Source organism: Hermetia illucens, chromosome 4 (assembly GCF_905115235.1).
Source record: "Hermetia illucens chromosome 4, iHerIll2.2.curated.20191125, whole genome shotgun sequence".
NCBI lineage: Eukaryota > Metazoa > Arthropoda > Insecta > Diptera > Stratiomyidae > Hermetia > Hermetia illucens.
This window is the reverse complement of record NC_051852.1, coordinates 119,236,862-119,308,950: the sequence shown is the minus strand read 5'-3', so window position 1 is coordinate 119,308,950 and position 72,089 is coordinate 119,236,862. Positions and strand designations below refer to the sequence as shown.

Sequence of the window (72,089 nt, the reverse complement as noted above, 5' to 3'; positions counted from 1 at the left end):
TACAAATTCCATTTCAAAACCATCAGAAATTCTCCAAGAAAAGCCATACTTTGGTATTAAAGCGAATCCATCAGATCTCCATAGACGGATGAGTATAATAAATCGTTTAGTTTGTAAATTAAATTAATTTAATTTAAAGTTAAAATGAAATTCAAGTAGAGGAAATAGTGAATTAGTGATGGATATGGTCCCAGAGGATTAACTTTCATAATTGGAAGCACATTTGAAAAATTGGTTCATAATCCAGTTAAGTCTCCTTTTCAGCCCTATTCTATTCTGAAATATAGCGAAAGCATGCACATGTGTACGCATATGAAATCGATATCCCAGAGGAAATCTAGGATTAACTACTTTTCCCATTAGCCAATATAACTACCCTCAGCATTTAATCGTCGACACATGTCTCTCAGCTGGACTTACTGCTGGGTAAAGCTGAAACGTGATTAGAAAGACCTGCTTGAGAAGAAATTCGTTTCCTATGAACCTAAAAACTTACAAGGACCCAATGATTCAATTCTGGGAAACGTTCTATGCTCACATACGTAAATTATAAGCTCCTCGGTTACGTTGAAACTACATTCACCTTGAATAAGGCGACTCTAGTTAACTTTCGAACATGGACAGAAGAAGTCGAGTTCAGGAAGGATAAAATCTCGATAATCCAAAATTGCCACATTGAAGATAAAGACTAAAGGTGAAGCTGCATCAATCGCAATTATTGTCGAGAGAAAAAGCAAAGATGCTATAAATTCCTTCTTCCTTGACCTTAGGCGCCCTCAGAAATTTAATTTAGAATTTTCGGAAACTAATCAGTTATTATGTATTTAAGAACATTCCGGAAAAGTTGCATTAGAAGCGTAATAATATACGTAATCATTAAGTAGGGGATATGAAAGAGCCGCAAGTCACACTACATGAACATGCCCTGTAGGCTTCTTTGGGAATATGTCAAATATAATAATAATAACTACAACTAACTAGAAAAATCATTAGATGCCGCTCAAAATTAAAACCTTTGGTTCTTATGATGAAGTGAACAAGAATGGGATTCATGTACAACTAGGAGGAATTTTTGAATAAACAGGTGGAGCAAGAGGGCCTATTGACACATCAACTGCAGAAGAGCATAAGAAGCCTTAAAGGGTAGCGACATCCCTCAACAATGGCTTTGTTTTATCCTCTTAGAAAGAAAATTTGACGCCAACTTTCCATAATAATTTGAATAGTTTCTTAATGCATAACCATTTCGCTTGTTAACATTGGAATGCACTCTTCTTGGCCCCAAAGTGTTCGATATGATCTTTAAAAACTACTCTTAAACGCCAGGGCCGCTCCAATTAGCGCTGTAGTGCATCGTTTTGATGTCCCAAACTCCTAACAACGTTACTGCTATAGAAAAGCCAAAGGAAAGGGAATCCAACCGGCTCAGATCTTTATATACAGTCAGTAGTGTCCACGAAGAAGAGCAGCTCAACTATCTTACAACCAAAGATCTTTTTAAAGTTCCCAAAAAATTAATTACCTAGCGTTCGCAGTCTAACCCTAGCAAAGGAAGTGCCTGAGGATTTCTCTCTCCTCTCTGCAACTTCGGCAATGTGAATTGTAGGGTATCCCGTCGTAGCGTCGTGGTTCCCTATAGACTAGCCTCTCATGTAAACCGCCGTAATTCTGTACGCTCACCTCGTCGAGAAGGCTAATTGAAATTGCCAGATATTGAAATAAAATTAAGATATTCAACTGGCTACACATCTCTGATTCAGCGACCCCTACGCGACGAGTTATGGTCTATTGAATGTCGGATACTGTCTCGCTCCTCCGCGCCTTTAACGGAACCATGTCCGTAGCCTCACCAGCCGACCATCCATTGAAATCTTTCCGATCGCCAAAGAAGTTCCACTTCCCGCCGTTACTCTCTACCCTGTTACTCCATCCACCCGGGCCAGTGGCACGGAGTTAAAGGTGACCTCCCCACCAAAACAGTTGTTTATATACAGGCTGGCGTTCACTACTTCTACGGGTCAGGTATTGGAGTACATTAATAGTAAAGTTGGCTCACTTTCACAATTTCCCTCTTTCAAACTGACAAAAGACCCCGGTCAAGTGATATCGTCTTTAAAGTCACTTATCCCCACGTATTTATATTCACCAAGCCCTACAAGCACACCAATTCGCGGGTAAATTTTAGGACAGCCCGTCTGCTTCGCCGATCACTGTAACTAGCTCCCTGCTTAGTGTCCATCCGTTCTAATGTTAGCGTTCTAAGAATTAAACTAGAGGCCTTGGGTTTATCTGCCCCAGGTCAGCAACATTATGCCAACTGTATCTTGATACCTAATCGGACGATAATATATTGCCATCGCCCCTCGAAGGGAAGCTGCGACAGGGACTGGGATGCATTACCTAGTTCCACAACCGATGGGGTCCTAATTGCATTTTTATTCCTCCATGTTCAACTGTCCTATTTACCCTAGCCTTCGAATTCCTTGTAACAATGATTCCCACTCTTCCCTTATAATAGGTAGGTATCAATGACCGCTCCGAGAGCCCAGATCTTCAGAGCTAGCCCATAGCATTCACGAAGGAAAACAGCTCTCGCACTCTGCAGCTAGAGATGCCGAGTCTGACGACGTGGTCTCCTATGGGCTAGTGCCCCGTGCAGACCGCAGTAATCTTGTATGCGTTTGCGCGTCTGACACAAGAGCTCTCGCGATCGGGCTTTATTATAAGCGGGCCAAATCCGTCTTAATTTCACGCAGTTGGTGAAGCTTCGCCATCTATGTTCCGCGGCTGCTAAGTCACCAGCGAGACACAGACTGTACCCGCCGAAGGGCTGCCAAGAGCAAATCCCCGCCTGTTCACACTATATCCACCGAAGGACTGCCCATAGCAGATCCCGTCCTGGTCAAACCGTCAGCCAGTTCTTTCCCCTCTATGATCTCATAATCGAAAACCCAGAGGAGGGACCTTGAGGGTACCGCGCAGACTATTCAGCGCGTTTCTGAACTCCCTCACCAGCCTGGAAGATGCCGCCACTAGCTGTCGGTCCGGCTTGGGACCCGGACAATGCCGCAGGTATCGACAGGATTCCAGTTTCGCTTGGAATACACTGGCGAATCCTGAGAGACCATACCACACGACACTGTGTATCCGAGAAAACTCCCACGCCGACTCCACAGGCCATCTATGATACGTAGGGGAAGAAAACGCCGTCGGTCTTCCATTCTACCCTGGTTAGAAAGTGCACAGTGAAGTGCGGCTTGCGTGTAGGATAGTCCATGGGCAATATTTGGTACTTCGTCTAGGATGTTACGATGGCCATAGGGCTTCGTTGCCAGCATCGGTACTCACGTTATCTCACAGCACTGCACATTACAACGTTTTTAATGTGGAAGTCTAAGCGGACAAGATGCATTGAGAGCATCTGACGGGCAGGACTGCAGAGCCCCCGTAGCACACGTGATTTTTTAGATCATATTAAGCTTCGTTCAATTGTACTTTTTACCCAGAGCCTGAAACTATACAATAGAGCCGCACGTTGGGATGGGCCGTACCATAGCTGTGTGCATCCCCCATTTCTATGCAAAGGTCCTTTTACAGGCTTAGAAGGCTAATGCAAACCTTCTTAACCCGCAGTTCTATGTTCGATCTCCAATTTAGTTTTCAGATCCAGATTTACACCCAGATACTTTATATTGGAAGAAAAAAACAATCTTTGTTCATTCAGTCTGGTCAATAACATTAGTTCCGTTTTGGTTGGATTTATAGCAATTCCGCTTTTTGCCCCCACAGACACACCTTTCCCAAACACTCCTTCCATGATGTCGCTCATAAAGGATGGAAACATCCGATACGAATATTACTAAGATATCGGCATTCGCCTTCACCTTCACCTTCACCCTGTTCCTGACCAAAATCCGTAATATTTCATACGTCACTGTCAACCAGAGCTCCGAAGAGACGACGCCACCCAGGGGCATGCCTGTGCTCACAGCTGTGATCAAGTGGATACCTCCCAAATCAAACTAGATTATCCTGATTCTTATCATAGATATTCTTCAATGCGTAAGATACCCCTCCAATCCAATATTGATTAAGGCTTCCGTAATGGCGTCGGTACTAACGTCGTTGAATGTTCCCTCTGTATCCAAGTAGGCAGCTAGGGTGTACTGCTTTTACGGCAGTGACCGCATCAGCCTGCCAATTACCTCGTAGAGAGCGGTTTCTGTAGATTTTCCTTTGAAGTAAGCGTTCTCCCCATAATCGTCTTTAAGTGGATGTCCAGGACGCGCTTCAGGGTCCTCAATACGAAAAAGTTGAGGCTGATTGGTCGAAAGTCCTTCGCGACCGGCCACGGTACAATCCTTTCTTGCTCCTTCTGTAGCATGACTGGCGTTATGCCATCTAGGCCCGAAACTCCTAACTTTTAAGAAAGGATTGCCTCCAATGTTCTTTGGACGGAAACTCACTGAGTCTCGCAGATTTGCTAGTGCTTTCCATTTTTTGACAACAACCCAACCAGCACCGCTTGTAGGCAGTCTTGATGGCTGACTTGTACCTCTTCAGGCAGCCCTTGTATGGCTACCAATATTTGTGCATATAGCAGATATTGAAAATCTCTCTGGTCAGCTTACATTGTCGGCTAGAAGTGTAATATCAAGGACCCCTCCAAACCGTCACATTTCTCTGAGTTGGGAATATAGAAGAATGTTGCACTCCCCCTGTTACATGCTGGCAGATTTGCCTTAATAATAAATCAAAGAATGACTCACTTTTTCGTTGATTTCCGAGGTGCCTCAAAGCGCATGTCTTGCATTAGCGTCGCAACCTATCATTAGGTTGGTCTACTTTCCTGATCTGGTGGACGTCAAATGTTGTAATTCTCCTGGCGGAGCTGATCGGTCGTGAGCCATGTAAGCCGAGGAAATATATCCATTCTCCGCTCCCGCCTGTGCCAGTTTGACCATGACTAGGTTGCTGGAACTCAGGTTTCGACACAGAAAATCGTGCAGACTCTTCCTCGTGAGAATGCTCTAGATGTGTTCCCATTAGTGACTCTTACGCTGTGGAATAAATTATAATATTTAATTTGAAGCCCTTTGATGGTTTGGTTCATCCATGCAGACAGAAGCCAGCGGCCTTCTCCTGGGAATCTCATCGTAGGGGATGATTTTGAACTTTAGGCCTTCACACACGTCGCTGATCAGGAAAATCCCTGGAGAATCCACCGACATAAGTGGAATCGAAACTAACCATGAATCTCGTGTGTTCACCTTTGTGATCCAGGAGACACTGGAATGACCATATTGGACTGCATGGCAACAACATTGGTCCAGAATCCCGCATTGGTTTGCCAATAGCGGAATCGCAATCCGCCAACGCCACTCGTTAATGACTTCTAGCAACGACGCTGAAGGGTTTCACAGTTTGTAGCCCGTCGAGGTTGTTTAGCATCCAAGCCTGCACACTCTACTCCGCTGGTATTTTTGTTCGACCTCGTCTTGAGATCGACTGCGTTTGAGAGAGGTGGGCTTCGCCTTCTGCTCGTCTCCCAGACGTTTGCTGTAATATTTTTCAACAATCGCTCGATATTTATCGAAGTCTTTTTCATCCCGCTCGTCGTCAGTACTGGCCTCCTTATTCTTCGCAATCTTGCTCAGAATATGTATGGCCTTTTGGTACTTGCTCTTAAGCAGGGACTCCAGCGGACCTCCGCGTCTAAGCCGGTTTCCGGTGACCGACATTCTTGCTTTGGGGAACACCCGGCTGCACTCATCACTTTCACCTGAATTTGAAGCGGAGCTCTTCCATTCAGAATCCAAAACTAAGCGTAAATCTGCTAAGTTCAATTTCCGCAAAGCCAACTTTGACGGTCTCAACTCAGCCTTACCGTCAGTCAACTGGGTTTGATCACACATTGAGTTGGATAATAAGTGTATCTAACTCACTTATGATCAATCTCTTACTACCTTTTACAACAATCTTCTCTCCAGTTGGGTAAGAACGTAGATGAGTAGGAGAAGAGGGGACTCTCCCACTCATCTACGTTCTTACCTAGCTTGGTTCATCACATAGATCCATAATAACATCCGCCTGAAGTATGCATTTCGAATGAAATTTCGCGCTTCTAAGAATGAGGTCGATCTTGTGTTTCACTGTGAAGTCTATCATTTAAAAAGTGCATGAGAGATACTTGTTGAGCGACGAAGCACCCATTACCCGCGGTGACACCCTTTTCAAACTCTGTAATTGGATGAATTGCTTTGCCAACTCCGATATTATTTTCCGCATTGCCTCCCGTAGGACACGCAGTCCAGACATTTTCGAAGCCCCTTCCGCTGAGCTCGACGCTACTTTTACTCCTCCATCCGGAGGCTATGCCGGTCCTAAAACGACCCGCAGCTTGGTTTGTAGGGTTCTGTCCCCTTCCTTAGTTTTATTCGTAAATTAATTCAATTACTAGCTCTTCGGCGATCAAAGGGTAGTATAGGTCCCAGGGCGAAACGTGGATTGGTACCTCGCCTGATGAACTACCAGCAATAGCAACAGCTCTACTACCAAATCCTATCTCCACCTCCACGTAGTGGTCGCTCGGAGTTCCTTCTTAATAAAAAATTGCAGATGGAGAAGACTCCCGCGCCTAAAAACGGGACCAATTGTACCAACTACTCCACAAGGTTAGCGGTTGGGTAGGGCTGACAGTCCTACACGGACACGGAAAACAAACGTTACGAAGCCACGAAAGAAACCTCGGACAGAACGGAGTTTACAATAACGAACCAGGCAACGAAAACGGAATAATGGTTTGTGCATTTTCTATGACAACTCCCTGTACAGCCTGAATGCTGCTAAGTAGCTAGCTGATACCCTGTCCCAATATGAGACTGACATAACAACATTGCAAAAGATTCGTTGGACATAGACCGGTTTTCTGGAGGACTATATATTATAGTCACCATCCAGTAAACCATGTGCTCAGAGTATATTTCTTAGTCAGCCGAAACTAAGACAAGGAGATGCCCTCGAAGACAAGGATGCCCTACCATGTATCTTCTTTAACCTGGCCCTAGAAAAGGTTATCCGCGATGCAGATGTTAACGCAGGAGGCACTATCCTCTCCAAGTCCACCCAACTACTGGCCTATGCTGGCAATGTTGACTTTATGGGAGGAACAACTCGAGATGTACAGTCTACCTTCATCTAAATCAAGCAGGCGGTGCGGCGCTGTACATTAATGAAAGCAAGATGATGTACATGGTGGCGCCAAAAACCAAAGGACGAACATCGAACCGCACTGGTCAAACGAGAACAACAAAGATACTTTAGGGTCGTTGAAAATTTCTCCTATCTAGGGTTGAAAATCACAACCGATAACAGCTACGATAATGAAATCCGCACACCGTTGTTGGTTGCCAACAGAACCTATTTCAGCTTACAGAAACTGTTTCGTTCGAAACGTCCCACCATAGGGTCAAAGCTCTTACTTTACAAGACTATGATCTTGTCAGTCCTTACGTCCTTGTAGACTCGAAAAAGAAAAATTGCGAACTCTTGGCCGCAGATTCTGCAAAACCGCGATGTCTGGAGTTACTTATTAAGGCAGGCCTAGACAGGATACCGGTTGCTGCGCCATTGATGATGATAACTAGTTCCTTCCTCTGAGGACGACGTGTAACTAGAAATTTACTTTCTGTTACTTAAGCTAGAAATAAATTATCAGACGTATTGACGTATTGATCACTATTGAAAAATAAAAGCGAAAACCAGCCATTTTGGATATTTGTGTTTGTATGCGTGCTTTCCCGTTGCTGTAGGTATATCACTTGCCCAACATTAAGTGTGATGATAATGAAACTGAAGCATAGTCTCATTGAAACCTGGCACTGCGCGGATACCCTACAGTCCACAAAGAATTGAACAAAAGAAATACATCATTATGACCCTTTATACAAAAAAGGAAAAGGAAACGCTAATTAACCGCTAATAGAACTAATTGACAACTTTCTGACCACAACGTTGCAAACCAACTATACTTTAGTAGCTCCTAGACTCCTTTTATAATCATCAAATTAGTACAAATGGCTCAAAATTGATGCTTATAGTCAACGAAACTTGAAACAACAATCTCTCTTCATAAATTGACGCTGTCCAAAAAAGATATCCTGCCGCCTATTGTGAGCGTACCTGAAAGGCAATTCAGCACAACAAGATTGATTCGTTACATTAGGCTAATTGTGAACGTTTCTCCTCAATTTCTCAATTCAGTCAATATCAATAGCGTAAGACGTGGGAGGGTAATATTTATGCTGACTCACGTACAAGCAAAATCCTCTTATTTTTCCTTTTTCCTTTAGAAGGAGGTCGTGTTTTCAACTGTCAGTCATTTTCTACACAGGACCAACAAGCAGTAATGTCTCGTTAGCTTCTTACTTTACTCGTCTCCTCTTCAAATAGCCAATGTCAACTTCTGCCATTTTTTATTCAAGGATATATTTTCGGTACACCACGCCACTTCAGTAGCAGATTAAATGTTTGATCCTTACACCACGAGCGAGGAAATTTGTCACATTCAAAACAACTTCAAAGAATTCTATTCTAGCGGTTCTCAGAAGCTATCAATTTTAAAGGACACCATACCACTTAAAGTTCACTACGTGCGGTATATTAATATCCTGTTTTGTTTCCGACTATCTCAAAGGCGCCAAATGGCTGAATGAATTATTTACTGAATTTCATATTTGCTGCAAATATCCAAATGAATGTATGTATATATGTATCCTGTTCCATGCATACACCAGCTTTTAGGGTGTTGTTGCACTGTGGCAGGAGCAACAATTGCAATTATACCAACAAACGTTGCAACTTGTAGGAGGGCATGCTCCATGTTTATAAAGACAGTGATGATTATTGCTATGAATATCTATCCGCAATGGATATTCAATATTCCACTTCAGTCCTAGAAGTTAGTCTTATTCCTGCTACAAAATTTACCAGCTATCCATCTTCAGTCATCTTTCTCCTTGTTAGCTCTGGAAGAAGTCTGATTCAGCATCTGGTAAATTTTCTTTGGTCTTCACTTCATTGATATTTAATCAAGGATTGTACTCAAAGAAAATGTATATATCATACATTTCAAGGCATTAGAGATAAATTCAAGCATTAAAGATAATTTGAAAACTGGAAGCTGAACACTTCGCGAATAAAAGTTTGTTTATTCCGTTTAATAATTTTTTCAGAAGTAGCTTTTCACAATTGAATATCACCCGCTGTTTTACACTGTGATATCATTCAGTACTCACGAAGTATTATGTTTCCACTTTAAAAATACTTATTTAAACTGTTGCTACTTTCTTACTAATAGTTGGATTCGCACCAAATTTACTGATTTTAATCTACAAAAGGGAGTCAAATATAAACTGGAGTTACCACTTTCGTCAGGTAGTTACTGGAACATCCCACTCGCCATTCCTTCACCAGTATAACATATGTGACTGAGTAAGACTCAGTTGAAGGACCAAATTGGACCCGCAAATAACAGTGGCCGAGCAATCACTGCGGTTCCATTAAATCTGCATAGAGTCTCTCCAGACCCACATCCCTTACCTGCTAAATCAACATGCAACAATTCAGTATCGATGATGACATCGGAATTTTTCTAATGCGCGAAGCATCCATTGTTCCATCGACATTAGCGACCGTGGTCTTCCTATCTCATCAATCTGAGGTCTTCTTTTCAGTGTAATGACACACTGTTTGGAGAAGCTTCTTCATCTTTGGAGAAGCTTCTTCACCTCCTTCACCTCTGTTTGGAGAAGCTTCTTCACTTTCTTCGCTACGGTGTTTCCGGATTAGCATATTCTACTTCCTCGGACGAAGCTTAGTTTCCTTCAAAATGACTTATCCATATAAATCTAACACTGGCACCTATCCTTCTTTTTGGGAGAAAGGAGTATTCATTTTGCCATGCCAAAGAAAGGGTAGATGGTGCTGCATTGTAGTATACACTATAGGACCGCAAACAAATACAACGTTAAATGGTGTGAAAATTACTCCCCTTAGACAACACCTTGTCGCAGTGGAGTAAGCTGTAGTAATTCACTAAAAGTATCGAAAACACAAAATAAGCAGTCACAGACTTGAGCACAAGCAGTCACAAGTTTGAGCAATCAAGTCGAGGCCAAAGAACAGATTTCGGAGGCCTCGCCAGATTCATGTTTCCCTAAGAACAAATCTGTGGAAGACATGCTCTCCAGTTTAGTGTCAACTGCGCAGTCAACCAGAAAAGAGGGTACACCAACTCCCATAATGGGAGGAATTGGAAACCCGACTACGGTCTGTCCGTCAGTGCCACTGTTACCTATTTTTCCGGAAATCGAAAGAGGAAGGCCCAGTAGAATGAAACTCCAATCGCAAAGGAGAGGGGACTACAGACTAAATTTTGCATATCAGATCCTTCTCTTCCACAAGCTGGTAACCCCCGATTAGACCCATACTGGACATAGCAGACTGTGTTAGAAAACCGGATGGAAATTTCACGAGCTCCAGAATTATGTCTGCACAGACTCTCCCCGAAATACACGATCCGAAATAACAGGTGACAGAAGGGAAAGGGAGAGAGTTGGCAGTTTCTGCAAGCATGTTGGTTACTTGTTAGTTACCAATAAAAAAGCGATAGTGTCTATAACGTCCTTTGAATACTTCAAAACACCTGGCATGAAGCGATTTCTAAGAAATCTAGACAACCTTGCTTTGAGCTACGATGTTAAGAAGAATGATTCTTCAAATTCAAAGGCTTCATTCCTCCCAAAGCGTCCGTCTACCTTGACAGGAATGGTGTAGCTCTTGATTCTGCCGGTGATCCAGTTATATATCATAGGCGGGTCACCGACAAGAGGATCGAATCTTCCCCGAACTTGACTGTGGGGGCTCCGACTTTAGACTGAAGATATTAAAGACCAAGGGTAATTGATGTTAAGCGGGGTGAAATTGACAAATCCTGAAGCTGGTTGCTGAAGGATGCCGGTTAGCGGCAGCCGTGCTCAGCTCTGTCATTTACGTCTGGTGGGACTTTGCAGATATGGAAATACTAAGCGGGTGCTGCTTGCACCACCAGTTACAACATGTACTATAGACATTATAATTCTGATATATTTTATTGTGCAGGCGCATGGTCGAGGAGACGGCTTCGTTTGGGTTCGTTGTGCGGAACAGGCTCGACACTTTGGAGGACAAGATTAGAAAAGTGGAAGGGAAAATTCTAGTCGGAAGACAATTCAACGACAGAGTCCTCAAATGTGGTACCTCAACCAGATTCTCCAGGCGCACAGATTTTGGAGATGGCCGACAGGACTTATTGTCCTAAATACGGCTAGCACTCTAACATTCCAACCACCTATTTGTGGAGACAGTATCCCTGATGGAACTTTTGCAGAAGAGTGCTTAATGTCAGCATTCCAGCGATGATCAGTGATTTCCTTCAAAGTGACAAAAGGCCCTTCCCACTGTTCTGCTGTGCGGTATACACCCACCGGGTGGAGTACCGGGAAAATCGACTTTGCAAAATTGGTCGAAGCTCTCTCAAGCGGGATAAATCAACGACAAGACTCAGGCACAGGCAGAAGAACTGTAACTGAATCGCTATCTCATTCAACGATGATCCTTATCACCGCAGCTTTTAATAAATCGGCTCCCAAAAGGAAACTGCGTACCGGGAAATTACCTGTGTACTGGTGGACAGCTCAAATTGTGGGCCTACGGAGCCACTGCCTCAGACTTCGGCGGATTGCTTAGCGTGCAAGAGGGCAAGATGAGGGAACCCTTAAATCCGCAGAGTATAAGAATGGGAAAAAGAACTCCGCCACGAAACTAACTGGCAGAAGGCACGCTACTGGCAGGAGCCAATTAACGCTGTCAACAGAGAGCCGTGCGAGATCGAGTATTGACCGAAAAACTCGGTGCCCATCATCCTGTTCTATGGAAGCAGCCAAGATGGAAAAAATTGTACAGGCGGTGTTTCCTGTCCACCCCATTAGAATTGACGAGTGAGTTCTGAGGAATGTCCACTCTCCACTGTATGAAACTAGAGGAGGCGGGCCTGTCCATGAAAGACAAAAAATCAGCAAGACCTGATGGTATCCCAAGCGAAAAGTTGAAACTCGTATATAGATACAAGTCAAACTTGCTACTCGGAGGCGCCGTCAGTGTTTCGTCGGCTCAGTATGTTGGGCACAGCAGGGAAGCTGCTTGAATAGCTCATCAAACCACGGCTGACTGACGCAATACGCGCTGCGGGACACTACTCACGAGCATAATATGGCGAGTGGTGCTCCTTGTGACCCTAGACGTAAGAGAAACCCTAGACTCGCAGAATTGGAGATGGTGCCGCATGCTTAAGACACTGGAAAATCGTTTCCATACTCCAGGCTGCCTATTGTATATGTTGAGAAACTATTCAAGGGACAATGCCCTACTCTACGCGACCCAGGTAGCGCGCAGAATGAAGGCAACATCGGGGGAATATATCCTTGTTCAGGACCTTTGGAACGCCTTATACACTAGTCTTCTACGAAGCAAGATACCTGATGAATCACATCTGGTTACCGGACGCACGGTTTAGCGAGCTCAGTGCACACTTGAAATGGTGATGTGTCGAATAAGCAGATGAGTGGCTAAACTCTCTAGAGAAAACCGAAATCGTTGTGCTGGCCAAAGAGAGGGTTCCCACAGTCTTCCCTATTCAGGTTGGTGAAACCACGGTCCTGTCGAAGCCGGCGGTGAAATGCCTCGCCATCATGATAGACACGAAAATGAGCTTCTTCAAGCAGATTCGAAACACCGTAGACAATATTGCTGCTAGAAAGTTTGCAATTTGGCAGCTGATGTCCAATATTGGAGGCTTAGCGCGGTTCAGCCCGTCCTCCCTTATGGTTCCGAAATATGGACTGACTCCCTCAGAAAGGAAATATACCGCAAGCACCTAGCGCAAATGCAAAGATTGGGGATTCTGCTAGTTGCGTACACCTATCGTACCACCTCGGAGGCAACAGTAATGGTAATAGGAGGAGTTATCCCGACTGCTCTCCATGCTACCCAGCAGAGGCTTGCATACCTCAGAAAAAGCGAGGGAAATAAGAAGGCTGTCGCTTGTGTAAAGGGAGCTCGTACTCTCTGCAGCAATCTTGGGAGGGAGAAAGATCGACCACGCACGCAACGTGCGACTGAAGTTTAATCGAAGACACGGTGAGATCGACTATTACCCAACCTAACTGCTCAGCTGGGTATTTTCAACCTTACCTGCACACAATCGAAAAATCACTGTCACCCGACTACATTTATTGCAAAGATGTGGTGGATGATGCCTGCCACACCTTTTTCTTCTGCAGAAGATGAGAGCGCCATCGCCATCATATTTCGATGGGAGAATGCTGACGTTACACTCAAGGCATTCTTAAAGTGAAAAAAGGGGGATGTGGATAGGCGAAATGAAAGGATAGCTAAGGCTCCCTTGTCTGGCCTGAGGTAATGTGTCAAACAGTTCCGGGTCAGAATCAAATTTCTTTTTAATGCATAGATAGGAAATTTAGCTATCCCCGAATATCAATATATTATTTTTAGCTATTTGTTGAAAATAAAATGGTTTTAAAAACTGAAACCAAACGATTGTAATGTAGAAAATGTAGACAGATCCATTTGCAGCATAACAAAACTGACGAGAAATTTAGCGAGCCGGGTGAGAAGAGAAAATCATTTTCGTTCGAAAATAAAGCGTGTTTTTTTCCTTCCAAATCATTTTGAAAACCAATTGTAAAGACAGGATTACACATAAGTTTTAAGATCTGTGTTACGTTTTGGATCCGAGGTAAATTCTGAATGCATTCGAAAGGAAAGTTCTTAAGAGAGTTATCGGGGCGAAGCATGGTGGAGACCAATGATAATTCAGGGACTCCCACGAGCTGTACGAGATTTTTGACGAACCGAGTGTTTCGACGTTACGCAGAACTGGCCACTTCCAACACATGGACTAGGCTCGAATATCTAAAAAGGTTTTCCTGAGAAAATCCAAAGGACAAGACCAGTGGGCAAACCAAGGATACGCTGGACGAATTCAATAGACAAAGATACCGCATCTCTACTGGGATTCAGAATTACAAAATGCGATCGAAGAATCAAGACCTCTGAAAGCAGCGTATTCCTCCAAATTCCCGAAATGGACTGCAGAGCCTAAGTTATGACGACGACGGCACCGAATTAGAGATTTTGGCGATAGTAAAAGATTTTTACCCGATGATTTTAGGACGAAAAAAGCACCTGGATATGCATGCAATATGGGTTTTATCAAGATTTTATTGAAAACGAAACCTTATTAAAGTCGGTTTACTGTCTGTCCATCCGTCTGTCAGTCTGTCTCCATTTCCTCAAAAAAGGGTTTTCTGTTGGTACGCCATTTGGTGGAAAGTTGCGAACTGTGAATGCAATTGCATTTAGTGAGTAACATTGCTGTATGTTTTGTCTAAGGGGGCAGGGTCCTCATGCATACAGAAGGGGGTGGAACATTTTTTTCAACGGAGTATAGTCATGTGGAGTATCAAATAGGAGGTCCCGATTAGTACTTCTCAAAGCATGGATTAATTTTGACATTGGCTACAAAGAGTCGGAGTGCGGGGGTTCGAAAAGGGTCAATTATCTCAATAATCCGCTCTCAAAAACCGATCAGGTTAAAAATCGGGAAAAGAATCATGGTGGTCCATGCACACGGTATCTAGGCCTCAAAATCCTTCCCGTTACAATATCTGCTCAAATAAAGTTAATAATGGTATATTATTATATTCAGAAAATTTATTGTGACGCCCTCTTAAGTTCATGCTAGATTCATAAAATTTTACAGGAGGATAGACTCTAATACGAAGCAGCATACAGAAAAGTTTGATGGAAATTCTACCATTATAAGCAAAGTTATAGTATGTCAAATTTTACCCTTTCGCGTCAAATTATTACTCACCACGTGTAGCTAAATATTTTTACAAATAAAATCAACAAAACCAAAATCATGCCTGAAACATTCACCTTCTGCTTTCCCGACTTGTTTTGAGAAGAATTACATATCAGTAGAACTAGACCAGATAAAAAATATGAAACACTCAACAGGAGTCTACTACGAGAAGCAAAGTTAATTAGCGTAATCAATTGCGTCTGATCGCGGAATTTTTTAAAACGCAGCAGGACGGAGAGTTTCGCAGAAGTAAAGCTAAAAACTTCGTTATGTGAAATAATTTGTTGTACTGGAACGTGGATCATGGACTATTGCTCGTTGTGTCTAAAACGATATAAAGGTAGATTATACGTAGAGTGCAAGGACTTTGATAATTCGAGCAAACATAGATCAAGCAATCAGTATCCGTGTCAATTGCATTTAGGCTGAGCGAAAATATGACAAATCTGAATAGGTTACTATAACCAATTTTAAAGAGCGAAGTACCGAAAGAGAATTTATTGTGCTGATCACCTCGGTCTAATGGCATCATCGGAGAAAACCTGTCGACAAACCTTAGTTGCAGTTAACGAGCTTTCAAAATTTACATGGTTAAATCCGATGAAAATGACTGATTTAGCCTAGGTCGCATAGAGAACGGACCATACACAAACAATCTGCAATATTTCGTAATCCATGACGGTTAGTATCAGATCGCGGAACCGCGTTTGACACACTCATGTTCATACGAGCGACCATAAGGGCCAGTAGGAAACGTGAACTTCGGCTGATCATCTGCAGCCTTTATGGACAAGACTGGAGACGAATAGTAGGATGGACAAGTGTATGGATCATACACTGACTTCCCCAAATCCTTTGATTCTATTTCTCTACTTCTCAATAAACTCCGATCGAACGGCTTTCCATCTACTATTCCTGCCTCGTTGTTATGTACCTTCAATAATTCCGTTTGGACTCCTTTCTTTCCTTTATCCGGGGTTTCCCCAAAGGCATCGTAAATGATCTTTCTCTAAAGTGCTGATGATCTATAACTATTTTTTTCGTTGATTCCCCTACTAAATAAAGCTACCTTCAATCAAACCTCAGCACTTGTCTCTGTGGTACGCTCAGAATATGTTAGACAATATGAGCAAATGTTGTACGTTGTTATAACTTGTCCTCCTTACCTATTGATTACCTTAATGGTCAACCTTTAACAACGTAGTAGTATTTTGTCCGCAATATTCTCAAGTATGCTTCGATGACTGGAGACCATATCCAAGTTTACCCGTTTTCTCTTCTTTAGAAAGACCCAGGTTATTTTGATCACCTGGTTTTCCTTAATATACCATATCTACAACACCGAAGAACTTTGATGAATACTTACATATTCTTCAAGCTTTTCAACTTCCTGATCGCCTATTCAAGAGCTTTAGAAAGACATGGCCGTGAATCACATTATAACGTTCATAGACTTAGTGTCTTCGAGGTGCCTTTCACAGATCTCTTGTGTGACTTTTACTCTCCGGTACTTAGAATGATTCGCGATTAAAATCGCTTCCAGCTCGATCCTTTGGTTTCATCCTTCGCCTCATTTAAAAATAATCATTAGAAATTTTGTTTATACTTTTGTTATGGTGCTCCAAGGTGGCGAAGAGATGGATGGGGCAGCAACGCTGTCAACCGAATCAACAACAAGTGGCCAAGGAGAGCCTCCACATGGTGGCACCGGGAAACGCTGTATTCACATTAATGGTCGTGATGTAGTAGCCGAATGTCCCAAGGCCTTGGCCGATCAGACTCGTGCCTGCATGGAGATTTATCTGATGTAGCTTTAGCCACGAAGCCTCACCAGAGTTTATCAACTACGATGGGAACCGAGGTAACCCTCCGAATTCATATATCTCAGGAGAATTCCTAGAGCATGTGCTCGCGGCGCGGATATTTGCGGCTTACCTCCTAGCGAGTGTTTCTTGGGGGTTGTGGTTATATCCGCATCGCGGCAAGAGTCCTAGGAGTCTCAAGCGTGGAGTTCCCTCTGTTTATTAACCATTTATTTAAAATAACATAAAATAAGGTGGATCAAAAGAAAATACACGTCGGGACCATATGTGGGAATGGCTTTCATGATTTTCAGGTCCATAGCACGTCCATGCACCCCCAAAATATTACCCTGGACGTATACTGATCCGATAAATTGAGCAGATAAAACCAAACTTACTACAGCAGTCAGGAAGTTACACAAGCTTCATAGCTAGCTTGTTTAGGTATCACTGGGGTAGAATATGTCCAACCCCATCCTTTGGGAACCTTCTGCTGCTGATTGATTCCAGTTCATCTTCAAATACAAGCAAGCATGGCCAATCTTCAGAGTGTCCTTGAGTATCACCGAGACAGAAATCTGCCTAAATCGTAAGAAGATTGACATCCTTTCTAACGACTATCCCTAATTTCTGATACCAAAGGATGAAATCACAATTAGGTTCCATTTCAATAAAGAATTTGAAACACAATGGAGCAATAGGACAGGCTGAGGTAGAATGGCCATGGCCTACGCCTTAAACCAGGTGCAAGTCCCTTACATCAGAGGGAGTGGGCGGAAGGGTCATTGATCCAAGATAGATGTACCTTCTTTAATCTCTAGAGGAATTGTAGAGGCCGGATTATTACGATTTTGATCGACAGCACTTAAGTATAACCAAACGAACTCTAGACTAATATGGGAATGGGAAAAGAACAATTAGAGGAACCTATTGACCCGCCGCGCATTAATTGCTGGCAATTTTGTGAGAAAAAAGGGAATCATCATCATCGCAGTTACCAATCATTACGGATGTCGAATTAAATTAAAAACACGGTCCACAACGCAGCCCAGATAACCCTTAGCAAGTCTGTTAAGCGGTTCATCAACCGAGATATTTGGCTTCGGAATTACGGTGTCCAAATGAAGGTGCGTGAGAAGAAATGCCTCTATAATAAGTTTCTCAACGATAAAACTTTCGCCAATTGGCATTTACAAAAATACCAACCGGGAAACAAAAAAGCCACCGCTGTGAACGGAGCGGTCCATTATAAAGATCTTTACGATAAACTGAACATTCGGGATGTCGAGAGAGATGTATATCGACTTGTCAAAAAAGACACCAGCGTACACAGGATATCGAAGACTCTTGTTCCGTTAATGACGATATCGCATCTGCGCTCTGGAAAGCACGGAACTAGGGCTCAACACTGTGGTTCAGTGAGTTCTTAAATTGGGTTATCGAGGAGAATAGAAATGGTGTTCTAAATTAAGCGTGACTATCTTCTTTAGCAAGTTGTATTACTAGAAAACGCAACAGCTTCCAGGCAACGCAGAGGACTCTTTGGAAAATTACTCACATATGTTTTCGGCGATAATAACGCAGTAACATTCGTAAGTAGTTTTCCCAATTGATAACACCTATGCGTCCCAGGCACGGTAAATGATGTGAAGACATCACTTCAAGAAAGGTTCCCCAAAATTCTTGCTGCCCGGGGCGCAATCTGTTCAAAAGCTGAACAAGGTGAAAAAAATATGTGATTTCGTCATTGTTTCCTCTGGTCAATCCACCGCCTGCGGTTGCATTTAAGCACATATTTACTCCAGGAGTAAACAGTTGATAATTAAAAATCGATTATTCATAACATATGTAAACTAATTTGTATCTTTTATAGTCAATACAAACTTTTTGCTATCAATTGCCTTATAATTAATTACCTCACGAATATGATGCGTTGATAATTAAATTTCAATCAACCAGAATAGCAATTAATTAATTGTATTATTTAAGTGATGTTGTTCAAATAAACAGTGCAGTGAATCCAATCGTGTGGTTCAATAATTTACTATCCAACTCCTACCTTTTCTCCAAAATCTGATATTCCTCTACCTTGAAGATGTCAGCATCCTTTTCCATTATATGGAATTTCCAAATTTGAAATTTCCAGAGAAACAAGTTTCATCCGCTTGCATTAAGTTTAGTCGCTGCAATATAATATTGCTGTCAAACATTGGTCCGTCGAGGTGAATCGTTTGGATCCATCCAGCATTGAAAATTGGAACATTTATCCCAATTGGAGTGTCTGACTGCGACTCCAGACTTCGATTACACCCATCCTCGTTTTGTTTGGCGACTGTACAAATTCCGGACGTCTATTACCCTACGAAATGGAATGGAATGGAATGACAGTGGAAATCGCAGAGCTCCGGAAGGAGTGTCACAGGCTCCGCCGGTTAACACAACGTCTAGGCGACCGGCAGGAGGCATGTACCATAATGATGGAGTACAAATCAGCCAACAGGAGACTCCGCAGCGCAATAAACAAGAGCAAAGCTCGCTGCTGGCAAGATCTGATCGACGAGGTGAATGGGGATCCGTGGGGACTCGGTTACAAACTTGTAACCCGAAAAATCGGGGCTCTGCGGAAACCCTGTTCACTTAAGGCCGAGCAGATGGACCGCATTGTGAGGGCACTCTTCCCTGCACACCCCGTATGGGATGGTGACGTCGGCGCGGAGAGCGCAGAGGACTGTCCACTTTTCTCTGTAAAAGAGTTGGAACAGGCAGTCCTCTCTATGAAAAACAAGAAGGCGCCAGGACCCGATGGTATTCCAGCAGAAGGGTACAAACTGGTATTCCAACACTGGCCAGACCTACTGCTCGGCGCATTCAAAGCTTGCCTGAAAGAGGGCATTTTCCCTGCTCGTTGGAAAGTTGCGAGGCTTGCGCTGATCCCTAAAGGGAAAGGCGATCCCGAACTGCCGTCTTCATACCGCCCACTATGTATGCTTGATACTGTTGGGAAAGTGCTCGAAAAGCTCATCAGAAGTAGACTCGCTGAAGCGATACGCGCTGCCGGAGATTTATCTCCCCGGCAGTTTGGTTTTAGGGCAGGGAGATCGACAATTAATGCTGTCATGCAGGTCGTGGACGCCGTTCGACGAGCAGAGGCACATAGCCGCCGAACTCGACGGGTGGTGCTTCTCGTAACGCTTGACGTCAGAAACGCCTTCAATTCCGTAAGATGGAAAGACATTCTAGGCACACTAGACAATACCTTCAACGTGCCGAACTATCTCTTACGGATGTTGAGGGACTATCTGAGGAACCGCTCCCTGCTCTATGAAACACTAGAGGGTCAAAGGTGGATGGAGATCACGTCGGGGGTAGCACAGGGATCCATCCTAGGGCCGGACCTCTGGAACGCTACCTATGACAGTCTGCTTAAACTCGACATGTCAGAAGAGTCGCGCCTGGTCGGCTACGCAGATGATGTCGCAGCGCTTGTTGCTGGACGCACTGTCGAACAGGCGCAAAGCAGACTCGGTATATTGATGCGACGGGTAAGCGGATGGATGACTACTCATGGTTTCAACCTTGCACTGGAAAAAACCGAAGTAGTCATCCTGACTAAAAAGAGAATTCCGACCCTGCCTCCCATATCGTTCGGCGAGTCGATAATCGAGTCAAAATCAGCGGTAAAGTACCTCGGGTTGACTCTTGACTCAAAGATGAGCTTTTCTGAGCAAATCAAAGCAGCAGCGAACAAGGCTGGCGTCTGCGTACCGCACAGTCTCTGAACAGGCCGTGATGGTGATCGCGGGAGTTATCCCCGTTGCCCTTCTTGCTAGGGAGCGCCAGGCCATATACAAGCGCAAGGGAGATGAGCCAAGGGAGGTGGTTGCTCGCGGAGAACGGCAACACACTCTAGACGAGTGGCAGCTCTCTTGGCAAAATGAAACTAGAGGCAGATGGACTGCCCATTACGTTCGGGCGCTTCTCGTTGCTAAGAAGATAGAACTCGACCGGTGGAGGAGCCGGATGGCAGGGGGCTCCTTGAACTGACAGTTCCCTTCCTCCTCTCCCCTCCCGTTGGTGAAAGGAATTCCCTGCGGCCCGGACTGATCAAGAAGAGCTGACCAACCCCCTGAACGTAACAAAGTCTGCAATAGACGAAGAAGAATATAATGATCAAAGGGGTTTGACAGTTCGTCCAGACACAACTTAATTTACCTTGCTACTATTATTTTTACAATTATTATATGGCATAATATATATGACTGCAAGTTATTGCTCTTCATAAGTCTTAATATTATTCAATACAAACTGCTAGTATCCCAAATAAAGGTATGGTAAATGGAACAGGAGCAAAATCACTTAAATAATCAAAACTTAACCCTTATCAACTGCCACGATAATTCCATAAGCAGATTTGATAATAATACACCTGGAAATTGTGAAGTTAACATCCCTTATATGCCACATAGGTACTTACATGTCATACGTTGCCACTTAATTCGCGTTTATATCTCCCGATGATCCGTTTCAAATATATCCTTTGAAGGAGTAGTTGGCAACTCACTAATATTGGACGGAACACTGATAGGAATCACCACGTATGTATATGAATGAAACAATACACAATTTACACTGATTTCAAAAAGCACTAATAGTAACAATTAGCAGCACTAATTCAATTTCAAATTTCAAAGGATGGGTGTAAAACGACCTATAAGGCGCGTAATTAGATAAAATTCTTTAAAGGTATCTTTTGACACAATACACAATTATGCTTACATCTACTACTTAAATAAGGTGTCCTTCATGAATGCATCTATCTTCGCCTGATCTTAAAGGCTAAATGCCTCAATTATTCAACGATTAAGTACTCTTCTCCCTGTAGATATTTAAATCTCGTTTTCCAGATGAACACTTCAGGATGAGTAACAATCATAGCATCCTTCAGTTTAAGATTCAAACATATTCGATGTAAGAAAATCTTTCTGTTTCCTCTAGAAATACGTTGCTAATACCAATTTTCCCACGTGCCCGGCACTGATATTCCTCCGAACTTCTAGGCGGTCTGAAACCCGCCGAAATACTGAATGAAACATTCCCGGTAGCACCAAACCCGCACGAGGATTTGATTCAAGAAAGCGTCCTTCCATTGGGCATGCCCCAACTTTTTAAGAGAATCTTCCCATTGGGTAAGAGTAAATTCCACAAATTGTAACTCTAGTCATTCATGCGTTGGTGCCACAGAAAACAATCTAAATTCAATAGAAAAGGCACTACCAAGTTTGTGGGATACGGAGATTCTGATTTCATTCACAAAATAGTATCAGTGTGTCAGGGAAACAGTTCGTAGGGTTTATTTGCATTGTAATCAGCGCAGTCGAAACATTTCAACATAAAAACGCATCAAATAAGCAAATTAAATCTAGAAAATTAAAAGAAAATTTCATCTATAACATCGGAAGAGTAATGCTAGACGCTGAAAGTATAAGGGGATTCGTAATTTCCTTTGAAGCAAATTTCGAATAAAAGGTTTACAAGCACCGAAATCAGAAAATATGCATATTATTTGTCGGCATCTTACCGCATTTAACCACCACACTGAAGTGAATAAATTGTTTTTTGATTAGGAACAACCCTATTGTTTTTATTTGCAGATATCAATATCTCGGGAGCCAGTTGCTGCCTTACAATCACTGTAAGCACTGTAATCAAAATCTGTTCGTTTCATTGAAACACAGGGCAACCAAAAAGTTCAACGCTACAATCCATCAAACTTTTATTTTGAGATGCTTCGGAGCACAATAATGTTTCAATGGAAATATAATTCAAGCTTTTAACAACTTTGTTCATAATGGTATCATTAGCATCTTGCTTCCGAGTTCCGACAACTTGTTTAAAGGCTTACACTTGCTTGAACGGAGTTCCAGTAAGGAATTTGCACTGCTAACTTCACAAAACGTGAACAAATATCCTTAATTTGAAATAGCATGTAACTACGCTCGGAAGCAAAAGGACACTTATGCATCATCATTGCCAATTTCTGGCAATGTACTTCAGTTCTCTCCAGGACTTCTCGAGAAGCATACACTCCTTGTAGACTATTCTGCGCCAAGCGTTTCTTGCGCAACCAACTCATCAACTAACCTGATATAATGCATCCCACTGCATGCCATATCCTACCATGTATTCTAGCTGCAGCCGACGCATATTTAATGGCAGAATCCATCGATAACTCCCCCGCAACATCGAACACGTATGGAGGGGGGGTCGTGCATTGCACCGGCGCTGGGTACAGCCGAAGATGAGATGGTCCCACTTCTCTAACGACACATATTCTGCACTGGTCATTTTCTCTATCAGTATGAGCTTTTTATAAGATCGGATGGTGACCACGCCGTCCTGAATGTCACACATTAATCACTCCGTCTCAACAACGAACTCCTCTGCACAAAACCATCTCTTCGACAAATGAAAGTCGACAAATGACTTCCAAAGGTAATTCAAGTGTTTATTGAGCATTACCTTGAAAATCCATTTATCAATCCGATCCTGCTATGACTTCACACTACTCAGAAGATTGAAAGATGAATCCTTCAAGTTAAGTAGTGTCAGCCCACAGTCGACTTACAAATAGCCACATGCAAGCCACTGGCCCGCTCTTTGCTGTAAAAATAAGCGCATAGCGAGTCGACCTGGCGGTGATATTGCGCCACGTCAACCACGCCCCTGCCTCTGATGTCACGAGGCAGGTTCATCCTCTCCACGGCAGAGTTTGATTAATTCATTCGGAATTTGGGGGGGTTGGTAAGCGAGTAATCGGTCTAGTATCTGCGAGACCCTGCATAGTGTCCATTTTAGGGACAAGGTAGGTAATTCCTGCAGTGAGTAAGGGCGGCAATTCACCCGCCGAATAATGACCTGATTTATGCTATGTGCTAACGAACTGAATATACTGACAATTCTGCAGACATTCTGCAACCGATCCAGACCAGGACCCAGTTCTATGAACTGTTTATGGCTCGTCGAACATCCTTCTTGTTGATGCCGCCACCTCTGCCTCCATCGACTCGAAGTAGGACACGCTCCCTAATGAAGGCCGGGAATATGTCGCTGCAAGTAATAAAGCGATACTAGCCTGCATGCACGCTGTATAGTCACATGCGCGTATTGAGGAAAGCGCTGGACGAATCTCTGGTGCAACGAGGCGGTAAGATGTTACACCTGCACCCGCCGTCATTTCGTAGTAGGAACGGAAGATAAGAAGGTTCATATCCTCAGTGTATCTCATCCGCCGCCTACGCGAACCTGCTGAAATAGCCCCCACAAGTTATGACGAAGCAGCTGCAGTAGGCGGAGCGATGCTACTGAACATCGTGGCGCCTAGACGTCGAACCGACCCACAATTAACGGCTTCCGCGCTGTACTGTCAATTATGGGAGCCTCCACTAAGTCAGAAGATTCCGCCTGAGACGCTGCGCTAGCGTACAGCTATTCAGACTGAAGCTATCTATCCCTCCTCCTTTCTTAACAGGGCTTGGAAGCAAATACAGTAATATAATTATTGCCATTTCTGAGAATTTCCGTGACGCCATTAAAGAAGTCGAATGATTTGATGACCAGTCGATGCATCACTAGTATCTCAGTTGTCCGCATAATTCATTTCTTTGCAGACCACGCAAAATAAACAGGCCGTCAACTAAATCTTCGTTGTGAGCGATCTCAATGATCATGTCGGCGAAAAAGCGGACTGTAATCAAGGTTCATCATTAATTAACTCATCTTCTCACAGCCGACCCAAACTGACGATATTCTCATAAGATGCCCATAAGATGTAAAGCAATTTCCTACTAGACCACCGCACCTCATCATCGATCGTTGATTTCTGTTCTGCGAATCAAATGAAACGCTCGCCAACAGGATAAGTTAGGACGAGAAAAGAGATGAGTATTAACTTGTCAACAGCCGACACCAGTATGCACAGAATATCGAACCCATCTTATAAAAGCAGCGCGTTGCTTTTCGAACGAATACTTAGAGCAGAATTCCGAAACATTTTCAGGTTTCTCTTATTCGGTGCGCAGTAAACCTTGACGACTTAACTTCCATGTTGACTCGAGAATTTTGTCACCTCGTAATTTACTTCGCAGTGGCTTCACCCAATCCATCCACAAATGTCCGCAATGATACCGTAAGCCTAATAACTAGTTTGACTAATCGCTTTTGTCAGGCTACTCTAGATTTCCACCGTGCCAGATGACAACAAAATGCGGTTGAACACATTTTATGGTAGGAGCAGCACCCTTCATTCGCCAAGGTGTCCTTGATAATATGTATACTATCATACTTGTTCTAATATTGTGAGGTAAGCACTGTCAGACCAGAATGCGGTTAGTCGATACGCCATTCTTTCTTTCTTGCAGTTTGCATTGCTTTAAAATTCAGAAATAAAATAGAAACGGATATTACTTAACAGCAGACAAGGGAAACTTACCAGCAAATAAGGGAAACGCAATGGTAGGAAGGTAAGTTTCATGTCATTGAGAAAGACCCTCTTCCAGACTCAATGAAAACAGGAGAAAAGGTTCTAGCAGAAAACAAATCTATTATTACAAAAGCCTTGGAGCTCTGAACTGAGGACCCCCGTTACCGCTGTCGCGGAGCGTTTACACATTTCATTTTACTTTTCGGTTGACTTGTTCCTCCTACAACACTAGCGGCACCAACTTCGCCCACATTTGGTGAAGTTTTCTATCACGACTATCAGGTGCTCTGAGGTAGCGGCGGGGAAGACGGAGCAGCAACCCTGTCAACCAGAGATGGTGGCACCGGGATATGCTGTACTCGCTATGGTTTTCTGGCCTAATTAGGGCGATCAGACCCGAGTCTGCTCGGGGTATACTGGTACCATGTGAACCGGGATAGCCCCTGAATTCACATGTCTCAGAAGAATTCCTGTCATGTGCATTTTGCTGGGTTATCGCAGCTGGTTCCCTAGTGGGAGTTATGGGGGTTGTGGTTACATTCAAGCGAACAAAGACCTTCAGTCCTCGGCGTGATGTGGCGTTTCAACACAGGTACCGTACCCTTAGTTCGGTACAGATTTAGGTAGGTCTTGCATCCATCGGTATGAATAAACTACGCTATTTACTCAGTATAGGCTGGTACCGTTGTGCTTGTCTCAGCGGAATTCTGATTGTGGTCGCAAAATCAATCAATGTCTTAGGAAGACCATGGCATTAAGTCAACTCGACAAGTAATCACCTAAAACCACAGGAACCTATTCCTTTCAGTTCACCTCTTACGCAGCAAGAAAGACTTTGAGTTTATTCTTGACTCCCAACTTACAGGGCTCATGTTATTCAAATTGTTCAAAACTTTTATTTTTCGTACTTTGTTACCTTTATACAGACATATCTCATTTCATTACTTTTTTTATTCTAGATCTATAAAAAATTTGTAATATTAAACCATGCAAGCTTCAAGTTAAGTTGAACATACAAGAGACTCACAACTTTATTTGAGTAAATAGGAGCAAGATATTCCAATCGTGTCCTTAAAATGTTCGAAGTGTCTTTGAATTTTTATTTCAGGAATGGAAAAAATGGACGAAAATTTTTAATTCTTAAGGGGGAAACCACATTTGAAGATTTTCAAAATTTAATTTTTTTATTGCATAAATCATTTACTAAGCTATCCAAAAATACGCTGAAAAAATTTTAGATTGTATGAGCGTAGAACCGGGCGATGTCTTGGGTAATCTTGTAACGCCATGTAAATAGCGTATTTATAACGAGTTGGCGTCAGTCCCTTCCACGAGTGCAATTCTATTTGTTGTAACTGTATTTGTTTGTAACTAAGAGTGAGAAATGTCTTCATATATCCGAGAGCGGATTTTTCAACCGTGTTTTTCTCAAAATGATTTTTTTCCACATTTGCAGGAACTCTTAATTCAAAAATTAATGAATGAAATTTGGAGGTATGATTTTTATAAAATTAGCAATAAATCGAACCATGGGATTGAAATGATATTGTGTTTTTAAAGGGACCATTTTTCACGAAATTAGTGAAAAAAAAAACTTAGAAAATGAATTGGCAAAATTCAAACTGTTTTGTTTTCAGTTAAAAATTGGAGTTACTAGCTACGATCTTCAGCGGAGGATTAATGCAGCGAAATTTTGCTATCTTCGGCTCAAATTATTTGAAAAATTCTCAAAAATTGTCCGAAATATGACTAATACAATGTCCAAATTTGATTGAATTTCAAGTCATTTTTCCCCTTAAGTAATTTAAACAAAGAGTTAGTCGTGCCTTGTGTCTCGCGAAAACACCATTTGTGAAAATCGTCAGTGTCAGTAGCGCAATAGCACCTTCGAAGAATTAAACTTTGATGGAAGACTGAGCAATTAAGAATTGAAAATGCGTTAACAGAGTGTAAGGCAGCGACCAAGAAACCTACCAATAAGTAAGAATTGAATAAAAGACAAAGCAAAAGAAATACTAATTTATGTTATATTTATTAAAATTTATCGTTTCAACAAGATTTCTAATCAATTTAACACTAATAATGGCTAGCTGAATAAATTTAAAAAGAGATAACAAGTACGTCCTTCACTGGTCAAAGTCTACCTGCAAACAAAGTAATAGTATACCCATTTGTGACCCTATTTCCAAAATGGAAAAAAAAGTAGTTATATACTTTGATTAACCTTATTTGAACAGATGTCGACAGCCTCTTGATTTTCTTCAGATTTTTCGGTTTGGTAGTTTTTGTGAATGAGTCCATTAAAGAAATGATCACTTTTGACGCCCCGCCTTTTCAACAAATGTCAAAACTAAGCCCGGTTTCATATAGTACTAACCAAAACTTTTCATTTGATACCCCACATGACTATATTCAGTGAAAAAGATTACACCCCCTTTTGCATGTATAGGGAACCCCCCTTAAATTCGAGGTAGAATGATATAACTCACTGCATAGGTGAGCATTCGCATTCCCCACATGCCCCCCCCCCACCTTTCCACCAAATTCGGTGTCAATCGCTATAACCGTCTCCGAGCAAAATGCGTGTGACAGACAGACAGACAGTAAACTGATTTTAATAAGATTTTGTTTTACACAAAACCCTAAAAAGGCTAGGGAGAAGTAGTTTCGTTATATATGGGACTTTAATATTTCACTTAGTAAATTCGCGCGAAATTGATAAGTTTGAACTGCTATAACTTTGATACTAATAGCCGTGAAACTTGACAGTATTATGGGCGATACTGTCCTCTATGCCGTTGTGGTTACTGTATTCCTCTACTTTTGGTACGTTGGCAAGTTAAGGAGGTCAATTAGGAAAAGTTTATTATATTACTATTAGTCGGTTTTGAGGCGTAGATTCCGTATAAGCACATCGCCCTTATTTTTTTTTTAGATTTTTGAGTTGGATAGTTTCCGAAAATGAGTCCAGTCTCATTTTAAGAATGCACATTTTAACTAAAACTACTTGAAAAAGACCAAAGTACGTTTGGCAAGTAGAAAGACGGACAATAAATCAATTTTAATGGGCTTTTTTTTTTTGATAAAACCTTTAAAATTATTAGAATTTGTCAGGTGGTCATGTAATTGTACTACTGTACTATAACTACCGAGCTTTGCAGGAAAATCCGCTAATTTATAAAAGGTGCCGTTAAAACCCACTGCAGAGCGTAACAAAACATCCCTTAAAACTAGCAAAATGCTCTTGGTATTTTATTTGTAGTCACCTCGTCTTCAAAAAATGCTAAAAACAAAAACGCATGTTCGAAATAGCGGAAAGGCTGTTTTTAAGGTTTTGTGTAAAACAAAACCTTATTAAAATCGATTCAATGTCTGTCTGTCTGTCTGTCACACGCATTTTTCTCCAAAACGGCTAAACCGATCCAAACGAAATTTGGTGGACAGATGGGAACTATGAAATCCCACGCATACAGCAAGTGGCATAAATTTAGGCGGAGTTTAAAGGGGGGCCCCCATACATGCAAAAAGGGGATTCAAAAAATTTTTTCACCGGATATAGTTGTGTAGGGTATCAAATGAAAGGTCTCGATTTGTACTTTTCGAAACTGACATTAGTTTTGGCATAAATTGCAAAATGCGTGAGTAAGGAGTCAAAATGTACGCATTTGAAGTGAGACAGGACTCATTCTCGGAAACTACCCAACCTAAAAATCCGAAAAAAATCGGGGTGGTGCGTCTAGATGAAATCTAGGCCTCAAAATATGTCTCATTCCGATATCTGCCCAAGTAAACTTACTAATAGTATATTACTACATTTTAGAAATTTACTGAAAAACCCCCCTTAAATTCATCCTAGGACTTCCGAATTTTGTACCAGCATAGGGGATAATATTTCGTATATATGTGCTAAATTTCATGGAAATCAGGCAACTAACACCAAAGTTATAGCAGTTCAAACTTAGCAATTTCGCGCGAGTTTACTGCTTCCAAAGCCATGCAAATCAGATGATGACGTCATAGTTACCCGGAATAATTGACATTCGCGTGGAATATTAAAGTCACATTTATGAAGAATCTATTTATCTGCAGCCCTTTTTAAGGCTTTGTGTAAAATACTTATGTGAAGTCTAATCTTCGAGAGATGCCCCATTCCGGTATCTGCTCAAAAAATTTACTAATAGTATATTATCAACTTTTGGAAATAGACTAAAAAACTCCCCTTAAGTTCATCCTAAGTGTACTAAATTTTGCACCATCCTAAGCCATACAAATAAGATGCTGACGTCATAATTAACGAGAATAATTGAAATTCCAGTGAAATATTAAAATTCCATTCAAGAAGAATCTAATTCTCCCTAGTCCTTTTTTATATTGGATGTTTGTTAAATTGTTTTCATTCGCTAATAATATTAAACTCAGAGCGTGAAGCGTATAAGGTTGACCATTATCAACACAGGGCTTTCCATCAAATGATTTATTTAAATCGCTTTCTAGAAAATAGAGGGCAATGGAATTTTTAGCTATATTACACGGAGCTGTCGTGCACTCATCGCTCCTCACATCCTTTTCTTTTTCTTCAGCCTTCAGTTCACAAGCGGGGTCGGCTCGTGATGATCGGTTTCGTCATTTTATTTTATCAAATGCCTCATCAGGATGTAATCGCGAGATCTTTAAATCCCCATCCAGCGTATCAAGCCACCGTTGTTTTGGCCGGTTTTTTGGTTGCTTACCATTGCTTTCGATGTTCTGATCAATGCTGGTTGTTGAATTCTCGTTAGCGTGAATTACGTGACCACACCATCGAAAACGCCTCTCTCGCAGCTTTCCCACGATCGATGCAAACCCATATCGATCGCGGATATTCTCATTTCAGACGTAATGAAAACGTGTCACGCCACCAGTGCAATGCAACATCTTCGTCCCCATTACCGCAAGACGCCGTTCATTGTCCTTTATAGTCGGCCAACACTCAGAACTATAGAGAGTGGCAGACGGACGACATTGCAGTAAATTTTAGATTTGGGACGTGCGCTGATACGTCGATCACAAAGAACACCAGTTGGGGAATGCCACTTCATCCAGGTTGCATTAATGCGTGAAACAATTTCATTACGCAGTTCTCCATTGGCTGATAGCGTTGACTCGAGATATTTAAATCGCTGAGTTCTGGCAATGGAAGTAACCTGCCCTTCGAGATACTTAAATCGCTCAGTTCTGGCAATGGCAGTAACCTGCCCAGAACTGAAAGATTTCAATATCTCGGGTCAATGCTATAAGCCAATGGAGAACTACGTTATGCTCCTCACATAGGGAAACACAAAACCTTTTATACCTGAAGCGTCAAGCTTCCGGTTTCCCGACTTGTTTTTTTGTTCTTTATTTTGAGAGGATACGGTATTCCCTTTTTTTTTTTTGAAAAAAAACTGATGCTTGAAGTTACTTTCAAGTCAATACTTTTACCTACTATCTAAGGCTACTTTATTATGTCTTGTCCAGTCGGTGTTAATTTTTTCAGTTTGCCTCGGAGTAGCATTCACTTCTTCCAGTAATAAATACCTTGTTCCTTCTGCAGTTCGAAATTTCTCTCTCAATCTCATCCTAAATGCATAAAATCTATGCGCTAAGCTACTTTCGTAATATGTATAGCCATTGTATTTTCCACTCCATGAAAGTGAGAGTTCGTAGCGCTGGAACCTCAATTCGTTGTGCAGCACAGCACGAACCCCATTCGCTGACTAGAACTCATTAGCAACCACATGCTAATCACAATTTCAAGCGAAAACAAAACCACCAGACGCAAAAGTTCGTGTGTTTCAATAATTTATTTTATAAATTAAACTGTTTGCATTGCACAACTTAAATCTAGCCTAAAATACAATCGAAATGAAATAATATTTTGGTAAATCATTGAGTCTCAACATTCACGCTGGAGCTGCAAATGTTCAGTTCGTCTTCTTCTCAGCCTTATTTGCCTTGATCGCTTTGCTGGCACTTTCCTTGCTTTCCTTGTAAATGTTGTTCAAATTCAAAGCAGCCTTCACGTTGTCCTCGGAGAAGAAAAACTTTTGCAATTTGCCCTTGGAGTCAACGGTCGGTCTGCGGTCAACTTCCTTGCCGTTCTGGAATAATATCACTGTAGGCAGTTGCTTCGAGAAGGAACTGTCTGAAATATGGAACTTTTGTGCGGCGCTTGGGTCCCTTCCAACATCGATTTTGCCAAATTTAAAGTTGTCCAAGTGATACTCAGCAGACAAGGAGGAGAAAATAGGCGCAAAGTTGACGCAAGCCGGATTCCACACGGTGAAAAAGCATACGATCCAACAGATCCTCTTGTCACGATTCATTTCTTCCTCGAAAGACGTCGCATTGCGGAAATATGTGATATGCTCAGGTCCACTGTAGGTCGGCTCCGGCAAAACTAGGCCAATCAGGATAAAAATACACAGGAACAGGGCTCCATAGCGGACATCCCCGTACGACCATAAAATCAAGTTCGCTATTTTCGTATAGATGAACGAAGACGTCAGATAATTGATCATAGTCACGCTTCCGGTTTTTCGGGTTCGAATCATAATAACAATAACGAGAAAGAATAAAATTTCGGTTTCACGTCCATCCAGTTCGCATCGTTCCTCCGCTTTCAAATTAAACAAGTAATTACACAAGAGTGGTGTGCGTTTCGCGATTATGTATGAAAAACTCAGGAGAATATTAACCCAATAATAAGGTTTTATTAATAACTTTAAGTCTTTTTTAAACGACATTTTCCTAGCGCCGGAAAACCTCCTAATTAATGTCGCCCACGAGCAATAAAAGCTGAGCGAATCTGGTGGAGCTGTCAGTTTGACTAGTGTCTGATAACCTTGTCAAATAACATCGCAATTCTGTGGATTTTATGGGGAGAAAAATCATTCTATGTTTTTATTTGTAACGATTTTAAACTGAAGTTAACTGTTATAAGATTCGAATGTTTGTAGCGAGTGTCGGAAATTCAAGATTAGGGTTCGCGCTTTAATTTTTATATGCAACCGCGCATTCTTACACTAGCCCGCAACAAAGCTTCAACCGCGGCGGTTGAATGAAGAGCCACGGTTGAAGTACGCGCTCTACCTCGGCATTGTAACAGTATTTGATGCTGAAAAGCGGACAACAGTTTGGAGTTGTAAGAAGATAGTATATAAGCAAAGGAATTTAAAACAACAGCAATGAGAAGAGTTATATATTGGGAGAGGAAGGGATGAAAAAGAAGGGAATTAAACTATTGGTAAATATTTATGATATACAATACATGCATGTTGAAAATACTGATTCAATTTCTATTATAAAATTCATTCCACCGATATTTGATACTTGTTAGTGCACATTTATCCAATACCACTTAATTTTCAATTGTACTCTTCATCATATTCAATTCTTAAAACTCAGCACAATCCAGGATTGCGGGGTTCAAATGATGTGTATACCACTAATCCAAATAGTACAGGTAAAACGACGTCTTCTTTAACAGTAAACATTTTTAATATGACGATAATATATGATGATGGCCTCCATTTCATTTCTGAATCGAATATGCATTGTTCCGAAATCTCACCATCCTATTTACGCGGTTAGTCAACCGCCAGTCATTTTAACATTTCACCTGCGTCAGGCGATTCACCGCAGCGGTCAAAGTCGATCACAAAGAACGCTAGTTTTCGAACGCCACATCCAAGTTGTGCTAATGCCTGAAGCGATTTCATATCGCAGTTCAACCTTGGCGGATAGCATTGATCCGAGTTATTTAAGTTATTCGGGTCTGGGCAAGTCATTGCCACTAAGAGTGATAGTGCCTGTTTCATTAGGACCGATCGTCAAACATTCTGTTTTATTCAGATTCAATCTAAGACTGTGTTACATGAGGCGATCATATCATTTTTAAACAAGTTGCTCTAGATGTGCTTTACCATAAGACGCGGGGAAATCAACATCTGCATAAAGCAGTGTATAGTACGCTGTGCGTGTGACAGCGCCCATAACAAGAATACAGAGGAGAGATAAGAAAGCACTCCCTTAATGAACCGCCACATTTTGCACTTTACTTTTCAGATCGTAGTAGAGCAATTTAGCCCAACGCACGAGTTCTTCTGGTACTAGTTGTTGCCGTAGAGCATACAAGATGAGTTCGTGTGACATACGGTCAAACAGTTATGCTTCTCACAATGTTTCTTCATGAGTTACCGCGCAGCTTTGTTCCATTAGTAGTTTCCCAGTTCTTGGCAAACCCGGCTTGATTCCCGGTTATTTGAACAATGTCGCGAAGTTGCCAGAAGGCATCTTTCCCTGCATCGGATCGACCTGATTGTAATCCCTATGTGGTGGAGAAGTGAATCTTGTGATCGACTAATATAATGGTAAGCTTCATTAATCGATCATTAAAACGTTCGACTTCTTCAATGACGGAAACCCTCTGAGCTGGCAATACCGAAACTATATTGAGTCCTTGGGCTACCAAAATCGGGAAGTTTATTGCCATTTTTATCACGTTTTATGCCGTTGCTTTTGGCACCACATCATCAGGTTTCTTTTGAAGCGTAAATCCCGAAGTTGCAAGTTTCTATGCCTTTCTAGTGAGGGTACCAATATTTAGTGTGCATACATGTATTTGTTTTGTTCTTACTAATTTACTTGCGTACTGACGCTGTCTATGTATCAAAAACCTTTACTCATTTCTCGACAAGATCGGCACCTGTCCTGCCTCGTCGACTAAGGTGGAGACCCTAGTATTTCTTCATTCTCTGTCAATCTGTTGAGGTTTCATTTAGCATAATTGTGGAAGTCAGAAAAAGTTGCTAGTGAAGTTATGCAAAACAAACCAATAGTGAATTTTTGCATAAGAATGAGGAAGGAAAATTAGTGGAAAAACTAGCTAGCAAGTGACCCTAAGCAATAGCGAAATGATATATACAGCAAGACAAATAGCAGAAAAATACTTAGAGGAAAATCAACCTTTTTACTTCCAAAATAAGACCATAAAATTATATGTGCCTAGCAAAGAAGTCAATGAATTAATTATATTGGAAGACAATAATACGCTAACCACTCTCAATATATGATTGCCAGTCACCGCTTGATGGGGCATATCGCACCCAGTCCTTTGAAATACGCTTCAGTCCACTAGGACCTCCCGAGATGCCCGCATTCCTTCTTTACTGTTCTGCGCCAAGTGCTCTTGGGGCGGCCAATACATCGACCATCATGAGGAAGTGAGTTCCACACCATAGTATAGCCAGCAATGGAATTGTGGCCCCTCTTTAATGTGCGACCTATCCACTTCCAATTGCATCTTCTCTTCTAGGGACTTTTTAATCTTTCTATTGCTTTTAAAATATTGAAAATAATATTTTTTGTTGCGATGAATTTTTAAAACGCAAAAAAATGCAAACATTAGAAGTTCTGCGGGTCTTTAACTCCCTCTCTCGATTAATATAATCCGAATACCTTTTCAGTGTGAGGTATGAAAGCTAATATAGCAGGTAGTCATGGTATTCGCAGAGCCATGTTAAGAAAACACCTGATAAGCTATTGTTTTAGTACCGAATCTTCGATTTCTTAAAAACTCGTTTACATTTACAAAAGAATATTTGCAGAATGTTCACCGATATGGCAAAGTGTTAGTCGATTATTTTGTACAATCGAAGGCTCTTCTGAGTTTTTGCTATGAACACTTCCTTTAATGGTATGCAGGCTTCAGGGGCACAATAGCTCTTTAAGGACGCGGTGCGACGTTCCTTTAACAGAATAATAATAATACATGCATCAACAATAATTTGACGGTGCAAACAATTACGACCAGATTGAGCTAATTTTAGAAGTGAAGTGTTGTATTTCCGTTACATTATACTACCCGAGTGAAATTATGCGGTGTTTCCAGCACTGATGAAGTGGTTCCCGAAATATCGATATTTGCAAGAATAAAAATTCACACCAACGAAAAAGAAACAAGTTTTAATTATTTCAATTATACTACCATTAACCAAAACCGGATGTAGCGAATCATTATTCAGTAAATTTTTCAGATTATAATACTGTCGCCATCTGTCATCCAATTACATATTGCCATAAGTAGCACAGGTCTCCCTTTCACCTGGTGAATTAAATTTTGAAATTTTCACGAACGCCGTTGAAATTGCGAAGATCGAGATTATTACAACGGAATTCAAATATTTCACATCGAAATCGATAAATTTCGCATTTCTGCATAGTTACCTTCACTTCAATTTCTTTACCTTTTACGTATGAATTTTTATTACTTAATCGTTATTTAAATAATATACGAACGCAAAATGATAATGTGGAGGTTTAATCTATTGCTATTTTCCCTGTTCTACATTCAAGGCATCAACTGTAACAAATCGTTCTAGTCGCCGATTTGACTTTGAACGTACTCTTCATAGCGATGAGAGGTTCAGTGGCGAGCTTCCGCCCTGTCAGAGTTCTTTCTGTAAATCAGTATGGCCGATCAGGTATGTGTCGCGATTCGTTCTTCACAATTTTGTAGTTTTCTGCTTATAATGTAGTGCTGAGTAAGCTCTTGTTTAATTGCCTGTGAAATAAGATGTCGGTTTTTAAATTATTTGCGTTTCTTTATTGAAAAGTTTCTGTAGAACAGCAATATCGGAAAATATCTCCCGGCATTGACATTTCTGTGCCATGTGTTGTCTATGTTGATGTCGGATTTATTCTTTACTTTTCGTTATTCAATTCAAAGGTTCCTTGGTTGTAACCACTTTAAGTAACACGGTTTATTAATTGGATTTGAGTTAAACTACACGGAGAAAATGTATTCTGTTTCAAAAAAGTTACAATTGAACATAACCTTGATTCTGTTCCGAAGAAACGAGTCAAAAACCGCTCAATTTCACTGGCAATATTCTATGAAATATTCCATACTTAGTTTGCGCTAACTAACCATCGCTCTATCTTCAATTTTGCACTCATAAATAGAACGAGAGGGCTTTCCAAAAGCAATTTGGAATTAACTTGAACCGCAAGCAAAAGCCAGGGTACTCCAAGAAGAAGACCCTCCGGCGGCATCGCGATGTTGGTCTAGGATTCAAAACTCCACGTGATGTAAGTACATTAAACCCAACCGCTTGCTTTTCCATAAAATAATTGCATATTTTCTCTACACAGGCCATTGAGGGAACCTACATTGACAAAAAATGTCCCTTCACCGGCAACGTACGAGTACGCGGTCGTATCCTCACCGGAACTGTTCGTAAGATGAAGATGCAAAACACCATCGTCATCCGACGAGACTACTTGCATTATGTCCGCAAATACAGCAGATTCGAGAAGAGGCACAAGAACATGAGCGTGCACTTGTCGCCATGCTTCAGGTTAGTATTTTTCATTGAATTGCTTTCCTCGGAAGTTTTCTTATCAAAATGATGAAAAAATCATGACGGTCTTCATAAACATAGTTGATGAGAACCACATTTTTCTAAACCAAATATACTGATTTCTCTCTCTAATAATATGAAAAAAGTAATTCGTTTCCGTGCCGGCATTAACGCTAGATTTTTGTTTCTTGCAGGGATGTGGAGCTTGGAGACATTGTCACAATTGGAGAATGCCGACCACTCTCAAAGACAGTCCACTTCAACGTTCTTAAGGTGACAAAGGGTGCGGGCGCAAAGAAGAGTTTCAAGAAATTCTAATTCTTGCATTAAAACTTTTTAAGAAAATATAAAAAATGGTAAAATAAGAATCTGGGTCTTTTTATCAAGTGTTAATCCTCTTCTCCGCCCGATCACATAATCTCTGCACCTCAAATACACACGAAACGCGAAAGCCCTTCAATTCCATTTCGTGTGGCATGTTCACGTACGTGGTCGCCACTTTAGCCAGGAAAGTGGCTTGGCACATTATTTAGGATACTCAGAGTGACCACCAGGCAATCTATAGAAATCAAGTTCCAGTGGAAGAAAGGCCGGTGGACTGCTCGGATGGCACTTTAGTCCGATATATCCCGGACCCCTCCCAAGTGAGCGACCATTGGTGGAACAACGGAGCCGCAACATTGCGAACTGCATGTTTTCATACGGGAGGCTTACAGGGAAATCCAGAAGAGAGTGTCGACATAAACCCTTGAGCGCGTCGTTATATGATGGCAAAGATTAATAAAACAACGAGACGCACTCAATGGTCGAATTCACAATACTTCCGGTTACCAACGAGGAACTGTTGGCAGGATCGGTGACAATAAGACCCAAGTTTGGACAGTGTTTCCAACAAAGCTTTAAAGTAGGTAGAACATTTTAGGCCTGACATATTCGCTGACGCCTTCGACGTTTGCCTAAAAGAAGGGATATTCCCGGCGCAGTGGAAAAAGAAGACTTAGTAGTGCTTCTCGAACCACCTAGAGACTCAGCATCTTATCGCCCTGGATGGAATAGAGAAAGCTAAAAGACTTCTCGGGTCACTACCCATAATCAAAAGTGGCAACAACCTGTCCCCGCGCTTACTGCACGATGGCAAAACCAAGTGCTATACCATGTTGGCGTTGAAAGTGAATCATATTCAATTAAACCCGATTTGAAAGCATGTTGGTTGAAATAGGTGTCCCTGCATGAGTGTGGTTAGGAATTAACGTTCCGAGGAAATTCACTGGTACAAGACGGGAAGTTCACCATCACCACGGAGCACCGCAAAGCTCGGTACTGGGCCCGCTAATACGAAATCCGGGCTATAATGGAATGCTTGTTTTTCCCGTTCCAGAGGCTACGATTTTCGATTTTGTGCATGACTTGGCTGAGAATATACGTATCGAAGACAATGCAAGGGGCGACATCCTGGCTGCAAATTGTTAGGCTTCGACATTCGACCATATCTGTTATCAAATATGGTTGACTGCCAATTTTACCTTTAGGGTGCACTTTGATTACACGAGCCAATAGGCATTCGATACCTTCACGGCACTTCGAAGAGATTCCCCGTGGGCCGAAACACAGTCAGAGATCCATTTCACTGAAGCCATCGCCTGTCGGGGCGGAGGTGCTTGCAGCCTCTGAGAGTCAGAAGTAGGTGATTCTTATGCTGGCAACCCAGATGAGACGGGTCAGTGGAAGTATTCCGAATATTAGATAATGGTTTGAGAGGAGACCGACTACAATAATACCCAGTTCACCTCAGAACACTTTAGTTGTTGCAGGCAATATATGTATCCATTCGAACTAGATACACAGCACTGAACTTCGCTGCGCGAAATTCATAGATAAAGGGAACCTGAACCGACCGAAATTGATTCAGAAGAGTATAGTTGCGTAGGCACTTATTTCGAAGAATTCGTGGATGTTAAAATAGAGAACTAGCGGGTGAAGAGAGCAATGCGAAGGAAAGCCGAAAGAGGCAGACGCGTAAGGATCTAGAGGTAAACCACTGCGAGAAATACCGAAGTGGTGATCAGGCAGGTTTGGGACTGAAGAGGCCGGGTGTGCTGTTTAATGGGTGCGAGTCCCTCCGTGTACGAACAAAAAACAGCATATTCAATACCATCCAAATAAATTTTTATCTTGTACCCTATTTTGAGTGTGATAAGGACCCTTAATTTTCCGAAAGAAAGCTGGGAAAAATTGACAACTTTTTTCCTATTTTTCAACAATAACTCAAATTTTGACTGTGCAAAGGCTTTTTGATGCAAACCTGGTTAGAGAAAAAGAGGCTATATGATAAAAATGAAAACAAGAAAGAAACCCGAAACTTACTCAACAGCCTTGAGATTCCAGTGACAGTGGATATGTCATACATGCTTCCCCAGAGAAATTTGTGGAAGACATGCTCTCCACTTCAATTTAAAGCCTGCATCCAATGTCTACGGCACGGTTAGTTAGAAAGGAGGGTACAACAACTCCCTTAGGGGGAGAACACATTAAAACGCTTATTTTCGCGTAATTTTAGTAGGAAAAAGTAATTGGAATTCAATTAAATTTAGACATTATATTAATCATATTTCGAACAACTTTTGAGAATTTTTCGAGCCAAAAATAACAAAATTTCAGGGCATCAGTCCGTCTAATAATTTAATTTTTATGTGACTTACTTTCTAAGAATATTAACCCCAATTCAAGTAAAAATAATCAAATTTTTTTTCAATAATTATGCAAAAACGGGCTTCCTTAAAATATAATCCCAATTATTAGTTCATATTCTTGGTAATTTGATAAAGAATCATACCTCTGATTTTCATAGTGGTCGGTTCATTAATTTTTGAGTTAAAAAAGGAATTTGGCATTTTTTTTAAGTCGCTTTTTGGATATGAAGACATTTCCGACTCTTAATTACAAATACTTCCTGAAATGGGCTGACGCCAAGTAATTATAAATATGTACGCTATTTACATTGCGTTACAAGATTACGTAAGAGCATAAAGCGACTACCTCGTGGGTGTTGAGGCCGAGTCTGTACCCGATAACCGCTCGGTTCTTTGCTCATAAAATCTAAAGGAACGATCTATAAAAAAACGACTCTAAAAACCTAATATGGTTTTCCCCTAATAAGAAGAACTTGACTACAGCCGATTTATCGGTAACACTGTTGCTTAATTCTTCCAAAAGGAAATAGGAAGGCTCGACAGAAGGAAACTTCAGCCGTAGAGGATTACAGGCTTAATCTTGCCAACCAATCCTTCTCTCCCGTTTCTCCTGGTAGAAGCGGAAGAGAAGGAAAAGAAAGCTGATAATGTAATGCGGTATGTGGAAGCGGATCCATGCAGCTCGAACACCGTGAACCTTGGAAGGGTTCCAGCCGACGACAACGGAAGATACTGCAAAGGAACGCAAAGCTTATTGGGAGTGAGGACATGAGCGTTGCTACACCACCAAGTGTGGCAACAACCAGAGAAATCGGACGCAAGAAAGCGAAACATTCGGCGGAAGTTGGGGATAAGCTGGTAACCCTGGTGAACAGACTCTTCAGTTAGCATCAGTTTTCACATTAGACTGCACTTATGTCTACAAACACAAATATAAGTCAAATTAATTTGCAGCATGTTAAAACCTTTCCTTAGTTGCCTCCGCTTACTTATCACATATTTGTATTTATTGTTTTTGAAAAGAATGGAACTTTCAGGAACTCCAGAGTCGAGTTTGTAAACACTCTGTAAATACTCGGGAGAACAGGTGACAGAAGTGGAAGAGGCTAGTTGGCGCTTCCTGCAAATCGTTCAACTCGAAAGGGCAGCAAGAGAAATTAGGACATTGCACAAGCGGCGGCTACTATACTATCCTTGGAACACTTCAAGGCAGCTGGCATGGAAGGCATTTATCCATCCATACTGATGGGGTGTATAGAGCACTTAGAACAACTTTTAAGAAATATTTTTCGAGGATATCATGCTCTAAACTACGTGCTTACCTCTAGGCAAAAATTTAAAATAGTCTTCATACCTAAACCTTGGGAAAAACGACTATTCACAGCCAAACAGCGTCAGACAAATCAGCTTAACATCATTTTCCCCAAAATGTCTGGAGAGACTGTTCGGGCGTCACATTCGTGAGAAGGCGCTGAGCCGAACGCCCCACTAAATGAAAACCACAATTGTGGAAAATGTTGTGAGTCTGTTCTTCATTCCTTAGTATCGAAGATAGAGGTACCAACTCTAAAACCTGAGTACGCGATGGGGGTGCTCGTGAATATTTACGGGGCGTTTGACTGTACGCCTTTCCAATATCTATGTGGCCCCGCCAGAAAGCATGATGTCCATGAAACCTTAATTTATTTAATGGACAATAAACGGAGTAAACTCCAAATACTTATTGTCCTCAAAAGGAGGAGAAAGCAATAATCTTATCCTATACTTAAAACTACTTAAAGAAGCGAAGTTAAAAGGACAAGCTGTTGTGCGTTGAATTTCGCAATGCTTAGGAATCGGGGAATGGAAGTAGACTTCGAGCTCTACTAAAGGGCACGTTAAAAATGTCTGCACTACGTGCGTTATAAGACGCAGGACGGCAGGTGATGTCGTTAGCGGCGGAGTAGACCATCAGACCCGAAGAACGTTTTAAAAATGTGCATTACGGGGAAACCGGAGGGCTTGTCCACGCAAGGAAAGTTTTTCTTAAAGAGGAGGGAACGGGTGAATCACAGTTACAGGAAGGTGATAAAATTACAGAACAGTGCTCGAGGGTATTCCTCACGTGAGAATTGAAGGTATCTAAGAAGGGTTGGATAGAGTCAAGAGCAGAGGAGGAGTGAAGTATAAAGCCTGACAATTTCACTACTCGATTGGTGACTTCGAGCCAATGACTTCGAGATCTTGAGTGGAATTTAGGAATGATAAGGGATGTCCGTTAAGATTTGTGGGTTGGGAGTTTCCAAAAATAAGTTCAGTCTCACTTTAACTTCTTACTCGCGCAATTTTCACGTCAAAACTAATATCAGATTCGGAAAGTACTAATTGTGATCTTTCATTCGATACCCCACATGACTATATTCAATGAAAAAAATTTGTACATCCCCCCTTTACATGTATGGGGAGCTCCCCTTTAAACTGCACGCAAATTTATGTCACTCAATGTATGCGTGGGATTTCATAGTTCCCATATGTCCACCATCGATCGTTCGAACCGGTTTAGCTATTTTGGAGAAAATTGCATGTGACAGACAGGCAGTGAATCGATTTTAATAAGGTTTTGTTTTACACAAAAATAACCCATTTTACTCTTTCACAAGGACACTCTACGTGGATGATAACATAATATATATAGCCGATTTATTATATAGAAGATCTACCAGTTTTCATATAACTTGTGGAACTAACACCAACTCCTTTACTAATTCACTTAGTCCGCTGTAACTGTTTACGCTGCCAAACGGTTACGAAATATATCTCTTGTTAGCATTTAGTGATCAGCCATAATATGAGTTAACAAATCGGGAAACCGGAAGCTCGGCGCTTCGCGTATGAAAGGTTTTGTTTGTTTCTTCTGTTAGTATATTTGAGTGAAGAACTATCCGATTTGTACGCAGCCCATTATGTATATGCATTTAACATGTCAGACTACTCACTTTAGTGTGATATTGATATTTAGTTCCAGTAAATTTACACGGTAATGTCAACTTTGAGCTATGTACCTTTGTTAGTAATAGTATGATTTTGATCAAACTTGGAGATAATATACTTTATATTATATGCTATACTAATATGGATATGGAGAGTATTGAGGCCTGGACACCATATATCATAGATGCAGCTTCATGATTTTTTTCAGATTTTCGGTTGGGTAGTTTCTGAAAATGGGTCCGTTAAATATATCATTACTTTCCACCCCTCCCACTCCCCGCCTTTGTAACAAATGTCAAAACTAAGACCGGCATTAAAAAGTACTATTCGAGACCTTTCCTTTGATATCCAACATGACTATATACGTTGAAAAAAAAAAAAATTATACCATCCTTTTGCATGCCCCCTTAATCTCAACGCAGAAGGATATCACTCACCACAAGTCTGGGTGTCCATAGTTTCCACCTTCTCATCAAATTTCTTGTCAATTGATGTAGCCGTTTCTGAGAAAAGTGCATGTGACAGACAGACATTAAACCGATTTTAATAAGGTTTTGTTTTGCAAACAAAACCTTAAACACTAAATTGAATTAAAAGCAGTAGTAACTACTAGCGCAATGGGATGAAAGAAAAACAATTCATCACAAGCAGCCCAAGAAAGGTGGAACGAAGTGTAGAGCAAATTGAAAATGTTAAAAAAAATTGGGGATATTACTTTATATGCTAATCAGGCTCTAAATGTGATGTAACAAAAAGAAAAATATTTTGTTTTAAGACTACGTCTCTAAAATGTTAATGCCCATAAGATAGAAGTCTAAGCAAATGATCTAACATTTAATGCTAACCGAAAGAAGGCTGGAGTAAAAAACTATGATAAACATCAACATGGCAGCATACATAAATAAAAAGCTCATCAATATTTTACGTTACATTTTCACTATTATTTATTTTATTCCATAATACTCTTTTATTTATAAAATAAGTACTTTTTTTCTCTTCATCTTGGCCTTAAATAAATACTTTCTGATACAATTTGGAAGCGAATTTTTTTGGAAAATATATATACAACAAAAAGCAACAAACAACTGGATCGAAATTTATACGTCCGCCTCTAACTCCTTTCATAACTTCTTATAAATATCCTAAACTCACCTTTTGAAAAAATAAAGCAAAACAAAGAATATTTGTAATTTCACATGATTATTATTCAATTTTTTTGTGTCTTTTGTAAAAAGCATGTTTTCCTTAAATAAACACACATTTTTTTCTAAAAGAAGTTTAACAAAATTGTAAATATGAATATAAATGACCCGAATTTTCCGACCATTATGCAAGCACTTTTCTTCAATCTTTTTATCAGTTACCGAAAAACGACACGGTCACTTGTGGGGGAAGATGTCTCAAATTGAAACATATTATCCGGGAATTTGTAGCTTTGTCTGATTTGTTTAGCTTTTGCATTGATTTTAAGTATTAGGGTACCCATTTTTCGAAAAAATGAAAAATATACGGGTTCAATAGAAGACAGCATTTACTTGGATTTTTTTGAATCTTTCTTCTTTTCCTTCTCTTCTTTGTCTTTAGTTTTATCTTCTGGATGGTCTTCATAGCTGGAAGGGAAAGTATGGTTAGATGAGGTGAAAAATAATAAAATTTGAAATGTGCTTCGAAGAGAAAATCAAACTTCCATAAAGCACATAGTAAAGAAAAAAACAAGAATATTAAACAATACTCACGCGAACAAAGTCTTGAGATCTCCTTTAATTAATGCAATTGCCAATGGTGTAGCCAAGCAAGCTGGAACTAAATACAGGAGAGCGGGTTGGGCATGTTTGAATACATGCATAACAAAAATAGTTGCCATCAAGCCCAGGAAATAAGCGATTAATGTACTAATGAAATACGTGTTGCTTTTGCGCTTCAGACTATGGTCATATCGCAACAGGAGAGCGATGAATATACCAGGAATAACGATATCTCCTAAACCCAACATGGCAAAATTCGAAGCATTCAAGCCATTAGTGATAAGATCTTGAGGAAATACCAATTTAATTGGGGCTTCGAAGCTTTTGGCCACAGTCACCATTACGTTTGTACCGAACACCCAGAAAATATCGTAGACAAAAAGTCCACCAAGTAGGATACATCCGGTCACAACATTATTCAAATGTAGCAGCTCCACACCGTTCACGGCAAAAGCAACGCCAAATAGATTGTTCGCAATCCAATGTTTCTTGTACAAATACCACACGCCAATTACAATGGAGATGATGAGACAGATGATGTCGTGCGTCGAAAACTTATAATTGACAATATCCTTCTTCTCTTTGCCTTCGCCTTGTGTGAAAAGCAAATGGAATGGTATTTTTGGAATGGCTGTTGGTATTAGTGATCCGATAATTGGGCTAAGAAGATGGGATAGGGCAATCACACCCAGGAAGAAGAAGTATCCTGTTAAAAGTAGATTCACATATTCCTTCGAGAAGATTTTGAAGAATAGATAGAGCGCGACGAGAGCTCCTGATGCTATTACCGGGAACATCATCGCATCCTTTGATGTCATCGTGTCAGCCTTTTCTCCTGTTTGCTGAAAGTAGAAACAGGAAACGTTAATAAAAGGGTGCATTAGTGTTCTGACAAAGTGGAGCAAATTTTATCGAGGTAGAATGCAAACAAAAACCGGAAATTGCGTCCTGCAGGTGAGGTGAAGCTTTTATGATTTTCCTGTCTAACAATTTTCCAGTGCGCGACCATTCCACTTTATGGGCAATATACACATCATGTCATGCTATTTTTACTCCTATTGAAACTAGCCCATCACCGGACGGACCTTAATTGCATCAAATACAATTCAAATACAAATACATTATCCTGCTTGGTATTAATAAGAATAGATATTTGTGCATGTTTGTGCTAAGTTGATTTTTATGATTCTCTTTTCCGGAGAAATAACTTTCGTAAGAGTCCAATTTATTGTCGTTCATTTTTTTAATTTCATCGCGCCTGAGCCTCTTCAAAAAATCGTCCTCAATAAAACGATTAACGAAGAAAAAGAAACGAACGTTGTAATGAAATACAGTTTCCGATAATAGAACTTAGGTAAAGAAAGGATTCAATGTTTAGATTGGAATTTCCACGTTCATAGGGAAACTTTCCGACAAAATTTTGGAGATATTTATTTCATCCAAAACATGGAAGTCCTATGGCAAGAATATTCTAAAGAATGCAACGTAAATAAAACGGAAGTTTCGGATGAATGAAAGCGCAAAGTGTAACAGAAATGTTTAAAGGTTCAGAAGATTCACTTTCTAACTCCAATGAAGATGATCAGGGAAATTATGTTTTTACTATTAATCCAGCAGATCAGTCTCTCCCCTGAGAGTTGAGGGTTTTATTATTCATTCACTGTTTCCGACTTGTCGTAAACGGCAACTAAAAGGGGTGGAGATGTGTGGGCCAGCAAACTGCAAATCCCAAATATTCTACTTTAGAAACGACTACTATACCTTGGAGGCGGACGACTTTTTACTTCCGTTAACGACTTATGATTGGAATATGCGAATGTTCCTTGACGACCGTGTCGAGGCTCTCCAGAACGTTCGCTCACACCAATTTCAGTGAAAGTTTCAGGAACACTTCAATCGGGCACGGAGACTTCCGATACAAAGTATAAGGAGGTTTCCTGTAAGCAGCAGAATACAATCTAAAGGAGTTCCTAAAGGTAATATTGAATCGTGATAGGTAAACTGAATTTGCCCTCTGCAAACACTTTGCTTGACAATATCATGAGGAAATGAACATCATTTCTTCATGACCATGATGAGAGGTCTGCCATTGTCCCCCAGCTAAATAGATGGAAGGTATATTTCATAAGCGAATAATATCCGATGAAGTTCTACCTTTTGTGGATGAAACAGTTAATTACCGTAACATGAGGATACGAACTGCTTTTCAATCGAAAGTGAAATCGCTGTGCCACTGGGCTTGTTTGTTGTAGCCCCTGTAAAGCTGCTATATCTACATCATTCTGGGAATCTGAGACCAGAGAGTGCAGAAATAAAAGACAAGTATCTTAAATGAAATAATTGGAGAGGTATTTGTAAGCTTCCTGCCGATGAGAAACGAATGGGCAACATTATCCTGGAACTTCGGAAGCCTAATCGGCAGTAGCAGGTTGGTTCCCGCTCTGGATCCTCTCCTGCACTGACCCCATCAACGCCCAAGGGATGATTTTGGAGCAATCTGATCAGTTCGTATTTCCGCTTCAACTGCTTCTCATCGATCTCAGGAAAAACTTCAACACCGTCAACAGGAAGTGGCATTCCCAATCAACTAATAGCTATTATTAGCTATTGATATCGCAAAATGTCATGTGTTGCATCGAAGTAATATTTCAGATAAATTCGAAGTCCAAATTGTGTTGTCGCTGATACTATTCCTTCTCGTCATCGGTGACATTCTTTGTGCTGCCCTATCTGAGCAACGCGGAGGGCGTTAATAGATCATGGTGTCGTTCCTCAAACACCCCGACTAAGCTAATAACTATAACTTTATTTTCTCTCTCATGACATCGACTTTGGCCAAATGGGTTGGAATTTGGAGAACGCGAGCGGAGTCGGATTGAAGATTAACACCAACAAAACCAAAGTTCGACAAAACATCAAAGGCGTTGATCAATATATGTTAACCGACACATTAAGAATGCTAGATCCACCTTCGCTGCCAGTAACATTAAAATGAAGTGAAGTTAATATACGAAACCCTTTTGCGAAGATCTAACTAAGCATGAGTTTCGAGACCCGTGTTTGAGAAAAATACTCGAAATAATACGAGTCATTGAACAATACAATCTGATGATTCATTCCTAAGCACACGCTGGAAAGAAATTGTCGAATCATCTACTTGGATACGCGTCTCGCAACGAGAGGAGGATTTATATGTCGGACCTCAAACATGTAATTTCTTCAATGGAGAAGACGAGAAACCCATTCGACTTTCCAAAACGCAGAATTCTGCACTGTCTAAGGAGACGAAATTGATTTTTTTATTTTTTCTTAAATTACGACGCAAAACCTTTAAATCCCTACATCAAAAAAATTCTCCCATTACACTGAAAACATACCCCCAGATAACCAAAAAAATTGCGCAAGAAGTTTTAGAAAGCCTCCCAAACAACGCTCTTCTTGAACCCCACTTCAATTCAAATTCTAACCACAAGACTCGGCAAAAAATCTTTGAAGAAAGCAACCACCCTTTCTCCACATTTGCTCTCCCAACAAATAGGCAGAATAATCTCGTTATAAGAGAGTTAGATAATTCTTACTCTAGTGACGAAGAACCTCATCGTCTGGGGATAATAGTGTCAATAGCTGTTCGTATTTTCGAAACCATGATGCGATCAGAAAGAGCTGCAGCTCTTCTCAGTTACATTTAGACCAATCTGGCAAGCTTTCTAAAATTCGCACTTTTGAAGCTGTCAACGTTGCGCTCACCCGTGATTTGACTCAGGTACTCATTCACAGCTGAGTCGACTGATATCAGTGCGTCAAGTCACGATACAAATCCCTCTAATACCAGTGAGATTTGAACCACAACCTTCCGTACGACAGCTTCGTACTTCAACCACTGAGCTATCCGGAGGCACAGAGGCTTGGTAATGTCGCATCAAATTATAATATGTCGTACCGATGCGTGGCCATAAACATAGAGAATTTCAAGAAAGAAAAAATCCTTCGTATATAAGTTGTGGTTTCCGTCCCACTTAGCAAACTACCACAACTGCCCTGCCTTCATTAAGGCTAGATCTTGCTTGGACACAAAATCGAAATCATCTTTTCACACCAAAACCAGCCGAAAGGACAGATTTGGAACTGATGTCGACATTGGCACTCTACAATCGGCTCTGCCACTTGTACTAGGAAATATTAAATAGACCAAGGCCATACAAATATCAATCAACAGCCGACAAGCGATAAAATTAAAAATCAATTAAGGTTCGAATTTGCATCCCCATATTCACAAGCACTTGAAATCATTTTTTAGCCCAAATTCAACCAAAAGAACAGGCAATCATAACTACAATAGATTCGACGACGATGCTCAGCTCGGCTCTTGACAACTGCCGATGCCACTTGTACTACGAACAGTAATGATGTTAGGTGACGTTTTGTAAAGGAATATCATATTACAAAACGTTACCTATCATAGAAGTAATATCACCATCCTTTTGGTAATGCGGGATGTTAGGTGACATTGTTACGTTTGGCAATATTTAGTTGGCACTCGATAATGGTAATGTGATATTACACTTTATAGTGATATTACTTATGAGATATCATATGTATCACGTACCCACTGCTGCCCATTGCTCCATTGTCCAATTCATATGTTACCGAGCGAACTGAATACGAGCTGCTATCAATTTTAAACAATTTGCAGACCTGTGAACTGACAACTTCTTGTAAGTGTTGTCCAGTTGAGCTGCATTTAGATGCCGATTTCTGAATGAAGTGGTGCCAATATAACGATCATATCGTTGAGATATAGTGCGTTTTCACTAAATTCAATAAATGCAACGATTTGTATTTGTTGTTAAAGCTCAAATGCCTATTTGGAAACCTCTTGAAAGTCTAACTTTATTTTCAATAAAGATTTAATAAAACAAACAATATCTGAAGTTGAAAAGGCACTGTGCAATGTGTTTGTGGAATAGTGAATTAGCTAACCTTGGCTCGGATCACTATCAAACCCGGATGGATGCGTAAAAGGTGGTAAATAAGATTAATTAAGAAGGAAAGAACAAGCCTATAAGTAGGTTGTGCAGCAAATTGAATGAGACCCCTGAAAAGACTCTGTTCAAAGACGAATATAAGTTTGCGGAGGTTCTCTAGAGAGTTATGATCCATTTTATATTGGTTCAAGTGTTACTCCCTCAAGGCGGGAATTCCATAATATAGTAGGACATAACGAAACAAATTTTCGTGTCCCGAACGCAAACTCGATAAGACCGAATATGTTTGCCAAGTTGTACAAGGCAAGCATTGTATAGAAAAGTAAATACCAGTGATCATTGTGAGAGTAGAAACTTACGTTGGTACCTATCTTCTTACTGTCTCATATATCTTTTGGGCTATAGGGAAAATGCTGAAGCTCTAGATGATTGACGACCTGGAAGCTTTTCAATTTGACAGTCTGATTTTCGTGACGCGATTTCATTATTGAAACCATAAAATAGTTTATTGGCTCAGCTAAACTTGTGAAGATTGATATGAATAATGCAGGCAAGGAGAGTATTATCGCAACAGTTTCCCCCAACATGACTCTGTACTGCGCCGGCTATTGAGAACATCATGTATAACGATGTACCCAATCTTCAGCAAACCACGGCAGCGAATAACGCCAAAGATAGCAATGTTAATCAGGATGATGCTGTTCATGGGAGGTATGCAGTATACCTTTAAATTATTCAGGGATGAAGAGAGAAGGAGAAAAAAATGAATACCCACAGATCTGGAATTTTGTTGTTGGTTTGGAATTGAAACACGCATAATTTTCACCACGAGCTTAGATTTTTTCTTTATGGCCATGTGTTCATGCTACTCCTCATCTATAGTTTGGAATTTGCTCTATTTATCGGCGATGAAAGGATCATTTTGATTTTTGTTTGGCAACTTGATATTATCGACGGACAAATGCTGCCACAACTAACCTAGAAGAAACAATCCATCGGCTTAAAAACCATAAGTCGCCAGGACTCGATGGAATTACAGCCGAATTGGTTAAATATAGAGGCAACTACACTCGGTTCATCAACTGATGCTCATGGTGTGGGACAGCGAATCAATGCCAGACGACTGACAACGAGGCATTATCTGTCCCATACATTAAAAGGGGGATATCGCGCAGTGCAGTAATTATAGAAATTGATAAGACTGACTAGCCTGACTCTAACCAATGTGCGAGGTCCGATAAAAGTAGCACCAAGCAAACCTATCATGCGTCCTCTTTAACCTGGCCCTGGAGAAAATGATTCGCGATGCAGATGTAAATGCGAGAAGCACCATGCTCTTCAAGTCCACCCAACTGCTGGCCTATGTTAACGATATTGACATTATGGGAAACACAACGCGAGATTTACAGTCTACCTTCATCGAGATCGAGCAGACGCGAGATCTTGAGTTGCACATTAATGAAGGCAAGGCCCTTTGGTGGTCAAAGGGTAGTATAGGTCCCAGGGCGAAACGTGGATTGGTACCCGCGATAAAGCATAAAACCTAGAAGACACCAGCTGGACCAACAGCTCTACTATCAAACCCTACCTCCACTTCCACGTAGTGACCGCTGGGAGCTCTTTCTTAACGAAAAGCTGCAGATGGAGAAGCATGAAGGCGAGTCTCCCGCGCATAAAAGGGGACAAATTGTACCAACTGGTCCTCCAGGTTGGGGGTTGGATAAGGCTCATAATCCTACACGGAAAACAACTTGTTATGAAGCCACAACAGGAACCTCGGACTGGATGGATTTTACAAGGACGAACCCGGCAACGAAAAAAGAATAACGATGTGCATATTATCTCATGGAACGTGCACTCCCTGTACAGAGATGAAGCTGCCATGCAGCTAGCCGACACCCTGTCCCAATAAAGAGCGACCAATTACACCAAGTAGTTCATCAACTTGTGCTCAAGGTGTGGGACAGCGAATCAATGCCTGACGATTGGCAACGAGGCATTATCTGTCTCATACATAAAAAGGGAGATATCCCACAGTGCAGCAATTATAGAGGTATCACGTTGCTGAGTACCATCTATAAGATATTCTCCACTATCTTGCTAGGCCGGATAGCTCCATACGCCAAGAACATCATTGGCCCATACTAATGGGGCTTCACTCCAGGCAAATGAGCAACGGACCAGATTTTTTCTCTGCAGCAAGCGATGGAAAAACTGTTGGAATATGGACACCAGTTGCACCATCTTTTCATCGACTTTAAAGCCGCCTATGACAGCATACAAACTGCTTTCATCCTGATCGAGCAGGCGGCGCGAGATCTGGGGCTGCACATCAATGAAGGTAAGACGAAGTATATGATGGCAACGTCAGCATCGAAAACAACCAACCAACAACATCAAACCGCACTGGTCAAACAGGAAGTATAAGGATAGGAGAATAGAACTTTGAGACTGTTGATAATTTCTCCTATCTAGGGTCGAAAATCACAACCGATAACAGCTACGACGATGAAATCCGCGCACGGTTGTTGGTTGCCAACAGAGCCTGTTTCAGCTTACAAGACCTGTTTCGTTCGATACGTCTCACCATAAGGTAAGTCCTTATGTATTTCTATTTCTTGGAGATCTGAGTTCTAAGTAAAAAAAACAAACTGCGAACTCTTGGCCGCATTCGAGAGAAGAAACCGCCGAAGAATTTTTGGCCCCCTACATGAGGATAGCCGATTTCGTAGCATACATAATGAGGAAATCTATGAGCAATACCACGATCGTCTGGTTGTGGATAAAAACCAACTCAACAGGTTGCGGTGGGCAGTTCACCTACTCCGTACGGATGAGAATAATCCAGCCCGGAAAGTCTATAAGGGCAAAATCTATGGTAGAAAAAGAAGACGAGGCAAACATTGCCTGAGTTGGAGCAATGGCGTAGTTCAGGACGCCGGACAGCTTTTAGGGAAATTAAATTGGTGGAACCCGGCACAAAACTGGAGTGTCTGGAGTTCCTTACTAACGGAGGCCTGGACCGGATACCGGTTGTTGCGCAGATGGGGATAATGACAATGAAACACGTCTCCCATTGGAGACGACCAAAAGACAGACCAAACCATCGATGTCGATCTTGATACTTTAGACGATTTGAAAGCCTCTCGAAAGGAGAAAAGACGAAAGCGTGACTCCACGACTACACCACTACACCCAAATGACTGTAGTTGCTACAGCGGCATTCCAACGCATCAGACTTTAAAATCCCTTATCTATGCATTAAGTCCGTTTCCGGAAATCCCAAACTTGCTTTTTGAAATTCGCCTGCAACGACAATTGCAACTAATAAAATTTTCCACAAATGGGCAAATCTTCAGTAGATCTTGTTCGAGGATCATTTTTGTTATTGTTATGGACACTGTCACGTGGAATATCCAACATCCACCGCCCTATACACTACTTTATGCAGATGTTTTCCTAGCGTCTCCTAGCAAAGCTGATCACGACAAACTTGTTCAAAAATGGGATGATCATCTGATACAGAATTTTTGACCACCGAACCCAATGGATCAGGCAACATCACTGGCAGTGGTAGTGACCTTTCTAGAAACGAGCGATTTAAATTTCTCGGATCAATACTAGCAGCCATAGGTGAATTGCGGACCAGAATGAAGTCGCGTTCAACAACTGACGTTCTTTCTGATCGACGCATCAACGATCGTCTGAAATACAAGATTTACCGCAGTTTTTTTCCATCCTGTCATCCTCCATGGTTCTAAATGTTGGCCGATTATATAAACGGAGCAAAGATTTTGCACCAGACGTAACCCGCCGTCATATCTGAAATGAGGATATCCGCGATCGATATGGGATTGTACCGATCGTCGAAAAATCACAAGAGAGGCGTCTTCAAGGATATCGTCATATAATTCGCGTTAACGAGAATGCATTTGCCGAAGATTGGTCTGAACATCGAAGTCGATGGAAAACGACTGGCCGAAACAACGATGGCTTGACACGCTGGATGGTGATTTGAACGCATCGCGATTACATCCAGATCATGCCGTTGACACAAAAAAATGGCGAAAAAGACCAAAACGAGAAAATGATGGTTCTGGACGGAGCAAAGGCTAAAGAAGAAGGAGAACCTATTTGAAGTATAAAGAAATTGGTAAAAGAGGGTCTTACGCGATTGCGACAATATTGCATTATTTAATCTTCATCGTTGAACAGTTGCCAGTAAACAGTTGCCAGTGAATACTTCGGCAGACAGAAAAGCGTGTCTGTCCGCCAAATAACACTTAGTCCATAATAATCCTGAAAAATGAAATAGAAGGCTCCAAAATGATAACAAATGCAGAATGTTTTAAAAGAAAGCGAATTCAAAAGGCATCCAAAATTAAAGAAAATGATTTTTACAGAATGACGGTATCCAATACCGTACGTTGTTATTAAGCTCATGGTCTGTTTCTTCTAAAAGGTTGGTATGGAGCTTATGCTTAAAACTTTAACCCCCTTTCCCGCCGGCTTCATCAGGCTTTACGCTGGCATTGGTTAAACCCACAAAGCTATTCTGTTTTTAAAACCCACTTGGGGTTCAGCTTCTTCGGTTCTTGTATCTTACTTTTAAGAGAAAGTTAATATTCCTCTTGCTATTTTAATATTTAGACAGGAACCAAAGAACTGTTAAAACTTCTGGATCAGGTAGATCATGAGTTTTCCAAATGACACAATATACAATGTAAGGATTCCTGATTGTTGTGGGATGTAATGGGCGGCGTCGGGAGGTGGAATGACGAGCGACTCCGAAGACCAGGAATTCGCAATAAACGATTTCTTCACTTCCGAATGTTTGTAATTTACTTTCCTCGTTATTTAATAAATTATATTTTTTTTATATAAATACGGAACATTTCTATTATTGTTAAAAATGCCTGGAAATTAGAAATTATAAGAAATTAGGATTGTCTTAAACGTTTTTCTTTTAATTTTCGAGCTGGTCTGTATAATAGAGCATTTTTGGAAAAAATAGCATGGCTAGCTTCTGTACTATTGCGTTTCAAATCAAAAATTCAAAAATTGCGATCAACTGTTTGAGTGACTGCGGTTAAGCCATTGATTACACCTCTGACGATATTTGTAATTCTTCGCCGGTTTTCACCAAAGCAAATTGATAGCGGAGCCTTTTGTAAAAGACATTACCAATAATACATTTAAAACTATACATGAGATACTGTCGCCAGTCCATAATAATTTCCTCCTCCAACAGAATCACAAAATCGACGTCGAAAACTAATCACTGTTCACTTGACGCATTCAAATATTGATCCTGGAAGGGTTCAACAGAAAAGTTCTTCCCAAGAGATAGTTTAGGGCTCACGTTTGAAGTGAATAATTGAACTGCGTCTCGTTCGTTGGGTCTCGCGGAAGCGAGAGTTTAATCCTCCCGAATTCCCAACGATATAAAACGCGCGATAAGCACTCACAATGTTTATGTTGTGCTCCTAACTTCCCGCCATTAGTTGCCAGTGTCTAGAAATGTATATACTTTGGCCACTATTTGACGATTTACAGCTCCCTCCGTTGATAATTGCCGTTTAATGCACCAACAAACCCATGATTTGCAATTGACTTTGCAGGAAAGTTGCATCATTTATATTCATCGCGTGGCAGTAGCGATTTTTTTCAAGTCGAACTACCGCAACGAGCGTAAGTGATAAGTACGGTCAACTATTTCGTACGTGGCAACTGATCCACTTAACAAATCAATTTGCAAGTCAGGGGAGCCACCGAGCCACTCACGCTCTTATTTCAAGCTCAGCCAACACCAAAAGTGAAAGTTTCTTGTCTCAAGAATTCTGACGTGGTGCAGAAATCCCGACAGACAGATATGATTTCGCCTGGCGTAATCCACAGTTTGTCGTAATCAATCAAAACAACCTTGAACTTTTCCCGGGCATTGGTTTTCCCCCCGGTCTCAGCCGGCGATTCCTTCCAACAACGAAAGTACCTTATCAACTCGCATCTCGTTGTAGAAATTTACCTTCTTGATTTTATGATGCTCGACAGAACGTCGCGACCCGAAGAAAATCGGCAGGATGGCCATTATGACGAGGCTCCCGTAGGCGACAGCCATCCCTTCAGGAGTCGATGGGGTCTTTGCATTTGTGATCGTCTCCGTTATATTTTCCGCGGCTTGCGCGACCGATTCCACCACTGCATCACTCATTTTACAATTTATCAATTATCGGGTAAACTGCGCGTTACGACTAGGATTTCAAGATAGTTGATCTGATGAAGGATTGTGGCAGACCTAGCACAATCTACTATTGGACTCGAAACAAATCTAGAAGACGAAGAACCGTGTCGTGTCAGATGTGACACGCACTCAAAACTACAATTCTACACTTGTTCACGATTGACAGTGGTTTTATGGGAATCCAATTGGTTTCTAAAGTTGCCAGTTTGTAGCTGTCAGGCTAATAAGGACAGTCATACATTGTTGGATCTTATTGTGGATGGAAATTTGACTCATAGATGACAATGCTTGTGTACTAACGATTTTATGATTTTTATTGTTAGTCGGTATTCACACTGTATTGATGGCCGGTAAATCATTCGTTAGAAATTTTAACAACAACAGTATATTCTCCTTATTACTTTTACTATTTTAACTTCGCTCCACATCACTTTACCTTGAAAAATAATAATAAAGTACATTTTGGTGTGAGAGTGGCAACCGTTCCGATATTAACATAATTTGAATAAGTAACAAAAGCATTTTGTGATACTACGGTGGCAGTCAACCGCACTAAAACGTTTGTCACCCAATACAAATAGTAAATAGAATAGACATTAATGCTAACAACACAAATATAGAAATATTGTTCAAAAGATAATCCCATAACAAGTAAAGAAACGTTCGCTCATATTAACAATTTTATTGAACTCAAAAAATATATTTATTGATATAAAGGCCCAGATTCATCAAAATAGGGACCCCAGTCTGCAAACAAAGGCCGATAACCAGCATTTTGAAGATCGGGCAAAAAACATGGATCACTGGTATCTTATTTCAAGATGTCATTCATGCTTTACTAAACTTGTCTTCTTTTTAGTTTTTATCTTGTTAGGTAGCGGGGTCAGTGCGTCTAGATGGTGTTCGGCACTTTGTGCAGTTGGAGTTGAGAGGCTTTCGAATTACCATCTAGCGTATCAAGCCGTCGCTGTTTTGGTCGGCCTTTTAGTCGCCTCCCATTGACTTCAATGTTCAGGCCAATCTTAGCAAATATGTAATATGTCCATGCCATCCAAGACATCTTTCTCGCAACTTTTCCACAGCGAATACAACCCCATCTCGATTGGGAATGTCCAAATTTTGAACGTGATTATGTTACTGATTCAACGCGACATCATTGTCGCCATCATGGTGAAGCGGTAGTCATTGTCTCAGATTCTCGTCAACACTCGGAACACCGAACAACCACGGAGCAAGAAAACTATATACAGGAGATTCAGCTCCCAGTGCATTCTTCAAAATTTTATAGACAGAAAAATCATTGCGGATCTTTGGCCGCGACGGTAATTCATCATTGTCATCAACGGCGCAACAACCGGTATCCGGTCTAGGCTTGCCTTAGTAAGGAACTCCAGGCATTCCGGTTTTTCGTCGAGGTCCACCAATTCGTTATTCCTAAAAGATGTCTGGCGTCCTGATCTACACCATTGCTCGTTCTCAGGCAGGGTCTTCTTTTGCTACCATAGATATTGCCCTTATAGACTTTCTGGGCTGGTTCATCCTCATCCATAAGGATTAAATGACTCGCCCGCCGTAACCTGTTGAGCCGGATTTATCCGTCGTGGTATCACTCATAGATTTTGTCGTTATGTAGGCTACGGAATCATCCATCCTTATGTAGGGAGGCGGAAATTCTTCAGAGGAATCTTCTCCCGAATGCAGCCAAGAGGTCGTAATTTTTCATGCTAAGAACCCAAGTTTCCGAGGAATATATGAGGACTGGCAAGATCATTATCTTGTAGAGTAAGAGCTTTGACCCTATGGTGAGACGTTTCGAGCGAAACAGTTTTTGTAAGCGTGGCGGATTTCATCGTCATAGCTATTATTGATTGTGATTTTCAACCCTAGATAGGAGAAATTTTCAACGGTCGAGAAGTTGTAGTCTCCTATCGTCATTGTTTTCGTTTGACCAGTGCGATTCGATGTTGTTCGTTTTTTGGTGCTAACGTTGCCACTATGTACTTCATCTTGCCTTCATTAATGTGCAGCCAGAGATCTCACGCCGTCTGCTCGATCTGAAGAAGATAGACTGCATATCTCGGGTTGTTCTTCTCATAATGTCAATATCGTCAGCGTAGGGCAGTAGTTGGGTGGACTTGAAGAGGATGGTGCCCCTCATATTTACGTCTGTATCGCGAATCACTTTCTCCAGGGTCAGGTTGAAGAGGACGTATGATAGGGCGTCCTTTGTCTTAGACCGTTGTTGATGTTGAATGGTCTCGAGAGTGATTCTACTACTTTTATCTGGCGTCGCATATTGGTCAGGATCGACGTAGTCTTATAAATTTCATGTAGATACCAACAGTTTTTCCATCGCTTGCCGCAGAGCGAAAATCTGATCTGTTGCTGATTTGCCTGGAGTGAAGCCTTTTTGATATGGCGCTCTGGGCGTATGGGGCTATCCGGCTTAGCAATATAGCGGAGAATGGTACTCAGCAACGTAATACCTCTATAATTGCTGCACTGCCTGATATCTCCCTTTTTATGTTTGAGATAGATAATGGGTCGTCAGGCATTGATTCGCTGTCCCAATCTTGAGCATTAGTTGATGAACCGCTTGGTGTAGTTGCTCCCCTCTGTATTTAACCAATTTGGTTGTAGTTCCATCGGCTCCTGGCGACTTATGGTTTTCAAGCCGATGAATTGCACAGGCTGTTTCTTCCTTGCTTGGTTGTGGCAGCATTTGTTCGCCGTCTTCAGTTGGCGGGACCTCCAACTCGCCGATATTTTGGTTGTTGAGCAGTTCATCAAAATACTCAACTCATCGCTCCAATATGCCCATTCTGTCGGAAATCAGATTCCCCTCTTTGCCTCGGCAAGATGAGCATCGAGGTGTATAAGGCTTCATCCAAACGTTGTGAATATATTGGAAAAAGAAAAAAGAAATTCAATGAAAAGGGATAAATGATAATCAGTAAGCGGGGACTCCCACTGTTCATACTTCCGTTCGGCAATAGTGAAGACCCAAACAAAATTCACAACTTAAGAGCTATCCTTAATATGAAGTGCAAAATAGAAACACTGAGAAAATTCAGCGACCTAATACCCCAGTACAAAAGATGCCAAGGTTTCAATCACAGATAGAGGTATTGTAATTGGAATCCAAACTGTGTAAAATGTACTGGTGACCATGAATTATCAAAATGTCCAAACAAAAGAGCTTCCCCGGCAAAATGTGTAAATTGTAAGAGCCAACACCCAGCTAATTACAGAGGCTGTGACGTAGCGAAAGACTTACAGAAGCTAAGACGTAAAGAAATAAATAAAAGAAACGAAAATCCTTAATACTACTACAATCATCGTTAAACAGGATATAAGACACGACGAAGGGCGGAAAATTGAAGATGAAAAATGCAGGTTGTGACTGTTGGTGTACAACTATTTAACAAAGTTGTGATGATCTCCTCAATATACTATCCGCCTCGATCCGGTGTTAAAAACGAAAATTTCGCTCGACTCTTCCAGTTCAGCGGAAGCTCCTCTATTTTAAGAGGTGACTTTAACGCAAAAATGGATTCTGAGGATTTAGGTTAACTTTTCCGGAGGCAAAACATTATTTGAAGCAGAAAGGGCACAAAAGTGTAATTCCTATTCTAGCGGTAAGCCTACGTACTGACCGACTAACGTAACAAAAATTCCCGATGTCATTGAGTTCTTTGTAACTAAGGGGTTCTCAGAAGAATACATCCATGTTGTCAATAATGAAAACATAATGTCCGATCGTTCGCCAGTGATGATGCTGATCAGCGAAAAAATGAGGAGAAAATACTATCCTCCCAGGCTGACTAATAGACAAATAAAATGGGTAGTATTTAAAAAGCATGAAAAGCATTGTATTTGAAGAGAAGCGTAGAGGTCACAAACTATGACAAAAAAACAGCAAATAAGCTAAAGACTTTAATTAACTAATATAGAAACGGAGTCCGTCAGCAGATATATCTCAAATCTTAAGGCACAAAAAACACAGGCTACTCTCTGTGGGAGGCCGCGAAAGATCTAAAAAGACCCAGACAATAAATTCCACCTAATTGACCAAAAAAAAAAACGAGCAATTGTTTCGTTTTGCACAGGATAAGTCAGATCTTTTCTCGAAGCATTTAGAAAGTACCTTCCAGCCTATAGATACACAAGCGTCTACATGCTTAACCCCAATCAGAAAAGTGAACCATTATCCAATATGCCGTGTAAAACTAAATGAGCTGAGGACAGAAATTAAAATAAATGTGCCTCCTAGCATAGCACCTGGCTATGAACTTATTACAGGGAGAATACTAAAAGAATTGCCAAAAAAGGTCTAGTCAAATTATTACAAATAATTAATCCAACTTTCAAATTAAAATACGCCCGCCGACAATGGAAAGTATCCGAGGTTATAATGGTCCCCAAACCAGGGAAGGAGCCAAATAGAGTCGAATCGTTTCGAAAGGCTGCTCCTTAAGAGACTGAAGCAAATCGCTGTGGATCGGAATCTAATACCACCTAACCAATTTTATTTCCGCGAAAGCATTCCACAATCCAACACAAAATCACGAATCCCATAGAAAATGCAATGGAAAAAAGGCGTTTAATAAGATGTGATACCATGGCCTGTTGTATAAATTGTTAAGAGCGCCTATTCAGAGTGAAATACGAGGGAAACTACTCTGGGCTGAAAAAAATTGCAACTGGTGTACCGCAGGCCAATGCCTTGGACCCAACACTGTTGCTGTGAAGAAGTTAAAACAGCAACATTTGCGGACGACACTGTTATCCTTACCACGGGTAAAACTGCGGAAAAAGCAATAATAAAGCTACAAACAGTTGTTGACAAGATTGTAGAATGGTCCAACAAATTTAAAAATTTCGTTTAAAATTAAACAAAAGCAAATTAACGCACACTAACTTGACAAAAAAAAAGAGAATCCATCATCATAAACGGACACGATGTGCCACAGGCGAGTGAGGTGAGAGTATAACACTAAATGCTAAGTTCAGCTAGAATAGACACATCCTAAGAAAGAAGGACGAGCTAAATGTCAGATGCCGCCAGATGTGCTGGCTATTGGGGAGGAATTCCCAGCTGACCATCTATAACAAGTTACTAATTTATAAGCAGATCCTAAGGCCCATATGGAGGTATGGCACCCAGCTCTGGGGCTGCGCCAAAGAATCAAATCTGAAGGTCATACAATCGTTAAAAAATATAATGCTTAGAAGCATAGCAGACTCTCTCTGGTTCATTCGTAATGAGAACCTGCATAGGAGCCTGAAAGTACAGTTGATTAAGGAAGTGATCAAAGACCAAGCAATTAAACATAGCCACCCACTACGATCACAGGAAAATTGACTGATATCGCTAATATAATAAGACGACTGAAAAGAATAAAGCCAAATGACTTGCTAACATAAAGGATGCTTAAAGATATAAGCTCAGCGAAGCCAATCAAAGTGTTAGGGTGGACCGCAGGGTATTCTCCCAATAAATACGAAACTTAAATATGCAAAGAAAGCTGCTGGATGGGGAAATCTCAGTCGTAATTTGGCGGGAGGTGGTTTTAGCGGGTAAAAATCCCACACTCTTAAGGATCGTGAATCCTGAGGTTAGTCTTTTGAAGATTTCCAGCTTTTAAAAAAAACCTTTAATCTGACTGGCTTAATCTTTCATTGTAATCTAAGCAAAACGAAATTGTTTGTTCTTAAAGACGGACCTTCTAAACCCATTGTCAATACTACTACATAAAATGTTATCCACAAAATAACAGGGAAAAAATGAATATCGGAAATTCGACCGTTTCATGACTATCTATGAATCTATCTATCGATGAAAAATCTAAACTTAGAATTAATTTTTTTTTTTTGCTGATAATCTGTGAGCTTTTCAAGTTTTGTGTAAGTAACGTGATTGTAATGCGTGTTCTTGCCGTAAATACGGCGCGGCGTAAGATAATTGCCTAAAGGTTTTCCAATAGATTTATGCCCGACCAAAAACGGAACATGGAGAAAAATCAGTGAGTTGAGCAGCAAGTCAGTAATTAGTTTCATGTTTTATGTGAATCTGAACATATTTTTGGAATTTAAAGTAAACTCGGAGAAAATGATGAATGTAAAGATTAAACCAACCAAATTAGAGGTAAGCCGGCTGTATTGATGAAGAACTCACGATTTAAATCCTTCAGAGGTAGAATCATTTATAACTGGTACTTGATAATCAGTTTGTTTGGAAAAACCATGTTAGCGAAGTAAGAGAAAAAAGTCCAAACAAATCGGAAAGCCATGCACTCATGGTCCTGAGCTATCGAACGGATTAAATAAAATATTTTTAAACTGGAAACTGTTCGCTAATAAAACCTTAACAAAGTCCCTTGTGTAAAAATCACGCTTCCAACCCAATTGCCATCCATTATAACATTATTATAAAATTGTATTTTGCTCCGTGTCCCCAATCACTTCATCTGTTTTGCAGAATCTGCTGTGTGCAGTCAAATAACAACTTTTACCCACATTTCAGTGATTATTTATTCCATCACATTATACAAAAAGGGAAAACAGATCCATTTACATAATTATGTATGTAAACATGTTAACGTGACAACCAATATACTTAAACTTATAGTGGTAAGCGTATTTATACAAAAATTTCATTTACTTAAAATGATCTCGTGAATAATTTAAAATGCTCTTTTATTTATATAAAATGGTCTATTAGAGATTGCTTGATACTGATTCCTTGGCGGTGCCAACCCTCTGGGTACTTCTCTAGCACGGGAACCAGTTAGATCACGCCAAATCATAGCTATGAGGATATAGAAGCCACCGATAACTTTGCCTAACAGTTCGATTATCTTCAAGATAATCGGCGTAGCCGTGTGTAAAAGCAAGCGCGCCTCGGCGAAAAGTCGTATCGAAAAAACACCTAAATGCTTTATTAACTCAAATGAACCAGCCAAAATGGACAAGAACAGCAAAAAAGTGAACCTGATTGCAGCCACGATATTTTCCCTGTTGATATCGTTCCATAGGAAATTCATTAGGCCAGTGCTAATAGCCCGTTTCCATGATAACAGCAAGTTGACGATATTCTCCTTAGTCAAACCTTCCATTGAAATGTTATGATCATTCTCGGCTTGAGACCCTACGTTGCCAGTGGACAGTGCATCGCCACTGACCGAACGCAGCGGTTTCACCTTTATGTATACTTCGTTTGTCCTGAAACGAATCGTCCTAATTTGGAACCAATACTTTCCGAATGGGTTGCCTTCGACATCAGTCCAAATGCAAGTACCAGCCGGAGCACCGACCATGTCAGGCAGCGTTACCCCTAACCAGAGTTCCGGATTTCTGTAGAAGTTTGAAATTCTGTGGTGAATGTACTTCAAATCGTTTTTCAGCTCATGTTCGCAGCTGTCCAGGACTATCAGGTCCCGATAGCCTTGTAGACTCTCAACGTAGCGTCGCTCCTGGTAGCTTCCCTTAAATACACGTGTTTTAAGCATCTGCTTACAAAATATCACAAGATTTTCCTCTTCTTGGCTCCTTTGGCCACTGGGAGACTCGTACGAATCGCTAAAATCATCTTTCTGCAATGGGAAAGTAAACATTCCACACTGGGGTCAGACAAAGACAAAATCTAGGGCACATACCACTGTCATGATTATTACGAAAATGCACTACGTTGCAGTAGATGTACAATAGAAGTTACACAGCCCAAAAAAAAATACTGAAATTTTGCCGTGACCGCAATATTGCATCGAAGTTCAAAAGTTGAGACGGCGAACTGCACGAATGACACAACGTCAGAAATGCAAGTGACTGGTGCCAGCTGCAACTCGATCTAGCAGTTCACATAACTTTAGAACAAATTAAACTCAGCAATGAAAATTTATAAAGGGAATTACCGAGAAATTGGCATCTGCGACTTCCACTTTTTCAAGGGATTTACCTTTTGATCTGTTTTCTTGACAGCTGTCAATTAATTCGGTCGTATGTGGGTTTGCACATGCATAAAAGTTTTTCTAAAATTGGCAGTTCAACGAATGTTTATGTACTTTGACTGGGGTTCCCCAAACGTTATTGAAAACTAATTAAAAAACCAATTATTACAATTTTTATTTCCATGAAGCGACTTTATGACAGAGTTTTACGGAATTGGGGAAAATGTGGCAAAAATAATGCAACATTTTCGATTCTTCGATATCTTTCTCAGTTTTCCAGATATCCACAGTTTAATTTGAAATTTTCAATATATTCATATAATCTACTCTTATTTTACCGTTAATTTTACATATTTCATTGCAATTTTTTATTATTTAAACACAAAATTTAAATTCAACAAACTATTTTCTTAAGAATATATTTTAAAAAACAACACGATGCACCGTTTCCAATGTACAGTATAGAAAAAGGTAAGAGGCAACTCATCAGATGCTGTCTCACCTCAGCCTCAAAGCGGCTTGACCGTAGCGGCTCATAACTTAGGATCCCTCAAAAAAATTTAGTTCTGGCCAACAATAGCATATATATATGTGTTGGCTATTGACAGTAAATAGCCAACACATATATACCCTAAATACAATAGGAAATTGATAAGTGTCATTGCAACATTATTCGGATTGCCTTTCTGTATCAAACCCAGCCAGAAGCACTAGCCACATCAACCGAATGGGAGCCAATACCGATGATGATGCGCAAAACGCAGCTGCGATCCTGACTGAAAAACCCCGCCCACCGGACGTTATATTTTTGTCCCGCAAAACTTCAAGGCTTGACTAGGCAATTTCACCTCTTCTGTATAGTGTTCTTGATTCCCTACGTCTAAGTATTTCAACTTGACATCTCGTATTAAGTATTCTTCCAGGTACCTTGACCCACTTTGCATAAATGTCGGAAACGTGTAGCGGCGTCCCTGCTTCTTACCTGGCTAGTTCGTCTGTTGCCTTATTGCCTTCTAACCCAACATGAGCTGGAACCCAGAATATCTACGATCCAGGAATATCAACCTTCCTTCTATTTAAGCAGCTCCCCGTATTATTGCCATTCTAATGATTTCCCGACCATTCTAAAGATCGCCCCCTTGCCTGCATCTGTATATGGAGATGCAGAGGAGCTAATCCCAGCTCCAGGGATGCTGTTGGGCATGTCCTGATGTCCTGATACATACCCAAACCAGTCTTTGGAGTTTGTGTAACTCCCTGGCTATTATGCTGAATTCAGTTCTTTCTCCCCAAAGTACCGCCCCATAGGTAATCATTGGCGTGACTATTCCAGTGTATATAATTATCAACGGCGCAAGAAACAATATCCGGTCTAGGCATGGCTTAATAAAGAACTCCAGACACCTCGGTTTTGCGCCGAGATCCAACAATTTGATATCCCTAAAAGCTGTCTGGCGTCCTGACCTATGCCATCGCGCCATCTCAGGCAGGGTCCGCCTCGTCTTCTTTTTTCTACCATAGATATTGCCCTTATAGACTTTCCCGGGTGGATTATCCTCATCCATACGGATTAACTGGCCCGCCCACCGCAACCTGTTGAGCTGGATTTTATCCACAGCCAGGCAATTGTGGTATCACTCATAGTTTTCTTCGTTATGTGGACTACGAAATAGTCCACCTGCATGTAGGGGCCAAAAATTCTTCGGAGGATTCTTCTCGCCAACGCGGCCAAGAGTTTACTTTTTTTTTGCTAAGAACCCAGGTTTCCAAGGAATACATGAGGACTGGCAAGATCATAGTCATAGTTGTACAGTAAGAGCTTTGAGCTTATGGTGAGACGTTTCGAGCGAAACAGTTTTTGTAAGCTGAAATAGGCTCCGTTGGCTATCAACAACCGTGCGCGAATTTCATCGTCATAGCTGTTATCGGTTGTAATTTTCGACCCTATCTTTATTGTTTTCGTTTGACCAATGCGATTCGATGTTGTTGGTTCTTTGGTTTTTGGTGCTGACATTGCCACCATGTAGTTTGTCTTGCCTGCTCGGTCTAAATGAAGATAGACTGTACATCTCGGGTTGTTCTTCCCATGATGTCAATATCGTCAGCGTAGGCCAATAGTTGGATCGACTTGAAGAGGATGGTGCCTCTCGCATTTACGTCTGAATTGCGAATCACTTTCTCGAGGGTGTCCCCTTGTCTTAGACGGTTGTCGATGTTGAATGGTCTTGAGAGTGATTCTGCTGCTTTTATCTGGTCTCGCATATTGGTCAGAGTCAGCCTAGTCAGTCTTATTAATTTCGTGATGATAACGAATTCTCTCATGGCCGTGTACAGTTTTACCCTGGCTATGCTGTCATAGGCGGCTTTGAAGTCGATGAAAAGATAGTGCAATTGATATCCAGATTCCAACAGTTTTCCAATTCGCTTGCCGCAGAGAGAAAATGTTATCTGTTATTGATTTGCCTGCAGTGAAGCCTCGTTGATATGGGCCAATGATGTTCTGGGCATATGGGGCTATCCGACCTAGCAAGATAGCGGAGAATATCTTGTAGATGGTACTCAGCAACATGATACCTCTAAAATTGCTGCACTGCGTGAAATCTTCTTTCTTATGTATAGGGCAGACAATGCCTCGTTGCCAGGCATTGATTCGCTGTCCCACACCTTGAGCATCAGGTGATGAACCTTTTCGTGTAGTTGGTCGCCTCCATATTTAATTCGATCGGCTCCCGGCGACTTATGTTTTTTTAAGCCAGTGGATTGCACGGACTGTTTCTTCTATGCTTGGTGCTTGGGCAGCATTTGTCCGTCGTATTCAGTTGGCGGGACCTCCAACTTGCCGATATTTTAGTTGTTGAACAGTTCATCAAAATACTCAACCCATCACTCCAATATGCCCATTCTGTCGAAAATCAGATTTCCCTCTTTGTCTCGGCAGGATGAACATCGAGGTGTATAAGGCTTCATCCTGCTGACTTGTTGGTAAAACTTCCGTGTCTGGTGCGGTTGCTCCCTCTACTTTTCGAGTTCACAGACCTGTTGGTTCTCTCAGGCTTCCTTCTTCCATCTGTGAAGTCGGTTTTCCGTTCGACAGAGTCCTTGATTGGTCTCTGCGCGCACCAGCGTTCTTTGAGAACGCAACATTACTCGGTATGCGGCATTCTTCCGTTCCGTAACTAGCTTACATTCACCGTCAAACCAGCCGTTCCAACTTTTCTTGCGGCTGACGCCAAATATGTTTGTGGCTGTATTAATGTTAACGCTCTTCAAGTGGTTGTGAAGATCATTTGTTGATGCTCCATCTCCAGGACATCTGTTAGCTGCCTTTATTGCGGCATCCGTTTCTTCCTTATAAGTGTTACGGAGGTCTGTGTTGTGAATGGCTTCAGTATTCACTCTCACCTGATTGTCAGAGGGGATTGTAGGTGGTATTGTAGCCCGGAGCACTATGCCAACCAGATAATGGTCCGAGTCTTTATTGGTCCCCCTATATGTTTTGACATTCATCAAGGCTGAGAGGTGGCGGCGTTCAATCAGCACGTGGTCAATTTGCTTCTGAGTAGTCCTATCTGTAGAGGCTCACGTATGTTCGTGGACCGCTTTCCACGCAAACCAGGTACTTCCAACAACCATTTCGTTCGATATTGCTAACTGAATAATGCGCAGTCCGTTATCATTAGTATCCCTATCTAAGCTATGGGAGCCGAAGTATCGCAAAGCCCCAATTAATTAATTAGCAACTCTATTTAATAATAATAATAATAATCGTTGGCGCAACAATCCATATTGGATAAGAGGCTTGAAGTGTGTTAGAGCACTTCATTCAAGACCGTAACGGTACATTACAGGATTACAGTACCCTGTAAGAAGCAATGTGGTCAGCATTGCGGTCGCCCGAGATTATTACCCTGATTTGACTCAGGTACTTATTCACAGCTGAGTCGATTGGTATCCGACGTCAAATCGCGATACAAATTCCACTGCCACCAGTGAAATTCGAACCGCGATCTTCCATGTGCTTTAACCACGCAGCTATCCGGACACAACTCTATTTAAATCTGTTGAAATTTTTAGGATAAGATATTTCGGAGTAATATTTAATATTATTTAGGTTAGCCCATCGCTTTATTGATTTGATTATTTAGAAACCAGTTTCTAATTCTTAAAGTGCACATAGCAGTTTGATGTTCCTAAGCATTTATGCTTCCGTCTTGAATTTTTCTAGCTAAAATTGTGAGATGAGGGTTTTTAGAATCTCTACTACTTCAATGTGTAGAAAGTGTGTAGCAGCAGCTCCTTATATTATTGGGCCCATATAGTATTAATCGCGCAAGATCTTAACTTATGCGCTTTCAAATTATCGTTCACTACAATCTACGGGTCTTAAAATGATCTATTATACTGGTATGCGGTATGCTTGCGTTTCTTTTTTTCTGAAAATCTTGATAGTGATATATTTCAAGTCCATTTATTTACCTTGTTTGGATGTTATTATTTACAAGCAATATTTGTTATACACGATGTAGCATAAAACCTAGGAAACGCCTGTTGAACCAACATCAACAGTTAGATGATACCCTATCCAAGTATGGGGCTGATGCAAAAGCTTGCAATATTATAGTTCATGTCTCTACAGAACAGATTGCGGAGCTGAAGAAGGATACCCTCTGCGAGGCAGCAGAGCGGACCCTCGAAGCCTGGATCAGGGATGATACCAAAATCATACCTGGAGATTTTAACAGCCAAGCAGGGGCAGAGCCCTTATACAGCCGACACGTTTGTTCCCATAGCTTACATAAAACTACCAATCACAACAGACTGCGGATTATCCACCTAGCAGTGTCACACGAAATGGTTGTTGGAAATACCTAGTCTGCGCAGAAATATACGTGGAATTCTCGGGACGGGACCACTTTCAGCCAAATTGATCACGTTCAAATCGAACGCCGCCACCTCTCAACTTTGATGAATATCAGAGCATATTGGGGGCCAATATAGACTCCGACCACTATCTCGTTGACATAGTATTCCGAACTCGAATAACAATATCGTCTCAAATCGCCTCGGTAATCAGGCGTAAGTGACGAAAGGTCATGGAAATGAAGCGTCAACAAATGATCTTCACAACCACGTAAAGAACATTATCATTGATACAGCCACAAACATACTTAGCCCCAGTCGCACAAAAAAAATCGGAACGGCTGGTTCAACGATAAATGTAAGTTAGCAATGGAACGGAAGAATGCTACATACCGGGCAATGCTGCACTCTCAAAGAACGCAGGCACGCGCAGAGACCTATCACGGATTTCATCGAACCTGGGATAACCAACAAGTCTCTGAACTCGAAAAGTACAGGGAGCAACCACACCAAACGCGGGAGCTTTACCAACAAGTCAGCAGAATGATGTTCATCCTGCTCAGACAAAGGGGAAATCTAATTTCGGGCGGAATATGCATATTGGCGCGCTGGGTTGAGTACTTTGATGAACTGCTCAACAAGCAAAATATCAGCGAGTTGTAGGTCCCGCCAACTGGAGACGACGGATAGATAATACCGCCACCAAGCATAGAAGGAACTGTCTGTGCTATCCATCGATTTAAGGGGCCAGGAGCCGATGGAATTACAGCCGAACTGGTCAAATATGGAGGCCACTAACTGCATTAAGTGGTTCATCAACTCACGCTCAGGGTATGGGACAGCAGATCAACGCCTGATGACTGGCAACATCTGTCCCATACATAAGGAGGGAGATATCACTCAGTGCAGCAATTATAGAGGAACCACATTGCTGAATACTATCTATAAGATATTCTCCGCTATCTTGCTAGGCCGAATAGTCGCCTACACCCAGAGTATCATCGGCCCATATCACTCCAGCCAAATCAGCAACAGATTAGATTTTCCCTCTGCGGCAAGCGATGAAAAAACTGTTGGAATATGGACATCTTTGGCAGGCAACTTTAAGAGATATCGAATTGGTGAACCTCGGCGCAAAACGGGACGCCTGGAGTTCCTTACTAAGGCAGGCCTAGCCCGGATGCTGGTTGTTGCGCCGTTGATAATGATGCGTATTTATGACATCCATTATGGAACAATTCATTTCTATCATGCCGAAGTTCATGTCCGATAGTTCTCTACATGGTTCTCCAAAACTCGTGAATAAACTGTAACCTACTGGTTTCCGAACTGGCTAGCAAACAGTCACCTGAAAGGACTCCATCCACTAGTCCTGCAACAAATTTGCTACTTGTTTTTTTTTTCTGGGGCCTTTTCGGAATTCATTACAACTCGTATTATGCCCCAAATATCTGGAAGACCTAAGGAAGGATTAAATCTCATAAGAAACATACTGGAATTTATAACCTCAAGCAGGCAGTCCTTAACATTCTACCAGATTTCACAGATGAAGCCTTAAGTCATAGCAACTATAGTGCGTTGCATAACTGCAGGACTATCTCTGATTTAGATGGTTCATCCTTTCGTTGTAATCTCAGTTAAATGAGGTTTATGTAATAGTATTGATAAGAGTTTTAGAAGGTCATTCTCAAGAATAAACAAAAATATTCAGCTTAAATTACAAAGAATAAATTAGCCAAATCAGTCATATCCTTATAACTACGGATGCCAGATCGAACTGATTTTTTGTGCCACCTTTTTATCACCCTCTACTCTTTCAAATCGGTTACCCGAATCGAACATGCATGTATTGGTAAGAGTTCTAGGCCGTTGGATTATTAATACTCAAACTCGCATAATCGTTTTTACCTCACATTCAGTCGCTCAGTTTCTACATTAAATTCTCCTTTGTTCAATATAACCGGTTAGTCATTTCAGTCGATTTCCCGGTATGATAAACGCCACAGAATAACTGTTGAAATAAAGTATTCCCCATTTTGGTATTAGTAAATTTTCATTGGAATGAGTACGATTACATCAGTTCAACATTACGGAGTCAGAATAATGGAGGATGTTGAACTAAAAAGTAAGTATATTTTTTTTTAATTGATTTAATTCATGTTAATGAACCGATTATTTTCAGGAAGTTACTCGGCAATTGTGACGCCAACAAATGGACAAAAATTCAAATTTCCTCCTGATATCTGTGCAAGTGTTGATCGCTTACGTGATATTACAAACTTTCACAATATACTACCCTCGCGTCGAAGTTTCACCCCAACAAGGAACGCATTCTACATGCACTCACCGGATATTTCCCCAATCGAATTCAATGCCCCGAAAGAGTACAATTTCAAAAGGGCGCCACCTGAAGCAGTGCAAAAAGCCTGTGCCGATAGTACAATTTTTGACCCAAATGATACCGTGGTGGACGTGGATTTTACATTAATGCCGCCGCCAATTCTCAGGCCTCCCCGACCAAGTCATGAGGGGTAAGTCTAAAATTTAAGAGTTAACTAACTAGATCTTCCCAGATCTCAATTTTTTAAAAATTTCTAGCCTGGAAGCGCATATTCGGCAACGCAGGCTCGACCATTTTTTACCCCCTGATTACATTAATCTACATCCAGTTCTCAGAGCACAAAGAGGATTGAAGCCGAAGAAGTTGAAATCTGTTCGCTTCAAGGATGACGTTATGAATGCACCCGTCTCGTTAGCCTCCTTGCTGAAAGACACTGGACTTAATGGTTACATTGAAAAATTTGAAAGAGAAGAGGTACTATTAAATCTAGGCTATGATTAAGTCTAAACATCATGTCTCTCTAAAATAAGAAACTCTACGTTTAATCACATGAAAATCGATTTTTTCTGATTTCATTCCAGATCGATTTGGAAGTGTTGTTCACTATGACGGATGATGACCTAAAACGTATTGGAATTGAAAGTGAAGTCGACCGCGACACTATACTAAAATTTAAAAATATTTTCTTTGTTTAAAATTATGTAATCACTAATTTATGTATTATTTAATTATTTTTTGTAATAGGCTTTGAAAGCATTTTATCAATAAAACTCTGATACTCATTAAATTTAAGAAGCTCCTCTTTTTCTCAATATTATTAATTCGGCGGATCTTCCCGAGTCAACAATTGTTAACCACGAGTCCAGTATCACAAAGGAAATTGCGAAGGCGGAGCAAATGAAGTCATTCGAACCCCCCGCACCCAAGGATTGCTCCACAGAAGTAGGTGTCAATATTTTATAAAAAATAAGAAAATATTCTCAAATTCAATCCAGAGGCTACGACTCGATGACGTGCTCTCACATAAACCGAAAATATACCGAATCGAAAGAATGTCTTACCAACAACGATAAATCAGGGCTTAGCTTGGACTTGGTTAAAGAAGTATGGATAGTAGCAGCTTCACACACCCAGGCTTCCTGCATTAGGCCACTGTACTATCCTCTGAAACGACTATTCAGACAGATTTCTGCTTGCCATGCGTCCATGATCAGCAGATCTTTTCAAATTTCGGCAATGGTGTTCTCTTTTGTGGGTTCGAATTTCTCCATTTGACTGCATGAATCTTTGTACCTTCATCCTTCAAAGTAGGCTTGATCGTGGATGGCTCGACTTTAAATGCTGACTCTGGTGAAGCCAGACCCTTGGTGAACCAGTCTGTCAGTTGCCTCATTATCAATGATATTCTATTGCCTTGGCACCCACTTGAAAAACTTTTAATTCAGTCGGTCAAGTTTCAGCAGAAAACTTATAACTGTGACATTACCGACAATTTTTGTGCGGATGATAAAAGTAACGCCACATTTTCGCTTTCCGGACATTTCTGCTCTTTTAAACACAGCGTGCATTCGCTGGCTATTTATTTCATCCTCTGGGCCGCTAACACTGGTACATTCCGATTTGCTCGATGAATGTTCTGAGAACGCTTGTTCTGAACATC

General features: G+C 41.1%; 5 protein-coding genes across 6 annotated transcripts; 2 read left to right on the top strand and 3 right to left on the bottom strand.

Moving 5' to 3' along the window:
• Positions 1 to 31,070: 31,070 nt before the first annotated feature.
• On the bottom strand, positions 31,071 to 32,131 carry LOC119654878 (thioredoxin-related transmembrane protein 2 homolog). The gene has a single exon (XM_038060485.1). It carries the CDS (start codon positions 32,029 to 32,031, stop codon positions 31,210 to 31,212), a length of 822 nt encoding a protein of 273 aa, XP_037916413.1. The 5' UTR covers positions 32,032 to 32,131; the 3' UTR covers positions 31,071 to 31,209.
• Positions 32,132 to 35,657: 3,526 nt separating this feature from the next.
• Positions 35,658 to 37,016, top strand: LOC119654879 (40S ribosomal protein S11). The gene is made up of 4 exons (XM_038060486.1): positions 35,658 to 35,769; positions 36,251 to 36,376; positions 36,440 to 36,645; positions 36,843 to 37,016. Exons 1-4 carry the CDS (start codon positions 35,758 to 35,760, stop codon positions 36,964 to 36,966), a joined length of 468 nt encoding a protein of 155 aa, XP_037916414.1. The 5' UTR covers positions 35,658 to 35,757; the 3' UTR covers positions 36,967 to 37,016.
• Positions 37,017 to 43,489: 6,473 nt separating this feature from the next.
• Positions 43,490 to 55,249, bottom strand: LOC119654477 (minor histocompatibility antigen H13). The gene is made up of 3 exons (XM_038059896.1): positions 55,064 to 55,249; positions 44,045 to 44,895; positions 43,490 to 43,918 (listed from the first exon to the last, which is right to left on the bottom strand). Exons 1-3 carry the CDS (start codon positions 55,247 to 55,249, stop codon positions 43,840 to 43,842), a joined length of 1,116 nt encoding a protein of 371 aa, XP_037915824.1. The 3' UTR covers positions 43,490 to 43,839.
• Positions 55,250 to 61,789: 6,540 nt separating this feature from the next.
• Positions 61,790 to 63,320, bottom strand: LOC119655663. Of its 2 annotated transcripts, none has more exons than XM_038061648.1 (3): positions 63,193 to 63,320; positions 62,938 to 63,128; positions 61,790 to 62,874 (listed from the first exon to the last, which is right to left on the bottom strand). In XM_038061648.1, exons 2-3 carry the CDS (start codon positions 62,944 to 62,946, stop codon positions 61,966 to 61,968), a joined length of 918 nt encoding a protein of 305 aa, XP_037917576.1. In that variant the 5' UTR covers positions 62,947 to 63,128; positions 63,193 to 63,320; the 3' UTR covers positions 61,790 to 61,965. The 2 variants fall into 2 exon arrangements, with proteins under 2 accessions (XP_037917576.1, XP_037917577.1); XM_038061649.1 differs by having other exon boundaries at positions 62,938 to 63,144; positions 63,193 to 63,278.
• A 6,670-nt stretch (positions 63,321 to 69,990) lies between these two features.
• LOC119655490 lies at positions 69,991 to 71,221 on the top strand. Its single transcript, XM_038061391.1, has 4 exons — positions 69,991 to 70,213; positions 70,271 to 70,619; positions 70,687 to 70,903; positions 71,011 to 71,221. The coding sequence occupies exons 1-4, from the start codon at positions 70,150 to 70,152 to the stop codon at positions 71,122 to 71,124; spliced, it is 744 nt and encodes a 247-aa protein (XP_037917319.1). The 5' UTR covers positions 69,991 to 70,149; the 3' UTR covers positions 71,125 to 71,221.
• The last annotated feature ends 868 nt before the right edge of the window (positions 71,222 to 72,089 follow it).

Coding starts and splice junctions, on each gene's coding strand:
- LOC119655490 (XM_038061391.1), top strand. CDS start 70,150: ATGAGTACGATTACATCAGTTCAACATTACGGAGTCAGAATAATGGAG. Junction 70,214..70,270: donor GGAGGATGTTGAACTAAAAA/GTAAGTATATTT, acceptor GATTATTTTCAG/GAAGTTACTCGGCAATTGTG. Junction 70,904..71,010: donor AAAAATTTGAAAGAGAAGAG/GTACTATTAAAT, acceptor ATTTCATTCCAG/ATCGATTTGGAAGTGTTGTT.
- LOC119654879 (XM_038060486.1), top strand. Junction 36,377..36,439: donor GATTCAAAACTCCACGTGAT/GTAAGTACATTA, acceptor TTCTCTACACAG/GCCATTGAGGGAACCTACAT. Junction 36,646..36,842: donor CACTTGTCGCCATGCTTCAG/GTTAGTATTTTT, acceptor TGTTTCTTGCAG/GGATGTGGAGCTTGGAGACA.
- LOC119654878 (XM_038060485.1), bottom strand. CDS start 32,031: ATGTCGTTTAAAAAAGACTTAAAGTTATTAATAAAACCTTATTATTGG.
- LOC119654477 (XM_038059896.1), bottom strand. CDS start 55,249: ATGAGTGATGCAGTGGTGGAATCGGTCGCGCAAGCCGCGGAAAATATA. Junction 44,896..55,063: donor AGCATCATAAAATCAAGAAG/GTAAATTTCTAC, acceptor TTCTACTTTCAG/CAAACAGGAGAAAAGGCTGA. Junction 43,919..44,044: donor GATCTCAAGACTTTGTTCGC/GTGAGTATTGTT, acceptor TTTCCCTTCCAG/CTATGAAGACCATCCAGAAG.